Source organism: Marmota monax, unplaced genomic scaffold (assembly GCF_021218885.2).
Source record: "Marmota monax isolate L192 unplaced genomic scaffold, Marmota_monax_Labrador192_F-V1.1 WCK01_AAM20220418_F8-fsc00107, whole genome shotgun sequence".
Lineage (NCBI taxonomy): Eukaryota > Metazoa > Chordata > Mammalia > Rodentia > Sciuridae > Marmota > Marmota monax.
In genome coordinates this window covers 3,020,539-3,079,958 of record NW_026693761.1, presented here as the reverse complement: position 1 = coordinate 3,079,958, position 59,420 = coordinate 3,020,539, and the positions used below count along the sequence as shown (strand labels likewise).

The 59,420-nt window shown below is 36.2% G+C and overlaps 1 protein-coding gene across 3 annotated transcripts; it reads left to right on the top strand.

Annotated features, from left to right (window-relative positions):
• Positions 1 to 9,853: 9,853 nt before the first annotated feature.
• Matcap2 (microtubule associated tyrosine carboxypeptidase 2) lies at positions 9,854 to 54,981 on the top strand. Of its 3 annotated transcripts, XM_046460639.2 has the most exons (8): positions 9,854 to 10,131; positions 20,502 to 21,196; positions 38,439 to 38,582; positions 39,119 to 39,251; positions 40,057 to 40,362; positions 47,092 to 47,189; positions 48,484 to 48,553; positions 52,120 to 52,262. In XM_046460639.2, the coding sequence occupies exons 1-8, from the start codon at positions 10,107 to 10,109 to the stop codon at positions 52,128 to 52,130; spliced, it is 1,482 nt and encodes a 493-aa protein (XP_046316595.1). In that variant the 5' UTR covers positions 9,854 to 10,106; the 3' UTR covers positions 52,131 to 52,262. The 3 variants fall into 3 exon arrangements, with proteins under 3 accessions (XP_046316595.1, XP_046316597.1, XP_046316594.1); XM_046460641.2 differs by lacking the exon at positions 48,484 to 48,553 and having other exon boundaries at positions 9,855 to 10,131; positions 20,901 to 21,196; positions 52,120 to 54,981; XM_046460638.2 differs by lacking the exon at positions 48,484 to 48,553 and having other exon boundaries at positions 9,855 to 10,131; positions 52,120 to 54,981.
• Positions 54,982 to 59,420: the final 4,439 nt, after the last annotated feature.

The window sequence follows — 59,420 nt, the reverse complement described above, 5'->3', positions numbered from 1 at the left end:
TCACAAAACTTAATTTTTAGCTATCTCAGTAAAGTAATTCTTAAATATTGTAAAATAGCAGCAGCCAGTGTTTCTTAAATATCCAAGTCCTCTTATTAAATATTAAAAATAAAATTTATTCCATTCGATACAATAGAATGTACTAAGTTCGTTGAATCCCACTGACATATGTCCTCATAGTTATTGCTTTCACAGTTCAATGGTTCATCTACTCATTATTAACTCTTCCAAATGTTGGAATTCATAATATCCACTTTCACTCTTCTCTTTCCTTCTTCTTACAATCTGGTATGATCCCAAGTTGTCTGAGTTCTTTTTCTGCCACAACAGACTATCTGAGAATGGGTAATTAATAAAGAACAAAGTTTTTTGTTGTTTTGTTTTTACAGTTCTGAAGGCTGGGAAGTCCAAGGTCAAGGCACCACATCTGGTGAGGTCCTTCCTTCTATGTTACTGCTTGGCAGAAGGCAGAAGGATAAGAGAGCACATGTATGAGAAAGCAAGTGCTCAAACTTGCAGCCTCAACCCTTAAATCTGTCACTAACCCATTCCTGAAGGTGGAATCCTTAAAACCCAATATCTCCCAGTAGGCCCCACCTCCTAAGTTTCTAACACATGCATTTTGGAGAACACATTTAAACCAGAGCATTGTCTTCCTCAGTCCTGTCCATACCTGCACTTAGTAGGCCCTTAAGTATTATGTTAATGAATTCTCAGGAACCACAACCTTCTACACACCCTGACCTCACTTCTCTCCTACTCATTTACCTACAAGTGCATCCATACTTGGACTCTGATCAATTATTGGAAATGCCCCATCTCCAAGATTTCAAACCCCAAATCTGGCACCTCATTCTAATCTTAATTCCTCATATCTTCTTCATTACTGTTCAGTAAACCTACAAGTCCCTCCCTCAAACCCTAACTTTTAGTCCATTCCCCTTTCCCAACTTTTAGTTGAATTAAAAAATGTTCCAGCTGTGGCTTTGTTGCCCTACCCACTGTTAATCCTGACCTCTCACACTACCCTTTTCTATTGAAACCACATGCAAAGCAACTTAACCACATTAGCTGAAAATAAGGCCAAGGAAAATGGAGTTTAAAAATATAAGGACTGGCATGGAATTTATAGATTACCTAATCCAGTCCCTTAGAATAGTAGATAAGACTATGACCAGACTAAGATTTCCAAGTCTTGCCATTGGTCCTTCCCAGGTGTGTTAGCTAACTATCTAATACCATAATAAATACCTGAGATAATGCTGATGCACACTTGTAATTGGTGATTTGGGAGGCTGAGGCAAGAGGATTGCAAGTTCAAGGACAGCCCCAGCAAATGATCAAGGCCCTAAGCAATTTAGTGAGATCCTGTCTCAAAATAAAAAGTACTGAGGATGTAGCTAAGTCGTTAAGTCCCCCTGGGTTCAGTCCCTGGCACCAAAAAATAAAATAAATAATTTTATGGTCTCATACCACATCTGAGAATTAGCACTACCCATTTGTGGCTTCTGATCACACTTGGAATAAAGTCTAAAATCCTTTCCTGACCCATGTCTACCTCTTGGATCTTTTCTTTTAACACTTTTCCCCAGCTTAGTGAACTTCAACCACACCAACTGTTTTAGTTTATTTTCTATTACTATAATGAGCCTGGCCCATGTCTACCTCTCAGATCAATTTTTCCTAACACTTTTCCCCAGCTTAGTGAACTTCAACCATACCAACTATGATTGTTTATTTTCTATTGGTTGTATTGTTTTCAACCATGCTAACTATGGTTAGTTTGTTTTCTATTACTATAATGAGATATCTGAGACAGGCTAGTTTAGAAAGAAAAGAGGTTTTTGTAGCTCACACTTTCTGGAGGTTCAAGGGTATCCTGATGGTATTAGCTTTGCTTTGCTGAGGATCTCATGGTAAGTGGCACCACAATGACAGGAACATGTATAGGAGGGGAATATCTCATCAATAGAAATAAGCCAGAGAGGCTGGGGAGACACCAGGCTTTTTCTTTCGTAACAACTCTCTCTCAACCATTCAGAAGTCCCATGAGAACTACCTTAATGCCTTCTAAGGGTGCTAAGGGCCTCCCACCAGATACCACCTCTTAAAGGTTTCATATCATCTTCTAGCACTGCCACACTAAGGACCAAGCCTACAACATAAGAACCTTTGGGGGACATAATCAAACAGCATCCACACCATAGCACTGAGCTTCATTTGGCTCTAGGATCATGCCAAGATCATTCCTTTTGTCTTTGCAATGCTCTCTTCCTAGAATACTCATTCCCTAGAAGTCTCTATGATTGAGTCTTTGTCTTCTTTTTAACTTATAAACAACAGGAACTTATTTCTCATAGTTCTAGAAGTTGGGAAGTACAGGATCAACCTGCCAACAGATTTGGTATCTGATGAGGGGCCTCTTTTTTTTTTTCCTTACAGAACTATCTTTTCTTTTTAATTGGTGCATTATAGTTGTACATAATGATGGGATTTGTTATTACATATGTATTTTACACAAAATAACAATGTAATTTGGCCAATATCACCCCCCAGCCCTTCCCTCCCTCCTCCCTCCCCTCTTTCCATCTCCTGGTCCCTTCCTCTACTGATCTCCATATTTCCCCTTTGATTTTCATTAGATTCATGCCCCCGCTTCACATTTGTTTTCCTTTTTCCTCTCTAGCTTCCACATAGGAGAGAAAACATGTGACCCTTGACCTTTTCTTAACATAATAGTCTCAAGATCCATCCATTTTCCTCCAAATGACAAAATTTCATTCTTCTTTATGGTTGAATAAGACTTCATTGTGTATATATTCCAGCTTTTCTTTATCCATTCATTCATTGATGAACACCCAGGCTGGTTCCTCTCAGCCCAAAAGTCACTTCTTCAAGGAGGCCTTTCCTGGGAACTGTTACTCCAAGTTACCATCTAGCATACTTTTCTGACTTACTGAACCTGTCGGTATCTAAAATCACATTGTTTTGTTAACCTGACCATTGTTTGTTTATCCCACTACAACATAAACATAAGTTCCAAGTGAACTGGGACTCTCATTTACTCACCATAACATCCCTGTTGTATGTGCTCAAGGGCTGATTGGTGTATCTACATCATGTTTACATATATATGTAAACACTTCTAGAAAGTTCTTTATAGGTAGGTACCATGTCTTTTTCATCATCTTTTTGCCTTGTAGAAAATAGGAGCTTAATATTTTAACAATAGCGTAATGTCTTTATATTGGAGTACATTAATGGACATCTTAGTTTCTTCAAAATATAATTAAGGACTTTTTTAGCTAATTAAAACAGTATCTTTCCTCCCTCTAATCATTTACAACAAAGCATCCCATCAAAACAAATCACCATTTGCCAGGAATCTGGTGCTGTTCTAACCATTTTCATTGAGGTAAAAAGGCAGAGATGGTTTCACAAAGCATTCTTTTATTTAGTTTTCTCTTGATGCTTTTTATTTTCCTGAATATAGACTTACTGAAAACATTCTTTTCTCTTTTTTTAATGTTAATGACTTTTTAAAAAAAAATCTTTATTTTTATGTGGTGCTGAGGATCAAACCCAGTGCCTCACGTGTGCAAGGCGAGCACTCTCACTCTGAGCCACAATCCCAGCCCCTCTTTTCTCTTGATACAGCATCCTGAAAGCAAACTTTACTGAAAGCAAACAAACAAAAATGCCAAGGAAAAATCAATTCTACCAACTATTCCCTGGATGCCTTTTCTTTACCTTTTTTTAAATGTTTGCCCTAAGCATTCTGTAAATCCTTGTTAGAATCTGCAATATTGCAACTGTCCTTTTGTAATAGTAGACTGCAGATTAATTTCCTCATTCATACATTTTCAACAGGAGAGGTTCTATGTTGCTTTCAATAGAATAGGAAGAAAAAGTCAAAAGTGTTTTCTAGAAGCTTCACCTGGCCCTTTTAAACTCATCTGAAATGTAAAAATAAATATCATTTCAATGTTCTAATTTCTTTTTAGTTACTAAGATAATGAGCTCTTCTCCAGAAATTATAAACATTCTCAGTTGAAAGTATAATATGTACTTGTTCTCCCAACAAAGTGAATTTCTGTCATGAAAAGTGCAATATTTGACCTATTTTCTTCAGTTGCAAAAGCAGGTGTCTAGTCTTCATCTTTACTTTCTAGTCTTGATCTTTACTTTCTCAACTATGGCAAATGATCAAACCTCTTCTGAGAGTTAAACTGTATCATATTGATCTTTTCTTAAAAAAGAAAACATTATTCTCTTATTATAGATATAGTTTAATCAGCTTTTTCATACTGAAACTCCATCAATTAATTTATGAATAAAAAGTAAATTAAGTGGTTGGACACAGTGGTACATGCCTGTAATCCCAGTGACTAGGGAGGCTAAGGCAGGAGGATGACAAGTTTAAGCTGAGCCTGGGCAACTTACTGAGACCCTGTCTCAAAATAAAAAATAAAAAGGGCTGTGGATGTAGCTCAGTGGAAAAGTGCTATTATTCAACTCCCAGAACCATAAATAAGTAAATAAAATGTTTGTCAACAACATATACCATTGATCCTACTCTGTGGCATGTAAAAGAAATACACAGATTAATATAAAATTACAGAATAAGAAAAATAAACCCTTTACCATAACAAAATCCCACCACACTCAAATGAACAATATTTCTATCTAAGCACCTATTTTTCCATGCTTTTTAAATCTAAAATTGACTGGAAATAATAATTACAAATATTCATAAATCTACAATACAATGTTGCTATTGTACATAAAAACGACCATAAAAGGAAAGTGAGTATATTTCAGTAGGATAACTACAAAGACATTCTTGGTTATTGTTTGAAATTTAAAATGTAGTAAAACTTTTTAAAGGATAAAAGGCATCCTTAGGGTCAACATAAACTATTAGAGGCAGTTTAAATAACCCTTAATTTTATAATCAGTGCTTTGAAAATGGAGGAATAACTGATAATCAAATCAGTCATTTTGTCTCAATATTAATGTTTCATGTTGAAACAGGTATCAAAGGAAGTTTCTCAGAAAGATGGAATTGTTCATTGTTCTGGTGGTATGCAAAAACAATGCTGACTCAAAAGCAGCCAACTGGACAGCTGCAGATGCTGTACCCAATGCAAATACTAAGCAGGCACAGCACGAATCAATAATTAACAAAGCAGATGCACAAGCTTGATGAGGATGAATAATTATATAGCTGGGAACAGTGAATGGAGCTGGTAACAGTGCTAGTTTTATAAGAAATTGGACAGACTCTTTGTATTCATGCATTTGTTTGCAAGAGTGCTTGAATAATACATGTGAAATATATTTTTTAAAAGTTTCAATTATACTGATATATACCTTTCTAAGGTACATATCACCAAAGATACTTAGAAATCAAAATGATCCAGAAGAAAATATTGGTAGAGTAAGCATAAAATGATTATAAAGTATGAAATAATATTCTAAGTGGGCTAAATACAGCAACATCAAATTTGTTTATTTTTGGAATTCTTAAGTATAATAAAAATTGAAGATGTAGGTATACATCACTGTCTAACTTTATGTGTGTGTGTGTGTGTATATACATAAACATATAAAATCTGTACTAGTCCATATATTCCTTGAAGATAGGCATTATGTCTCTCAATGTACTCTACAAACAGGCATCATGTCTCTCAATGTACTCTACAAACACTGAGCTCGGTATCTTGTATGTAAATACCCATGGAATGAAGAAAATACACATCGTAGTAACTTTAAAAGATAATGAAAACAGGGCTGGGTATGTATCTCAGTTATAGAACATTTGCCTGGTATGTGCAAGGCCCTAGGTGGATCCCTAGCACTGATAAAAAGGCTAGTAAAATATAATTAAAATTGCCAGGTGCATTTGCAGTGGTGCCTGCCTGTAATCCCAGCAGCTCAGGAGGCTGAGACAGGAGAATCACGGGTTCAAAGCCAGCCTCAGCAACTTAGCAAGACATTAAGCAACTCAGTGAAACCCTGTCTCTAAATAAAATACAAAATATGGTAGGGGATGTGGCTCAGTGGTTGAGTGCCCCTGAGTTCAATTTCCATCATTCATATATATATTTATTTATTTATATATTTGACAGTATGACAATCATATTTGTCAATTTGACAATCATATTTTCAAATATATACATATATGTGTGTGTGTATATATATATATATTTGACAATATGATTAGGCACTTTGGTAAAAGCATACAGAGTGAACTCTCTGCACATACCACTGACTTGGTAAAATCCTTTAGGAGGCTCTTTTTGAGAAATTGTTCTTAAACTTCAGTGATTTTTTTCTTTTAAAAATATATTGGTAGTTCATTATGTAAATAATTTATAGGAGAGGAATTGTACAGTTCTATCAAAAATGCCCAAAGGACATTTGACAATATTCACAAAGGATTAAATGTACTTTCCCAAACTTTATCAAGTTTTTAATCAAGACTACTTACAAAAAACCAAACAGCATATTAAAGGGTAGATCCTATGAATGTCATTTTAATTAAGTCTGAATTAAAGATCTGAAGCAAAGGTAAGGCACACTTTGTATCATCATCCAACATTGAAATATTTGCTAAGTGAAAGAAGAGCCCCCAAACTGAATAATTTATGTAAACGTTGGAAATTAAAATAGTATAGAAAGTTCATGAGACCCTACTTAAACTGTTTAATAAGAATTTGATCATGTGGCTGTATCTGATGGATATAAAAATCAGTAACTTTTCTCTGTATAATCAGAAGTACAAACATTCTTATAAATCTTTTTTTATATATGTTTTCTTTTGGGGGGGTGGGGTACCAGGGATTGAACTCAGAGGCATTAGACCACTGAGCCACATGTCCAGCCCTATTTTGTATTATTTAGCGACAGGGTCTCACTGAGTTGCTTAGTGCATCACCATTGCTGAAGCTAGCTTTGAACTCGAGATCCTCCTGTCTCAGCCTCCGGTGTCAATGGGATTACAGGTATGTGCCACCACACCTGGCCATTCTTATAAACTTTTAACTGACAATAATAATGAAGTTATAAAAGACCAAGAAAAATATTTAACAGGAAACAACAAAGGCAAAAAAAAACTTCAGTGATTTTTAAAAGCTAGAAATATGAAAGATAATAGAGATATTTATAACAAATTTGGAAAAACAAGTTTTAGTGTTTTAAGCATATAAGGAAGCTGGCAGCACTGTTCATTTACAACCCTTTGCCTAAGGCTGTATGTTGCAAGAATAACAGTTCATGTAAATGCTAAGGATTCATTGCTTGTTACTAAAGTAAGTGCTTTACCTCAAAGCAGATTTTTTTCATCTAAAGGAATGTTTGATATCACTCTTATTTTGTTTGAGTTTTCATTGACAATGCATACACTTTCTATTGTCCACTTATTCATTGATTCACAAATATTTGACTATCTACTATGTGCCAGGCAGGGAATACAGCGCTGAACAAACAAAAATCACTGCACTTCTGCATGAGGTCCTGAGTTCAGTCCCCAGCATACAAAATCTGTCAATTAGTTTATGGCCATACCACCCTGAACTTGCTTGATCTCATCTGACTTCAGAAGCTAAGAAGGGTCAGGCCTGATTAGTACTTGAATGGGAGACCAAAAATCTATCAATCAATCATTAAACTTGTGATAATTTTATTCTAGGAATGGATATGGATGATAATCAAGATATACCAGTAAAAGATACAATAAATTAGATAATGTTAAGCAAGTGCTAAAGAAAAAATAAAGCAGAAAAAGGTAATACAAAATATAAGAAAGATATTGAATTGTAAATAGAGTGTACAGAAAAGTCCTCACGGAATGATGGGGAAGTGTGGGAGCTAGTCCTGTAGATAGCTGTGGGAAGAGCATCCCAGGCAGGAAAAATCCCATGTTACAAAACCTCCAAGTGAAACAGTGCCTGATATAGTTGAGGAGTATGAAGGAGAGGGCTGGGAAGAGTACTGGAGGTGGAGATCAAAGAGATGACTGGAGGCTAGGTCACAAAGGACTTCAAAGACTTTGAAGGGTTTTGAGCAGAGGAGTGACAGAATCTTACTTTTGACCAAAGCCCCTCTGGTCACTGGGGTTTGAGAATATAGAGTTAAAAAGGGTAAGGTGGGATAGGGAGATCATCTCAGAAGTTCTAACTAGAATCCAGGTCAGAGATGCTCCTGGTTTGAAGCAGAGTGGTAGCAAGTAGATGGATTCTGGATGTATTTTGGATATAAAATTCATGTTTTTGTCCCTGACAGAATAGGATTTGAGGTTATCCCATATTTGTGATACAATTAAATTTTCACTATTCTTTCCTAAGTAATGAAAAAAAAAACTCTCACAAATTCTGTAATTCTGAGAGTATCTCACTCCTGATACTGAAATTCCTTTTGTTCCTGAGTTTGAAACACCTCAATTATTTTCAAATCCTACCTTAATCTTGAGGAAAGGCAAAGAAAAAATGTGGTTCTCTGAATATCAACTACCAGCACTATCTTCTTATCTCCTCATGACTGTAAGCTTGGCCAGGCTTTTCATTTCCCTTGATGTTCCTCAAAACCTGGCATAGAATCCTGCACACATTAGTCTCTCAAAAAATGTTCATTGAATGGTACAGTCTTCATATTTTGTACAACTACTATAAAAGACTTTCTACCAGGCATGGTGGCGCATGCCTACAATCCCTCTTGACTAACTGAGGAGGTTAGTCAAATTCCAGGTCAGCCTACTAAACTGAGTGAGATACTGTCTCAAAATAAAAATTTAAAAGGCTGAAGATGTAGTTCAGTGGTAGAACACCAATAAGTCCAATTCCTGGTACCACAAGAAAAGAAGATTAAAATTTCACATTCCTTAAGGTTAAAATGAGTGCAGTAGTCCTCTTATCCACTGTTTTACTTTCCACAGTTTGAGTTTCCTGTGGTCTACTGAAATCTGAAAACATTAAATGGAAAATTCCAGAAATTAATTCATGTTTTAAATCATATGAAACATTCCTTTATCCAGCAGATCCATGCTGAATACACTACCCACCCATTGGTAGCTGTTTTGGTTATCAGATCACCTTCTTGGTATTGCAGCGCTTATGTTCATGTAACCCTTATTTAACTTATTTAAATAGTGATGTTTGCAATTTTGTTACATTGTTCTAATTGTTCTATTAAATTACTAGTTCTTGATATTAATCTCTTACGTGCTCAATTTGTAAACTGCATCCCATATGTATGTTGTGTGTGTGTGTGTGTGTGTGTGTGTGTGTGTGTGTGTCTGTACAGGAAAAGAACAGTATAGAGTTTGGTGTTATCCATGGTTTCAGGTAACCAACCACTGGGGGTCTGGGAAAGTATCCCCTGTAGGTAAGAAAGGCCATTGTAATAAACTGAAGAGTAACATCCAGTCCCATCAATTGCACAATCACAAGTTAAAATTGGTATTGAGGACAAGTATGCTGGAGTACTGTGAACTGGATGTTTTTGAACCTTTTGCATCTTCATTCTTACCAGTTGTTTCAGTTTTCTCACGCCATGTAAATTAACTTGAAGGGCAGAGGAGATTGAATTTGCAATTCACAGGGCTGGTATCAGCTACCGTTATCTAGGAGTCATCACGGAGTTTAAGCTTCCTTGAACTGCGAACTTCCTTGGGGAACAATCCGTCAAAATGCTTGCATCCTATTGGCCAGAGACCCGGTCGCAGGCATCTCTCGTCACCCCTCGCGACGCGGGCCTGCGCTGCCTTTTCTCTCACTCCCGGAGAGCCTGGCCTCTGTCTCACCAGCGCCCCAAGCGGCGCGCAGGCTCGGTGAAGCGCAGTACGCGCGGACCGCGGGGAACGTTTCCTAGCAACTGGGGGAGGTGCGACGTCATGGTGGCGGGTTCCGACAGCCGCTGCCACTGTAGAACCGCCGAGTGCACCTTCCAGTCCTTGCGGTCGGAGGTAGCGCTACTCGCTGCCCTGTGTCCGCACGTTTTCGTCTTCCCATACAGTCTTATCCCACTCCTGGTCGCTGAAAACAACCTCTTGCGCGCCTCCGCCGCTGAGGCCCGGACCGGTGGAGGTCCCCGGCCTCGGTGGGACGATGCTTGAGTCCATTCGCGTGACGGGTGAGTGCAGGGCAGCGCCAATCCTGGGTGCTGGCGCGGTCGGCCACTGCCCGTCCAGGCACCGAAGGCACGGCTTGTCGGGGTCCAGGCTGTCTGGGTGCGAGGTAACTGTAGGATGTGGGCTTGGCTCGCGGTGCAGCGACTGGAGCCCGCGCCCAGAACAGTGCGGGGCGTGCAGGAGGAGCTCGCTCTACACAAGTGGAGTGAAACCAGAAAACGGGCCCATTTCCTTTTGTCACTTATAATCAGTAAGCAGAAACCGTGGAATCTAATGTAATAGACCAGTTACTTGTCCTACAGATGTACAGCCTAAGTATTGTTTAATCCTATTCCAAAGCATACTAATGTATAATTAGGCTTTATAATTTTCTAGAATGTTCAGAAAAATCAGAGCTAAGCAAAAGAATACATCGGTATATTTCAGTATACTGGGTTTATTTTTGTTTATTTTTATTTTTTAAACTCTGAGAATGTTTTGAGTCCATATTATTAATAAGCATAAAGCTTGGTGTTTAGGTTCCAGGCCTAAAAGTTTACTTGCCATTGATTATTTTTAAATAGCTATACAGATTAGCCATTTTAACAGAGTTTCATAGCATTAAAATAATTTCTTAGGTCATTTCACTAGCATTTGATTCTACAAGAAAGCATTTCTGCAAGCAAGACAGGTCTCATGATGAATTACATAGTAAAGAGAAATACTTAATCCCCAAACTGGTATCAAAATAAGGCCAGAATTTTTAACTTTAAGGCATTACAGTACCTAATCATCTTTTTCTGAGTTTTTTAGTTGAAAAACTAAATTCCTTTCCAGTGAGAATATTTATGATCTTAATTTTATACTACTTAATTTAATATTCAGTGTTATAAAATATAGAGCTGATTTTGATGCAGTCATGATATTGCTGCGATTTATATCATTGTTATGTTGACAGGAAGCATAGACAGTTACAGGAGCTAAGATATGAGGCTACTGAAATTTGCATTAGATTTTTTTTTAAATGTGATTTGCTTTATTAAAACATAATGTAGAAAGTTACTTAAAAACCCCCTTCGTTTATGTTGTGGACCAAGGTTTTCAACCTCAGCACTATTGACATTGTACAAGAAAATTCTTTGTTGTAGAGGATTGTTCTGTCTCTCCTCCACAGGCATATAGAGTTGTAACAACCAAAAATGTGTCCACATATTACCACATGTTCCCTGAGGGGCAAAATTGAGAACTACTGCCTTGGAGGAAAATATAGATTCTATCACAATGAAAGTTATTCGGATTAGAAACTACATTGATTAAAATCATTTTCTCCAAAGCATAACAATCATTATAGACAGAATATGATTAAAATAATATTAGTATTATTAAAGACAGTGGCACACTCTTATAATTCCAACCACCACCAAAAAAAAAAAAAATGGATTTTAAAAAAAGGGCTGGGGATATTGCTTAGTGGTAAATAGCCTCTGGGTTCAATCTCTGGTACTATTAAAAAAAAAGAAGGAAAAAACCTAAAATCCCAAGAATAAGCTGTTAATAGAAAAATAAAATTATTATTATTAGAAAATTGGTATTCTAATCTGGTCTGCAATGCAAAATGGATCTCCTGATACTTCAGTAAGTGAAGTTGGAAGTTTGAGGAGAGATCCTTTATAATATAGTAGAGCCACCCCTGTTAGCTTAATTCTCTGCACAATTTAAAAAGCAACTCTTGTGTGTTTCATACCCTGATATAGATAGTTTGGCAGGTAATTTCTAAGTGTATAATAAAACTTAAAACAGCCATTTGAGAATGTGCAAGCCTGAAATTTATAGTCCCTTTCAAATTAACACACCGAGTCATTTTTCAAACTAGTTTCTGCATTTCTTCTCTATAGTACTTGACTAATTAAAATGATTCTAGAGCCCTGCACTCAGCATTTCATTGAAATGGAAAACCTAATTTTAAAAAATCAGTCAGAAACTTCATGAAGATGTTTTAGCTAAAAAAAAAAAAAAAAAAAAAATGCCCTCCTCTTCCCTATTCCCTTGCTACTCATTGATATCTCAGATGCCCATGTTCTTCTAGTTAGCAGAACTTGATCTATTGTGATTATGAATACTGGTGGAAATGTATTTCCTTTATTCAGCTTTAAAATAGCAATAACTGTAGAACAAACTGGTTGTTTTATATTTCAGGTCTGAAACAATTTAGTGTTTTAGAAATTACTTTCATTTAATGTCTTATCCACTTCTGACACAGTCATGATTTAATATAATCTAAATATAACATCTTGGTGGAACTGCATCTACAGGAATAAGACAAATAAGATGTATATACTATTTATGCTATTTGAAGATGGAATCAAATCTGAAAGGGTCTCTTTGCGCTCTCATATCCGTTTAATGAAGAGAATTTATTATACTAAAACCACTAAAATGTTGATTCTAAAATGTAAAATTAATTACTTTATAGTAATATTAAATTCACTTTGGAAATACAAATTTAATGAGTCCAAATATTTCCCCACTTAACTATTCCATGGAGTATTTCTATAGGAGCTGAAGATAATATTGAATATAATAACCATAATAATAGTGAACCAAGGCTGTTTCCTATAATCCAGCACTGTTCTCACACTAAACATGTATTTTTTAAAGTCCTCACACCAATACTATGAAGTATGTATTACTAGCACAAATAAATTAAGTAACTTTGTCAAGGTCACAGCCCCCAATAAGCTGAGCCAAGATTTTAATCAGACAAACTTCATTCCAAAGACCATATTCTGAACCACTAGGAAAATCAGCACACTGTTACAATGACTACACTGGTTTAAGCTACAAAATCCAGCATCAGAATCTCATTTTATCATCAGTGTTACATTATTTGTTAATTTACTCAAGGTGTTGAGTTCTATCACCAGCAAATATGTAAATTACAATATTTGCTTGGAAAACTATTTAAGTATATACATATTATATTAAGTATATATATATATAAAGTATATATATATATATATTTATATATATATAAAGTATATATATATATATGTAAATATATACTTAAGTATATATTTATTGTTTTCAAAATGGAAGAGAAGGGCTGGAAGTGAAGCTAGTGGTAGAACATATGCTTGAGGCACTGGGTTTGATCCTAGCACATTTGATTTTGAACAAAACCAAAAACAAATCAAAATAGAAAAGAAGATATATAGCACAATCATTGAGTAACAAAATGCTGTCAAAAGCCATATAATACAAGATTATATTAATTTGTAATATTCAACTGACCTTATTTTGTGTAATATGACAAGTGATTGACGAGTCATCTGGAAATGAAGCCCTTTTGTAACAAAGGTGATTGTTTAAAAATACTGGAGATAAAATTTTCTGTATTGGTATAGGGGATTGAGCTCAAGGATACTTTGCTACTGAGCTACATCCCCAGTCCTTTTTATTTTGATTTTGAGACGGGGTGTTACTAAGTTGCTTAGGGTCTCACTAAATTGCTGAAGCTGGCTTTGAACTTGCAGTACTCCTGCCTTAGCCTCCCGAATCTCTGGGATCACAGGTATGTGCTACTGTACCTTGTGATAGAGGGCTTCTGAAGGCCAGTGTTTAACCATACAGGGTGAATACACCTAGGCATGTATCTTCTTTTTGTCCTACAGTAGTCTCTACCCTCACCAATTGTTTCCCTTTCTTATACCTTTCTGGAATGATTTTTTTATTCTTCCATTTTCAGGCAACCAAATTTTCTACCTTTTCTTTCCTCTTAAGTGTTCTCTTCCCCTAGGCTACCTCTCTGGCCACTTTTTCATAAAAAGGGTAATGAGTAAGCAAAAACAAACACAAATGTATGCTGTAATAAGAGTTTAAAATTTTATTGTTGGGGGAGGCCCTCACACAACAAATGCGAAAATGCAGTCGTGGCAATTACTTCAAGGGAGAGATAAAAGGTGCTATGAAAATCTGAAATGAAAAAGTCAAAGACTTCATGACCCAGTGCTATTTAAACTAAAGAGCTACTGTATCTATAGAGAGGATGGTAAGATGAGAGATTGACAATGTGAGAGGGGGCTGGAATGTAGAGGTTAAGGAGGGATGTTATGTGAGATGAGACTGCAGAGGGATCTTGTGGCCTCATAGACCATAGGAGTTTTATCTTCATCCCAGATAGAAAGTCATGGGAGAGTTTGCTTCTAGCACAGAGGATGTACAATGCTTGTTCTTAACCTGGTCATCAAGGTATGAAATACTGTATTTATAGAATTTACAATATTTCTAACTGTAAATACATAACACTATAATTTTCGACCCCAAAACAACAGTGTCACATTGTAAGATTGTTAGTAATAGAATAACACTGAAGTGCTGCTTCTGTGGAATTTTTAGGAATCTGAGATACAGTAAAGTTTCTGAATTCCTGAGTGATATTAGCAGTGAATTTCTTCTATTTTTCCTTAGTAGCTGACTGGGTGCTATTGAATTATAGAAGTATTAAAGTCAATAGATTATCTGCTATAATATAGGCAAGTTGAACAATAAATATGTTTTTAAAAGTACTGATTTTTAAAATACGTTTTAAAAAACATATAGGGCTGGGGATGTAGCTTAGTAGAGAACTTGCCTTGCATGCACGAGGCCCTTGGTTTGATCCCCAGCACACACACACACACACACAAAGGTGTAATTTATATATGCTAAATTTCACAAGTTTTAAATGTGCAGTCTAATGAATTTGTAGATGTGTAACCATTGTCCAGAACAAGATGTAGAACCTTTCCAGCACCCAGTAGGCTCCTCCGTACCTCCTCCCAGTACCCCACCCTCAAAAAGTAACCACTATTCTGACTTCTAATATCACAAGTTAGTTCTGCTGTTTCTAAACTACATATAAATGAAATTGTACATTGGCATGGCTATCTTTACCCAATATTATCTGAGATTCACCCACTTTGCTGCTTGCTTGCAACAACACATATTTTATTACTATGTAATATTCTGTTGTATGCATGTATCACAAGTTATTCATTCTTTCTACTATTTTGGGGTTTTTTTGGGTTTTTGTTGTTGTTGTTTTGATACTGGGGGTTGATCCTAGGGACACTTAACCATTGAGCCACATCCCATCCCTTTTTTTTTTTTTTTTTGAGACTGGGTCTTGTTAAATGGATTAGGGCCTCACTAAATTGCTGAGACTGGCTTTGAAGTTGTGATCCTCCTGCTTTAGCCTCCAGACTTGCTGGGATTATAGGCATGCACCTCCATCCCTGGCATCTACTTTAATAGTTAATAGATTATTTGAGTTTAAGTGATGAAATACTTGATAAAATTAGGGGCTGGGAATGTGGCTCAGTGGTGGAGCGCTGGCCTCAAAAGTGTGGGGCACTGGGTTCGATCCTTAGCAGCACATGAAAATAAATAAAAGTATTGTGTCCATCTACAACTAAAAAAAGAAAGAAAGAAATACTTGATATAATTAGGGTTTTATCTTATTCAGAGATTATTTGGTTTTGTTTAGCCCTTCTGTTTGTGATCAAATTAACTATTGTTTTATGGTGAAAAATTTATTCCAGGTTCTCAGGTTTCATTAAGTATTAGTGAACCATATGAAATTGCCTTTTAAGGTTGAATGTGTAGCTCAGTGGTGAAGTGCCTGCTTAGCATGTGCAAGGCCATGGTTGAAAGAAATTGTTTTTACAGGTCAGAATTTGTTTACTAGTGTTTTTCCAGTGGGCTTTGGGTCTACCTTTTTAGACAGGGAGTTCATAATCACTGTGAAACCTCAGCTATTTGGAGTTGTAAAACACGAAGTTTAGTGAGAAGTGTTCCCCTTCTCCCTTATTCTTCTAGATGAGGAGCAGGAGGCACTGATCGGCTTAATGAATAGGCTAATATTACAAATAGGTCATTGAAATAGCTGGGAATGGAAGCCAGGAATTCTGGTATCCTTTTCTCCTGTTCTAGATACATATTAAGCTTTCATTGTGTTGGTAATTTCAGTATCCACTTACTTCTGGATATAAAATACTGAGTATTAATTTAAAGTAATATTATTTACCCTTTTTTTTTAGTGTGGGAAACCAAGTTAGGATGAATGATTTTCTTTGATCAGAAATGATTCACTCCAAGATTTTAATGAACCAGATTGCTGATGGCTCTGTGTGTTAAAGTATATAATGTCTACCTTTAATATGAGATATTATGATTTTTAATTATTCTTATTACTTTTGGGGGGAAAATGACTTGTACTTCCTCCAAAGAATTCTGCTTTAGGCTTTAAAAAGTTTTCTCAGGAAAAAGGAGTTCCTTAATAAATTTGTAGACAACCAGAAATATTAATAAGCCATTTATTATCTTTTTATGCATGTTCGGAAGTCTTTTTTCACAAAATAAAAAGTACTATTTAAAATTATAAAAACAGTATTTTAGATAATAATACAACTGAAAAAAATTAGTGTGACTTTGAGAAATTATATCTGTCTTATATGAGTTACATGAAGGACCATGTGTCCCACTTCTACGAACTTCATGGAATATCCAACATTTGGCAGGATTGGCATTTGTTAAATAAATTCATGCTGGCGCTCAAACTACTCAGGAGCAGATGGGGCTTCCAAAGGATGGATGCTAAGCCTCTCAGTAGATCATTAGCAAGTGAACTGAATGCCACAATTCCTAGGGAGAGTGGTTCTGTCAGGCACCCCTCTACCACCCTTTCATCCTTCCTCCAGGGTTTTGGCAGGTAGTTTAGTACTTTTTTTTTTTTTTAATTTTAAACATGAAGGTTACTTGAAGTGGAACAGAATTATGAATTTGGAGGTTACTGATACTTTATGACAAAACAGAAGTACGCAATGAAATCAGGTCTTTGGTCATAAAGCTACCAAGTCTTCAGAACCAAATAAACAATTTTCTTTTTTTTTAAATACCTTTTTATTTTATTTATTTTTATGTGGTACTGAGGATCAAACCTAGGGCCTTGCACGTGCGAGGCAAGTGCTCTACTACTGAGCCACAACCCCAGCCCCAAACAATTTTAATAGTGAATTATTTTTAAAAATCAGCACAACATCAGTAATGAACCATCAGAATAGAACTTCCTCAGAGTAATTTTATTTATTGGTTTTAATTTCATTATGGAGATGATAAGAAAAGAACCTGACTACCTCCCTTTCAATATTTTGGCTGCTCCACATTCATACCCTACCTCTCTAGACTTCTGATAACCTTTATTCTTATCTGAGTTCTCATCATTCTCTTTTGGTGTCCATTTCAGTATCCATCCCTTTCATTATCATCTCTTGTTTCCTAAACTTGTGGTGCCCTTTTAGGGAAACTGACATTGTTCTGGGGCATTTCGGCTACAGCTTGTGTCCTGATGTTCCTTAGCTTATTTGCCTTGCCAGTTTTGACTATCAGTTAGCAATACTTAAGTCTGAAATTGCTAATAAACTGGGATCTCCCGTCTTGTGGTGAAAATTTTATTTGTCCTGTTTTTGGTTTTGTTTGGCAGATATAATCTTTTAACGTTTTTTGATTGACCTTGTTGCACAATCCACCTTTAATATGACCCTATCCATAAGATGCCAGTAGCCCCTTCCCAGTATGACAACCAGAATGTCTCTAGGCATTGCCACATGTTCCCTAATAGGGAGTAACCCTGAGTTGAGAACCAGTGGATTAGGATTTTTCTTGCTACCTTTCTACTTTTGCAATGCTCTTCTCATAGAAATAGAATGGTTCCAGAACAATAAATATCTACCTCTATATCCAGAATGTTGGAGAGTGGCATGCTTAGGGTCATATAATCATTTATTTAGTGAACACTTATTAACAGGACTTGAACACAGGAGTCTTCTTCAGATGAGCTGGGTTTAAGAGTTTAGAAGTGAGTCTGAAAGTCCTTCAAATCTGTTATGGTTTGGAGTGAGGTGTCCCCAAAAAGCTCATGAGTGAGACAATGTAGGAATGTTCACAGGTGAAATGATTGGGTTATGAGAGCCTTAACCCAGTTAGTGAATTGATCCCCTGATAGGGATTAACTGAACGAGTGGTAACTGAAGGTGGGTAGAGTATGGCTGGAGGAGGTGGGCATTGGGGCATGCTTTTGCCTTTGCCTTTGGGATATATATTTTGTATCTGGCAAGTGGAATTCTGATCATCATGTAAGCTGCTTCCATCTGCCACACTCTTCCACCATGATGTTCAGCCTTCCTTTGAGCCCAGCGGAATGGAGCTGGTTGTCTATGGACTGAGACCTCTGAAACTGTGAGCCTCCAATACACTTTCTCCCCTTAAAATTGCTCTTGTCAGTGGGCTGGGGTTGTGGCTCAGTGTAAAATGGTTGCCTAGCATGTGCGAGGCCCTGGGTTTATCCTCAGCACCACATATAAATAAAGGTATTGTGTGCAACTACAACTAAAAAATATTTTTTAAAAAATTGCTCTTTTCGGGTCTTTAGTCACAGCAGTGAAAAAGCTGACTAAAAGAATCAGGTTAGGTTCCTACCTGAACGTAATCTGGTTATTCTCACATTGCTCTCTTTACTTCTTGAATTCTGGATTATTGTTGCTATCTCTTGTTTCCCACCTTTAATCATGTACTACATTGTATTATTAATCAAAACTTTATAGGAGTGCTTTGTGTTCAGAGATTAGAAGATGACTGGAAGGACTGAGGATATATTTCAGTAGTAGAGAACTTGCCTCACATGTAGGCAGGAACAATGTATTTATATGGACATGCCAATTATCCAGAACCATTGTTGTAGAGACAGACAAAGCAAGGCACCGAGGACAGCAGGAAACAGTTTTATTTGGCTGCAGCCAGGTTCAGAGGGTACAGCTTTTGCTATAATTAATCAATCCCCTGAACTCCAAGTTCAGGTAGTTTCAGATTTTATACCCAGCATGTAAGGGGAGGGGCTCAGAAATTCACAGTCTGCAGAAGTTAACTTAAAAGCAGTTTTTTTCTTTCAGTGTTCTGGGCAAGTTAACTCTTCAAGGACAGCACCTGAGAAGGGAAGACCACCTTCTCCCCTTTCTTTCCTCTCCCTGCCAGCTGTTACCATGGAGCCCAATTGGTAACTTTTCTTATGTTAGAAATGTAGACATCTCTGTGAAGCCCCAACTCAGGGCCGGAGGCCTTGTTTACATATTTCTACAAACTACTATAATGGATACATGTTTGTGAAAAACTAGTAAGGGGGTGTCCAGCACCTGGAGTGCGGATTTCTTCCCGGCCAGTGGCCAAGTAAAACAGGGCAACACGAAAATTGGAAGTTTATCTACGTTGAACTCTTTTGTAGAGACTCTTTTGCCGACAGTCCTAAAATCAGCCATGGTGAAGATTTCTGGAGAAGCCCAGTTAAGACTTTTCTATGGAGAAAGGGGGTTCCCTACACCATGTGCCAGTTAGTAGAGTTTTATAAATTTGTTGAATGAAAGAATACACATAAACACAGTTTTAAATCAGTGCATGAGCATCAGTATATAAATAATCCTTATCTATTTAAAGTGCTTGTGAGATTTAAAGACAAAGCTGCCCCCTTTAAGTTAATTTGCAACTGAATACACTGAAACCCTTTGAATAGTAATTGTTTTTTAAATTTGCTAAAAAACCTTAAGCTACAGTTTAGAATTATTAAGAAAATTAACCAATTATTAATGTTGAACATTATTAAAACATGCTTGAAGATAGACATATCATCCCTTTAATCTTATTTTTTTCAAGGTAAATAAGGCATGTTGTCCATCTGTAGATGGCTACTTTTATATATAGTTCCAAATTTCAAGACTAAATTAACTTTGAAAGCACCTTGGAGTTTACTTTGATATTAATAATACTACATCCTTTCTATAAAACTCACATTCTTTGGTAGAGAATGCAGATTATTTATGTGTATTATCTCACAGCTATATTTGACCTTGGTCATCTCAATGGTTTGAAACTGAGGATTTTTATAGATAATTTAACATATATACACTAAGGGAAGAGAAGTGACAGTGTTTATAATATATATTCTTATTATTTAAAATATCTTTTCTTAAAAATGGGAGCTCATAACCCACTTGAATCAAAGTGTGAAATATGATATATCAAGAACTATGTAATGTTTTGAACAGCCAACAATAAAAAATTAAAAAAAAAAAAAAATAGGGCTGGGGGTGTGGCTCAGTGGTCGAATGCCCCTGAGTTCAATCCCTGGTTAAAAAAAAAAAAAAAAATAAATAAATAAATAAATAAATAAATTAAATAAAATATCTTTTCTAAAGATTATTGTAAAACATAAGGTTTACAGAACTTTCAGAAGACTTTTTGTATAATAATCAATTTGCTTCATCTGGCATCTTTGTTATTTCTTTTTTGGTTTTGTTTATTAACACAGAAAAGCTTCACTGGCCTGAGCAAGAACTCGCCAAGAAGTCTATTCTAAATGCAGAAGATTCATTGATCATTGACAGCAAAAGAAGCCTTTCACATTTACCTGCTGGAATACTAAAGGACATTTTCACAACTGGAACCAGTAGTTACAATGTCCTACTACAAAGCAAGGAGGAGAGAAAACATCATTTACAAAAACAGTCTTCGTCCACCTACTCCAAAAGATGTAGAAAACCCAGCAAATCTCCTAGCTCCCCTCATAGTAAAGATCCTTGCAGGACGAAAACCCCAGTGCCTGTGGCAAGCAGTGGTACTTGGTACTGCCTGGAGAGGCAGCCTACTGTTTTTGTCACTAAGTCAGTGTCAAGTCCTGTAAAGTTTACACATGATATCTCTGTTACAGGGAACAGCATAATACTGCCACCTAAACCAAAAAGCAAGGTCAGGCGGCGCCATTTCTCCGCTCTTCCAAAGCCAAAGCAGCAGCCTCAGTTCTGTAGAAGCTTTGAAAAAGCAGATGAGTTTTCTGGAAAAAAATTTTGCATATTGACTGCTATAAAGCCTACCAACTTAGAGAAAGAGAAACTGAGATTCTTCAAGTCTGACTATACCTACAATCCACAGTTTGAGTATGCTAATCCTGCTCTGCCAAGTGTGTTAGCCAAACACAGCAATGCATCTAACCGATTTCTTAAGCAGGTAAAATGCCACTTTAGTAGTATTTCATTTTTATGTAGTTAAAACACTTACGTGTCGTTTTATAAGTAAAACAAGCCATACTTATATGTTATAATTAACTTCTACCCAGGACATTTTGATATGTGACAAATCTCCAGGTAAGTGGTATTGCCAATATGTGAGCAAATTTGTACTAATTTAAATCTATAAAGAATCTATTATATAGACTCTTTGTAACAGGAATCAACTGTATTTGGAAAAAAACTTCAGATTATAGTTCCAGGCTTTCGTTTAGGAGTTTCAAATTTGTGACCCATTATCCAGCCCACACAGAAGTGTTGGGTAGCCCACATCATGTTTTTGGTTTCTAGTTAATTTTTTAATGTCTCGGGTGGATCATGAAATCTCTGGTTCTGCTAAGCTAGTTCATTCCCTATTTGCTTAGGTTCTTGTAAGCAGTTTTGGAGACCCTAACTTGATTATTCCCTATGAAAAATGCTTCAATAAACTAATTAAAGCTTCACTAAAATTATTAATCATCATCTAATAAATATTTAAGCACTCATTTAAAGAAGAAAAAGATAAGATTTTAAAAATTAACTTCAAGGTTGGCAAATCATAACATGAATGATAAGAATAATACTTTCTAAATCGTTCAATTTAGACCTTAGTGTTTTAAGAGCTGAAATAAACTTCAAAATTTCACTGAAGTATTTGAGGAGAAATTGGCTGATGTTTACCTGCAGGGCATAGTTTTGAGATCATAAAGGCAAAATCTGTATCTAGAATAGGTGAACCTGTATCATTCCATTTCCATGTGGTGCCTGCCCTATTTTAGGTTTTTTGCTGACAACATTGTAGTCTTTGATTTTCTGGTCAGCAGGGTTTTTTTTTCCTTGTTATTGTAAACAACATGAAATCTGCCCAGTCTTTTGAAGCCATTATCTTTTGGGTTTTGCTTTTTTTAAAAGGGTTCTGGGGATTGAACCCAGAGCAAGGCAAGTACTCCACCACTGAGCTATACCTCCAGTCCTTGAAGCTATTATTTGAAGCTTATTTTAGGATTAAAATAATTTTAAGCAGGCAATTTTTCTTTCTGTGTTAGAAGAAATCTTTTCTGCTTATGTATTTTTCCATTGGCATTCATTATTTTTTTTTAATGTGCACTGTTTTGGGATGGGCAAGGGCAGATTAACATAGCAATTATACATTTAGGTTCTACTACTTTTCTAATGAATGTGATAGAATAAAGACAATGCTTAAAGAGGTTATTTTGATGGTTAAATGAGATAATGCTTAGGCATATATAGCATTTAACATAGAGCTTGGCACATTTAAATACTAATAAAAAGTTTTGCTATTTACTCCTATTTTTGGCAGTCATTTATTTATGATTGTGTGTGTGTGTGTGTGTGTGTAAATTATAATTGATTAAATGGAGCTTTTGTGAATTTAAAATTTATAATTACAAAAATGCTTTTTAATTTCTTCTCCTTGAGTGCTGAAAGAAATGGGCTGAGATTTATTTACCAATTTGGAGTCTGGTAGACCCAGCCCTGCTCATTTGAAAAGTATGGGGAGGCAGCCAGTGCCTCCCTAAGGGGTCTTTCTTCCTGCCTGTGGAGGATGTAATCTACCGGAGAAGATAAGTCAGAAATAATTAGTGAAGAACAAAAGACAGAGTCAGAAAAAATAGTTTTAAAGGGAGCCTGGAGCACCTGATAGGCCCAGCCCACACAGCTGTCTGAGTTGGAGCTGGACAATTAGAAAATGGTTCCTGTGGTTTATTTAAGGGGGTACATTAAAGGCAGGAATAAGGTTTCAGGGGTGGAGTCCTGCTTCCTGGTGTCTGGCAGTCAGCAGATTGATTGGCATCTTGGCAGGTTACATCCATCTCTGAGAGGCTGTGTGACTGCAGCAGGTCTCCCCATCTCTGGTGCTGTGTGAGACCTCTTAGCAGAGCTGAGGAGGAGTTCACTTGCATTTGGGGGATCCATCCCGGTGGGACTGCCAAGGGAAGTTTCTAATGCCAGATCTATCCCTCACTGGCTACCATGCTGATGTAGTCCACATACAGCCCACGGATGGTTCTCGACAGGAAAGAGATTTACCACCATTAGATCAAAATGAATGCTTTTCATTTCCCTGCAAGGCAATTTGGAAATATCAGCAGCCTCACAAATTAAGAATTGGCACTACTTGACCTGTGACTTTACAGTCTATTTTAACCTCATTGCAGTTGCAGGAGATTAAACCTGTATTTGAATTGCATGAGACTTCAAAGTAGTACCAGTGGTCCTTCCTGGCTTGTACCTCAAATGCCCCTTTAAGGAAATGCTCTCAACAAATGCCAGATCTACTTTTGAAACCACTTCAATCAAATAAAAGAAATTTGTTGAACAAGGCCTCTGGAAAAACATGCTTAAATTGCTATATCAGGATCTGATTGATTATGACATCATCCTTCCCCTACCCAGCTGTGAAGCTAAAGCAGCAGCTTCAGACTGGTCTCCAGGACTCAGAAATGTCCTTGCCAAATGCCAGCTAATAGTCTCTTGAGTTTCATAATCTGGATTCCTATGAGGCAATGAGTCTATTGTTGGAGGACGACTGTGGTCCTCTTCAGTGTACAAATAGGCAGAACAGTAGCCTACCAGAGAGGAACCAAGGTAGTATTCAGATTTTGCCATCCCATTTGGTCTTAGCATTGTCAAGGAGTTTTAGGACTCAGCTTTTTGCCCGTTCTGGACAGTTGGCCCTGTAGGAGGCACTGAGACCCTTGAGGTGGTACAGGGCATCTAGCATGGGCTAAAGAACTGTAGATCCGTCTAGGTGGAGTCTGTTGAATCCTGCTTATCTACCTGCTGGCAGCAATAGTAACCTCAAGTAAAATGGATAGTTTAAGAATAAACAAGGAGCATCCTCCCATGACTCTGGCAATCTATTCTCCTTCAGTGAAACAGAAACTTAATACTTTATGCCAACAAAAAGCAGCTGTTTCATGAATAGCTAGTTCTTAGGTGTTTACAGGTTACCATTACTCCTGATATCTGAAGTGGAAAGATAGATAAAGCATCTTCAGAGAGGGAAGAGCAGTTATAGGAAAAGCAAGAGCACTGTATACCTCAGAGCAAGCAGGGCTTCCAACCTTGTCAGTCATAATTTTACTGAATACAAACATACCATCTTTCTAAGAGTAGAATGAGTAACATATCTAAAAAAAAGTGTCCATGAATGAAACTATGTAGTTTCAGTGAGAGTCGAGAAAGAAAACTCCAGGAACATTTTATTTTTAAATGTGCTTGGTGTTTCTCAAAAAACCCATTTTTATTATAACCATATTATTTAAGAGTTATGGTATTATTTGATATTAATGTATTCTCTGTTAGTAAAACAACTGTTCTTCTTGTATAATTATAGTCTCCTAATTTTTCCTTTATTACTTAAAACTAATGGAAGTTAATTGTTCTGTGCTGTTGAGGATAACTTGGAAGAGTTATTGGAAAATCTCAGGAATATTGAAAATCAAAAGGGATGGACTTTGATTCTCAGCTTTTTTGTGTACCAAAACAACATAACAACATTCTGTGGCATAGTAATGCATTTCATTTATAAAATTCAGACATTCAAAGTAAATACCTAGATGGACCAACTCTGTTATGTTAGGAAATAAATTCTGATTTTTGTCTTCCTAGTGAGCAAACTTTTTATATAGTCATGATAGATTAGGGTCACAAACTCAGATCCTATAGGATCTGTGCAGGGATCATAAATGATTGTAAGTAAGGGGCTGGCTGCACATAGTAGCACACTGGAAGTCAGACAATGGTTATTTAACTTGAGCCACAGTTTGGATTCAGTGTTATTTTATATTCAGGGTTTTCAAAAAAAAAAAAAAGGTAGAGACCTGAATTTTATATGAAGTTTTCCAGCTTTTTAAACTACTTTACAATAATCCACAACTCTTGAACCATAGTGTTGACATCTAGTTCAACTAAACAAATATAGGCTATCCAAACCAATGAAAATTATCTTGTGAGCCACATCTATCCCTTGAGTTGCTACTTTGCCACTTCTAATTATTAGAACCTAGTATAAATGGAATAAATAATTCATTGTTGTACTAAAACACATATATAATAAATGTATACATAGAATCATATATCATGCTCTAAAGCAAGATTGTTGTTGTTGTTTTCTTTGTACCAGGGATTGAACCCAGAGGTACTTTATCACTGAGCCACAAATCCAGCCCTTTTTATTTTTATTATTTTATTTTGTTTTGGGCCTCAATAAATTGCTGAGGCTGGCTTTGAATTTGTGATCCTCGTATGTCAAGCTCCCAAGTTGCTGGAACTAAAAGCATGTGCCACTTACTGCACACAGCCATTTTACTTTTTTGATAGAAAAATTTTTTTACTTGGAAATAAGAAGCCTGGGATTGAACCCAGAGGGGCTTAACCACTGAGCTACATCCACAGTCCTTTTTATCTTTTGAGACAGGGTCTCACTAATTTGCTTAGGGTCTGGCTAAATTGCTGAGGCTGCCTTGAACTTGTGATCCTCCTGCCTTAGCCTCCCAAGTTGCTTGGATGATAGTCCTGTACCATCATTCCTGGCTGACGTAACATTTCTTTAAAGCTAAGTTATAATTATACCAGAATTGATATAGTATTTTAAGCATGTGCTCTATCACTGAGCTATACCTCCACCCCTGTTTGAAATAATATTTTATCTTTGTAGACTTCAAATTGTCAAAACAGTGAAGGGGAAGAAAAAGCAAGGTTTCTTTACTTTATACCTCTCCCTAAATGACACCATTTTTCTGTTTAGCAAGTCACAAATCTTTCACAGATACTCTGAAGTTTTAAGGTTTTTTTTTTATTTGTTTGTTTGTTTTAAGGTTATTTTGAGTTTAGTTTGTTCCATAGTCACTTTTGTACATGAGGTTGGAAAAGTGGGATCATTTTTTAACCTAATAGCAAGAAAGATCAGAGATGGAAAAACCCCAATCAGATTGTATGTTCTTGGAAGAAGGTATGACCTCATTGAAAGGCTTTGTTGATTTGCCTCTAAAAACTCAGCTAACATGTACATTCTCATGTAACAGTCTTTCCTACCAAACAGCTTGAATATCTGTTTTTTTCCATTGTAAGTGATGAAAAATAATCTGCAATTCTAAGCTATTTATAAATAATCTCAGTAGTAGTTGTAACATTTTCGTTTTCCCACTTACCCTTGTATCCATCCAGACTACCTAACACCCTGACAACACAGAGTGCAGAAGGGGGGACCCAGAATTCTAAGGGAAGGAATAAGCTGCAAGCAACATTTTCTTTTTTTGTCTGGCTTTCACATTTATTGAGGAAGGGCTCAGTGTCTGTTATCGGTTTATTTTCTGGGTTCTACATATGTAGAATATGATTTTTTGAAATATTTTTCTTTCTTTTTTTTTTTTTTTTTGTTATACCCTGATCCTCATCTGCTGTAGAAAATGCATTATTGGCAAAGTATTTTTGCTGGCTTCAGTGTTTCCTCTGCTTTCCACACTGCTTTCAGTGTCTTTCTAAAGTGCAAATCTGGTTGTGTAACTTTTTGTCTTGAAAAACTTCAGAGCTCTTCATAATTTAGGTTAAAGTTCAAAAATCTTTTGCACAGCCTTCAAGACCTTACTCCCAAGTGAACTTCAAACTCCCATAGCCTCTCATACAAATGATCTGTCGTTGTCTTTATCCTTTCTTACCATTTTTAAATTTGTTGTTTTCACCAGCAGATCGACCTCTTTGATAGCAGTGTATTTTACTTATTTCTTTTATACCAGAATCAAAAACAGATCCTGGCGCTGAGTTTCCCAAGGTATTTCACTTTCTTTGATTTATTTTTACTTTGGCAGTATTATTTTTCTTTTGCCTGAAATGCCTTCTATTTCCTCTAATCTATCACTTCTATTTACTCTTTTTCTGTGATTTCACAATACTTTATTTATAACTGTATCAGAGTATCACATTAGATGTCATCTCTGCCAGTCTAGGACAGGACAGGAACTCATAATCTAAAATATATAAAAGTAACAGTGATTGGCACATAGAAGGTGACCCCAGTGATGAATAAAGGAGTGAATGGATAAATGAATGGGCTTTTTTGCTGTTATGCTGGAAATTTAGTGAAGTGCTTTATAAACAATCGGTCTGTGATTGATGGTCAGCTTTCCAAATTTGTGGTCTAAGGTTCAAATTCAGCTTGCATATATCTTTTTCTTGGCCAGTGTAGGGATTTTAAACATTGGACTGTAAAAGTGTTCTTTTGTTGCCTCTCCAGTTATCTTATACCCCAGTAGCATTGCTTACAAATAAAGATATTTGAGAATGTAACCATTTGTACAGTGTCCTACTGGTTTTTGACTGCAGTATCTTAAATGGAGGCATAATGATCTGATAAAGTAATCACAAATCTTTATATACCTAATTTGCTACCAAAAAGCAATAGCCACCATTGAAAAACTCATTTAGTGGAATTTTGCCTTTCATTCTGAGAATATCATTACCAGAATGTGTGTGTGTGTGTGTGTGTGTGTGTGTGTGTCCCATGTGTGTCTAAAGTAACCATTTTCAAATTGTTCTGAGGAACACTAATAAGGAGTCCATATAAGTTAGAAAGCACAAACTACTATATTCATCTCCCAGATTCAACACACATAGTATTTTTTTAAAGGCTTGGGAGAGGCATTCATTTTAACTGTATTTAGTCCAATATTTTCCATGCTTATTTGGGTAGGGAACCTTTAAAAAAAATGATCATGTAGCCCACTTTCCTCTCAAGAAACAGTTTGCAAAAACAGGCTTAAAGAAAAGGACTATCCTGGCTGCAGTTATGGCTCAGTGGTAGAGCGCTTACCTAGCACATGTGAGGCACTGGATTCAATCTTTAGACCACATAAAATTAAATAAATGTGTTTATCTACAACTTAAAAAAAAGATAAAATTTTTAAAAAGGACTGTATGATCTCCTAGAGGTTATTCAGTATTTGGGAGGTGGGTTCCAGATTTTAGAATTTTCTGAAAAGGAGAGGAATGAGGGGAGATTGAGATTTTATATATTAACAAGGGAGGGGAGAAAATATTACCTTGAATAAAAGAGAGCAATCCAGTTATTTTAAATTCTAAAATTACAACCCAGCAGTCATCTGCTGAAGCTTAAATACTGTATAATCATATGGGAAATAGATTAGAGAGCACATTCAGAGCCCCTCACAACAACCCTAGGAGTTAAATAAAGCCAGGATTTTCATCTCCATTTTGCTAGCGAAGAAACTAACTCTGAGAAAGATTAAACAGCATTCCTGCAATCACAGTCTTAAACCATGGGGCCCTAATGTAAAACCAGATCTGATGGCTAGTGTTTCCACAGTATAGTTTTTCACTGAGTGAAAACCACAGTTGAGAAGGGAGATAGTTTTTTAGCACATGACTATTGAAGTGGCTCATGATTGATGGTCAAATTTCCAAATAAAATAAGAAAGTAAACCAAAAGCAGATAATTTAGGAGAACATTGATATTTTTCAGAAAGTTTGTTGTATCATCCAAGGCAGTGCTGGAAGTTTTATAGAGATAAATTTTTTATTTTATGGATTAAGAATTTAAATGTTTTATTATATTATTGATTACTTTTCCTTTTTAACATGGCTTTATTAAAATATTATTCACATGCTATATACAGTTCATCCATTTAAAGTATATAGTTCAGTGGTTTTTAATATATCCAGTTATGCATACATCATAATTTTACTATTTCATCACCCAAAAAAGTTCTGTACCTAGGAGACATCAGTCCTTGTTCCTTACCAACCTCCTACCAAGTACAACCTTATAATCTGCTTTCTGTCTCTATGGATTTGCCTATTCTTGACATTTGATATAACAGAATTGTATAATATGTAATTGTTTTGTGGCCCTTTATAATTGACTTCTTTCATTTGTCATGTTTTCAAAGATTTATCCATGTTGTATGTGTAGCAGTACTTTTCATTATGGAATAATATTTTGTACATAGATTTTTTACATTCATGAGTTGATAGACATTTGGATTGTTTCCACCTTTTGGTTATTATGAATAATGCTGCTATAAGCATTTGGGTATAAATTTTTATGTGGTCATGTGTTTTAATTATCTTGGATGCATACCTAGTAGTATTTGATGATATATATAATAACTTCATGGTTTAACCTTCTGAGTAACTGTTGGACTGTTTTCCAAGGTAACTACACCATTTTCTTTCCCACCAATAGTATATAAAGGTTCCGATTTCTCCTCATCCTCATTAACTGTTTTTTTTTTTTTTCCTATAGTTATCCTAGTGGATATGAAGTAGTGTCTCATTGGGTTTCAATTTATATTTCCTTGGTAGCTAATGATGTTGAGAATCTTCTTGTGTGCTTATTGGCCACTTATATATATTTTTTGGAGAACTGTCTTTAGAAACTTCACCCATTTATTTATTTATTATTCTTTTAATTAATGAGTTGCAGAAATTCTTTTTTGTTTATTTTTTTGGTACTGGGGATTGAACCTAGGGGCACTTTACCACCAAGGTACATCCTCAACCCTTTTTAAAATTTTTATTTTGAGACAGGGTCTCAACCAAGTTGTTTCAGGGCTTTGCTAAATTGCTGAGGCTGGCCTCAAAGTTGCAGTCTTTTTGCCTCAGCCTCCCAAGTCACCATGTCTGGCTCCAAGATCTTGTTTTACTAGAACAGAATAAAAGTACATAGATGACATAGATGAGGAAAATGGCTGCTTCTTCCATGAGTTGACCTCAAGAATGTGAGGCCTATAAGCTCTTTTTCTACTAGCCTAAAAATCTACTTATAGAAAACATTCAGTTTGATTTTTAAATTAAAAAAACTTTTTTCATGTGCTCCCTTTTTAAATGCAAATATCCCAGAGAAGGGATATCAATAACTACTAGGCAAGTAGGATAAGGTAATCAGATGGTGAGTAGGAAGACCCAAAGATTCCAAAGTAGGAAGGATTTAAATATTATAAAAATAATATATGTTCATTATAAAAACTTAGAAAAGTTGAGTTGAAGTTTGCAGCTCAGTGGTTGAGCATTTGCCTAGCATGGGTAAGTCTCTGAGTTCAATTCCCATCATGGCAAAAATAAACAAACTCAGAAATTATGGGAAAAAGAATTAAAATCCCATAATTCTGCCATTCAAAGATAACTACTGCTGACATTTCTGTGTATTTTTTCTTCTCCCAAGACTACTATTCATAATTGAGGTTAATATGCTTTTGCTTACTTATGATAAACATTTTCTCATATCCTTAAAAATTGTCAACATTTCTTTTATGTCAGCATCATTTTAAGTGACTGTGTTTTTCTTATAAAAGTTGTACAGTTCCAGGCACGCAAACACCTGTAATTTTAGAGGCTGAGGCAAGAGGCTTACAAGTGCCAAGGCAACCTCAGCAACTTAGCAAGACCCTGTCTCAAAATTAGAAAACAAAAGGGGTTAAGAACTTAGCTCAGTGGTAGAGTGCCCCTGAATCAATCCCCAGTGCCACTAAAAATAAAATAAAAAATAAAGGGTTTACAGTAATTGGTTGAACTTGAATCTTTAGGTTGTTCCTCACTGGGTTTTTTTGTTTTCGTTTTTGTTTTTTTAATACAGAAACATTGTGTTAGTCCATCTCTCTAGGGGGTTTCTTGCCTGAAGCCTCTTGGAAGGAGGCAAGTTAGTGAGCTGTGCAGTAGAGATTATTTCTTTTTCACAATAGGTTATGGATATCCTGATGTGTCTCAGAATGTTTTTTTTCCTTATTAATTTAGAAGATAATAGGAACTTCTTATTCATGTAAATAAACAAAAATATATTTAAAAAATACAGTGAGTGAAATTCACTCAATGTAGGTGTACCTTGCCATCCTGTCCCTTCCCTAATCTCTGTCTCCCATGGCCATTTGATCAGTTTATTCAAGTCGTTATAGGTAAGAATTTTTCTTTAACTTTGAATATTGCTCTATTTATTTTAGGTTTTCTTCACATGTAATTAATAGATTTAGTATTAGTTATCTGTACTTCATATGTCTCAACTTCCCTCTTATTTTCAAGACCCACCCCCACCGAGGATTATTGAAGGTTATCATTGGTTTCATTAATTTGTAAAATGAAGCTTGTACTTTCTGAAATTTATTGTTTCCTACAGAATATATTAGGTTGAACCATACAAAATTGCTCATATTTGATCATCATATGATGTCAATGTCATAGGATTTGACCTAATACTTTTTCAGAGGTATGTTCTTCATTTGAGTTTTCAGGATAAGGCTCCCACCCATCCCTCAGATATCACATTTCTTCATAGGGTTTATGTTTTCATTTTTTCTCCTATTACAATCTGTAATTAAGAAGCACCTTGTGGGCTGGTGTTGTAGCTTAGTGGTAGAATGCTTGCCTAGCATGTGTGAGGCATTGGGTTCCATCCTCAGCACCACATAAAAATAAATAGATAAAATAAAAAATATTTAAACAACTAAAAAAATATTTTAAAAAGAAGAAGCACCTATGCTGGGTTTGATCGTTCCTGCCTATAATCCCAGCAACTAGGGAGGCTGTGTCGTGATGGGCAAAAGGTTCAACTTTTGCAGTTTAGGGGAAGAAATAAAGAATGTCCACAAGCTTCTGCCTTTTTCAATGCTTTATTCACTCAAATCACTCCATACAATTTTACTCTATAGGTTCTTAATCAAGAAAATGACAGTCCTTAATGCTAGGCACTGCAATAGGCATAATCAATTCACAGCAAACAATTCTAGATTAATTAATTTTAAGCATTGCAAACACACTTAATCATGTCAGGATAATGACAGATATTCCCCCTGAGTGCTAAGTTCAAGTGTCAGATCAAAAGTCTCAAGCCTTAGGTTTTAAGTCCAGCAGATGCGCACTCACTCAGACCAGGTACTCAGGTCTGGAACCAAGGCAAGCTTCTCCTGGGGTGGAGCTGATGGCCTACTAAGGAGAGGGTGGTAGGAGAAGTTGCAGCTCTCAACAGGGTCAAGATGTGGCTGTAGAGTTTGAGAGTGGTGAACCCTGCAGAGGATCAGGCAGACAATGACAAAAGATGAGATGCCAGTCCAGGTCTTCATCAGGCTCTCCAACTTGTATGCGTCAGTATCGGCTGGCTGAATATCTGTTCGTTTGCTCTATTATTTATACTAAATTTGGGGGCTTTTGACCCCCCTTTCAATCCTTATCAACTACCTCAGGATTTCTCAGTGGCATCATTTACCATGGGGTTACAACATCTGGTTTGGTGGTCCCCACCCTTTTTGCCCCTTTCCCCTCTTATCAGGTGAGGACAGCCTGCCAGAGGCTTCATTGTTGAGTTTATCAGGGTTGGGGGGAGAGTGACTTGTTTGTGCCTAAGAGCCATACTGGAGGGATCTGATAGGCATGCCTGGTGAGACTGCAGGTTTCAAACTGAGTGTTTTAAAATGTAGTTGCTAAGGTTAAGGCCTAAGGCCATCCTTACAGGCTGAGATTGGTAGATCACAAGTTTGAAGCCAGCCTCAACTAAAAATTTAGTGGGGCCCTCAGCAAATTAATGAGGCCCTGACTGAAAATTAAAAAAATAAAAAGACTGGGGATGTAGTTCAGTGGTAAAGTACCCCTGGGTTGAATCCCTAGTACCAAAAAACGAACAAACAAAAAGACGAAAGAACCCCAAAAAACAATAACCACCTTAAGTTGGCCTAAAGACAGGTATAAGGAGTTATCTAATAGACTTCTCAGATTGAACCGTATATGAGAGTTGTTTTGTTGAGCCTTCTGACCTAGGGACCTCCTGATCTTAGAGACCTTTTAAACTTTCAAGTAGTGTTGTTCCATAATATTTTAGTATGACTGTGAATTTAAAAGTGAAAGAGTTATAGGGATGAGTGCTTTACAAGCTACACTAAAACATGTTTTAGTCCTTTCACAGACACTGAAGTATTTTTCAACAGACATGAAAACTTAAAATGAAGTTGAGATTTGGTCTGAAAGAAAAGTTCCAGTGCTGAAAACCAAAATTGAAAACTAGTGTTTCAGAGAATGTAAAGTGAATCATTTTCCTGAAAATACATCTGTTAATCTGTTTGGTCTACTATAACAACATACCTTAATCTGGATAACTTATAAATAACAGAAATTTCTCGCAGTTCTGAGGACAAAGAAGTTAAGGATTTGGCTGTTGAGGCTACTTTCTAGTTCATAGAGGTAGGTGTCTTCTAGATGTGACCTCACATGATGAAAGGGGCTAGCTAGCTCTCTGGGGCCTTTTTTACAAAGGCATTAAACCCAGACTTGAAGAAGAATCCCAATGACTTGATTACCTCTCAAAGGCCCCAACTTGTAACAGCAGTGCCTTTAGGAGTTAAGATTTTAACATACCAGTCTGGGGTGGGTTAGGTGTTGAGAGGGACACAAACATTCAGATCATAGCAATACAGAATATGGACAACTCCCCTTTCACAGTCAGAATTCTACCTTTGAGCTGGGTGCCTGTAATCCCAGTAACTTGGAAGACTGAGGCAAGAGGATCGTGGGTTCAAAGCCAGCCTCAGCAACTTAGCGAGACCCTGTCTCAAAAAATATGAAAAGCTGGGGGTGTGATTCCCTGGGTTCAATCCTTAATACCCAAAACAAAACAAAACCATGGCCCCCTACCTTTGACCATAAGTCTTCAAGTAAGGGAGCCATACATTCCAGAATGCAGTGCATCACTCCTTTTCCCTCCTCATCCATCCTTTTTCTTTAATTCATTTTCTCTGGAGCTATATCCTATATTAGGAAATGTAGTTTCCTGATTAACATAGATGATAATGAAATTAGAGGTTTAACATGAAATTCACCACCCCTAAACATACTATTCACATTGAGGTGTTGAAAGCCTAATTCTCCAAGTAGTATAGACATTGGTTCTATGAACTCCCTTTCCTCCTTTTGTTACAGAATAATTTTTCCTCCTAATCATAGCACTAACATATGGCATGTTATAAAATATTTTAAGACGTTGGAAAAATATAAATAATAAGCATCCCTACAACCCTTTCCCAAATGTGAACATTAGCCTTTGTGCTTTTTTTTGGGGGGGGGGGCTTTTGTTTTTCTTTTTATAGTACTGGAGTTCAAACTCCAGCTTCCTTGTGCTTTTTTTTTTTTCTTTTTTATAGTACTGGAATTCAAACTCAGGACACTGAAACACTAAGCTACATCACCTGACCTTTTCATTTTTTGAGACAGAGTCTAGATAGTTGCCCAGAGTGGCCTTGAAATTGTGATCCTCCTGTCTTAGCCTCCTGAATAGCTGTGATTAGAGATGTGTGCCACCATTACTGACCCTTCCCTGTGCCTTTTAAAATTACTCTTTTCTTTTTTCAAATTTGGGATCATACTCAAAATTTTTGTAGCTTGTAGTTAAGAAGTTGTATGAGGCCAGAGGTGTAGATAAATTGAAGAATGCATGTTTATCATGCACAAGGCCCTAGGTTTAATCCCTACTACCAAAAAATGAAAGAAGTTGCAAAGGAAGAAACCATAACACAAAATTATTCACTGGTGAAGTGACTGATTCATTACCACTCAACATACTTTATCTCTTAAAAATTTGACTTATTCTAACCTATCTAATAATTGTCTCTGTCTCCATGCTGTGGAGTATCATCCTGAGATCAGTAAAGGATGCTGTAGATCTCTGTGATCAGACAGATCTGTCTGGGTTAGACCAGTTGAAAAACCAAGGAAGAAAAAAGGAATCAATGAATGGTGACAGGATATGCACTTCAAAGAAGAAAGATTGAATGTAAAATAAATACTTAATATTTAATGATGAATATTAAAATGAGCTTTTGGGCACATTGATGTAGTTCTCATATAGTGTTGCCATATAAGTAAATCCAGATGAAAAAAAGGAAATGATGTGCTACTATTTATCCTTTTGATAAAAAAGTTACATTCTCTCATTGCAAAAAAATTCCACTATTGTATTAATTCTTTGACTTACTCTTTGATCTGTGATTAGGAACACCTGTATTTTTATTACTTCTCTAGACTATTTTATTTTTGCTTCAATAAATAGTAACCAGATAGCCACATTTTCCTATTGACTAAACATATGCCTAGAAAAGCTAATTTTCTCTGAAATTAAATTCATGCTTTAAAAAACCTTGAAGCAGAAATTATAGTAAAAAAATTAAATTTTTTTAGGTCTATCAGTCCAATATAGAAGTATTCACTCTGCTTTCTTCTGCAGTTCTTAAAAACAAATTTTATGTAATTTTTCACTGTTTGATTAGTGGATGACTGGTGACCATTAGACTAGAATACACACAATATCTTTGCTAATCTATGAAAATGGGTTTTTAAGTATTGCTAAATTTGTGCTTTTAATTATCCTAGTTATCATATGAATCAGTCTCTAGAACTCTTCTGCTATATTCACCATTCTCTGAGATCTTTCTCACATCTTACATACACATACACATACACACACACACACACATACCACATATATATGGTAAAATGTGTACTTATATATATTTCTATATACATATATGTATATATGTGTGTGTGTGTGTGTATGTTTATTTATTTATTTTTTGAGTACTAGGGATTGAACTCAGGGGCACTCATCAACTGAGCCACATCCCCAGCCATATTTTGTATTATAGGTCTCACTGAATTGCTTAGTGCCTTGCTGTTGCTGAGGTTGGCTTTGAACTCATGATCTTCCTACCTCAGCCTTCTGAGCTGCTGGGATTACAAGCATGCACCACCATGCCCAGTACATTTCACTATATTTGAGTCACCTGGGGATCTTGTAAAAATGCAGATTTTGAATTGTTGGTCATGAGGGTAATAGGAGTCAAAATTCTACATTTGGGACCAGCTCCCAACCATGCCAGGGCTACTGGCCTTTGGACTACACTCTGTTTGAATAACAAGGCTTTCATTAATAGTTTTGGAAACAGAAGCCAGGCAAAACCTATTGAAGTCATTTCTTGTTCTGATAACTTTATGGTACATGTGTAGTTTATTAGTATTGTGTATTTTCCCAATGGGAACATGTGTGTTGAATTATCACTTGCAGTTATGTGAACTTTTCTATGATTTTTCTGTCAGGAGTGTTATTTATAGTGGTGATATTTGTAAAGAATGGTAACTGTTGAACCCCATCGCAAAGAAAAGACCACCGGACTCCCATTTTAAATCAAATTAAGCAAGCTTGTATTTGTGTACACAAAGAGAGCTGATTGTTGGCTGTCTCTCCTAATGCAGGCTAGAGACCAGCACCCTAGCTCTTCAAGAACAAGATTTTATAGCACAAAAAGTTGCAGAGGGGGGTGTCTTGAGAACTTACAGCCAACAGGATTTTAACAAACATAATACAAAGGCCAGATAGTAGGTTAATGATCTACATGGCATGATATTTCAAGGTAGGGAGTAAATTCAGATCCCAACATCAGAATTTATGAGATGCTGCTGAGGTTTCAGAGAAGGTTGTTATCTGGTCAGGGAGAGCCAGGATTTATGAGCCACCACTAAGGTTTTAGAGAAGGTTGTTATGTGGTCAGGGAAAGCCAGGCATGGGTGAGTTCAAGGCAAAGGCAGGAATTCCAAACAAGTTTAGAAATCGCAGTAATTATAGTAAAACAGAAATTAACTTTTCATGACTTTGTGACAAGATGGCTCTTAAGAAGGAATTAGGCTGGGTTCATCAGTAACATACCAATGATGATATAATGGTTAATATGTACTGACTTCAGATGCTGCTTTACAAAAGTTGACTAAATTTTCTCAACAAAACCATGAAGTAGACATTATTATTACTATCCTCCTTTACAAAGGAGGAGTCTGAAACACAAGTTCATTTTCATTCTTTACAGGTAACACAGCTATCAGGTAAACAAGCCAGGATATCAGCTCAGATAGTCCAATTCAAGAGCTCATACCTTTAATCTTGTTCCTAGTCTGATACAGTCCAAAAATTTATATAACATATATATGAATTTTCTAGTTCTTTCACAGTTCATATAAGATAATGTTTGAATTTTTCAGTTTCTTTCCTAAAAGTCTTCTGAAATGTAATTGTCTTCTTCTTTATGTTTTCCATCCTTGTGGCTTTGCCGCAGATACTGATGACTTGTAATTTGTAACTAGTTTTTCCTTTTTTTAGTTTCCATTTTGCATGTGTATTTAGAGAAAATGTTTTAACTGTCCATTTGCTTTATTGTGGAAATTTATGAAGAATGAAAAGTAGTACCCTACCCTGAAAGAAAGCTAAAAGATTTTACTAAGGTTTAGACTATGTTTTCTGCAAGAGTAGCCCAGGAAAGTAGCATCTTACAGATTGTCACGGAAAACTAGTTGATGTGTGTGTGTGTGTGTGTGTGTGTATGAGAGAGAGAGAGAGAGAGAGAGAGAGAGAGAGAGAGAGAGATACACTAGGGATTGAACCAAGAGGTACTCCACCACTGAGCTACATTCCCAGCCCTTTTTATTTTGCGACACTGTTTTGCTAAATTTCTTTCTTTCTTTTTTTTTTGTAAGAGAGAGAGAGAGAGAATTTTAATATTTTATTTTTTAGTTTTCGGCGGACACAACATCTTTGTTTGTATGTGGTGCTGAGGATCGAACCCGGGCCACACGCATGCCAGGCGAGCGCGCTACCGCCTGAGCCACATCCCCAGCCCTGTTTTGCTAAATTTTGCAGCTTGGCTTTGAAGCTGGTAATCCTCCTGCCTCAGTCTCCTGAGTAATAGGGATTATAGGCGTGCCAGTTCTTCAGTACATTTTTAAAATTTTGAATTTTTTTTCAATCCAAATGGTAATTGTATGTAGTGACAAGTATAGAGACATACCTTCCATTCTAAGTTCTACCAAAGCACCAGATGATCTTAGAGAAGCTAAGAGCTCTATGCCCAACTTCTCAGCCAATCAGATGTCAGCACTATAGATATATAGTACTTGAGCTGGTCTATCTTCATGTTAAGGAGAAAAGAACACAGGGAAAGAGAGTATTTCTAAGTGCATAGGTTGTTGGTGGAAATTGAGTAGAAATTAGTTTAGCTTAGAAAAATGTGTTACTTCATTTTCAGGTTAATTTCATAGTCAGTAAGCCAGAAGAGGTCATGATGATAAATAAGATTATAGCTATCTTATTATTTATCTCAAAGTAATATGAAGTTATTTACTTTCATTATCTTTTCCTTTTACAGTCCATCAATATTATGGAGCTGACTTTACAGAAATATGGAAGCTATGAAAAATTTGAACAAGCTACTGGTGGTAGTTTGTTATCTAAACCTCGAATCTGGAATCATGTTAGGAAGTACATGATGAAGGAAGGCTGCCTGGGAGAGGTATGGATCATGAGTAAATACTATAGGAGTTGGCTGTGGCATTCTAATACTCAGTGCCATATAATTTTTTCCTGCAGGTTTTGTTTGCCAATCCAAATTTACTCCTTATATTAGTCACCGGATTTCTCACTAATAAATATTTTAAGTTCCTCTTGTCTTGATGTGTTCAGTTTCTTTGTATTTCTTCTTTTATTACTGACATTTCTGTGTAGCTTGTGGGATTACAAGAAAAACTTGTTAAATGAGGAGTTTTTCCTGAGAGTCTCTCTTATTAGTAGTCTGATCTTAGTGGCCAATCTTAGAGCCCTGGCACTGGCAACAAACAGAAATCTGTTGGTCCTTCTTTTGCATCATTTTAGCCAGGGCTATTTGAGAAGACCCCACAGGTAAAATTTTAAGTTCTCTGTTGTTTTCTGTGAAAGCTTTTTTTCCCTTACCCCTTTATATTTTGTGGTGTGTGTTTGTGTGTGTGTGTGTTGTGTGTCTGAATGTGTGTGTGTGACACACATATTGTCCCCTGCCCCTTTGCTCCTTAGATTGTAGTTCATCTCACTGAGGACCTACTTTCCCGTGCTTCAATGACAGTAGTAAATGGATGTCCAACTCTGACCATCAATGTTTCCACTGCACGTGAGCATTGGCTGGAGGGAATGCTGAGGCACGAAATAGGTATGAGTAACACTTTTCCTTTTTTTTCTATTTGTAATATCAGGAATTAGCCCCAAAGAAATATTCTTAATAGTATTCAGCAAAATGTCACGAGGTGTTTAAGCTTTGGTTGGACTAAAGGTAAATTATCTATATCTCTTTTCAAATTAGATTTTTTAACTGTGGTAAGCTTGAAGTCACTTAACTCCTCTGGATTTCAGTTCACTCACCTTAAACTGAGGGGGTTCAGTGACTCTAAGATTTTTTTAAAATATCAGTCTGATTCTTCTCTCTTAACAATATAGTTGTAAAGGTTATACCCTTTCACATGAGACATATGGACCTTGTAAAGACAGCAGCCTACTTTAGACCTCAAAGGCTTAGGCTCAGGTCATTTTCTACTTTGTTTTTATCTGTAGGTACACATCAATTTAGTTTTAGAACTGTTTATGCAATATTTTCTATGAGTTTTCTGTTACTATAACAGATAAGTGAGGCAATCAACTTGGAATACGTTTATTTTGGTTGACAGTATTGGAGTTTTCAGTTCAGGATCATTTGGCCCCCTTGCTTTTAGGACTGTGGTGAGATTGCACATTATAGTAGGAGTGTGTGCTGAGCAAAAATTCTCAACTCACAGCCAGAAAGAGAAAGGAAAAATAAGGGACTGAAATAATCACTGCCTCCAGTTACCTGAAGGCCTCCCCCTGGGCCTTTCTAGCACTTAGGCCTTTGGGGGGCGCACTAGCTCCAAACTTTAGCATTTTCTTTGGAAAAGAATTTTTAAAAGAATGCCTTTTTTTATTATTATTATTCTTTTCCATAGGCACACATTATTTTCGAGGCATTAATAATCTGCAGCAACCATGGAATAGTTGGACTGGTCGTAAAAAACATGAGCTAAAGCCAAACAATCCTACAGAAGAAGGACTGGCAAGTATTCACAGTGTCCTGTTCAGAAAAGACCCCTTTTTATGGAGGGCTGCCCTCCTCTACTACACTGTTTATCAAGCCAGCCAAATGTCTTTTTGTGAACTCTTCAAAGACATTGGCAAATTTGTCAAGGACCCTAATACAAGGTGGGATTATTGTGTACGAGCCAAAAGAGGATGGACTGATACTTCTCAACCAGGTAGGTGTCTCTTGACTGTGGGTTTTTGACTTAATGATTAGTTATCTAAGTGATTCTAGTCATATCCTAATCTCTTAATTTGATAATTCACTCACCTATGAAAAAAAATAAACCTTTGTTATTGAGACAGAACCAATTTTCTAAAAACACATTTTCTCCACTTTACTCTTGCCTAGCTTATTTTTAAAAACTTTAGACCAACAATATGGAAAGAATAGTATAGATGAAATATTCCCTTCATCTAGATTCACAGGTATTAAACTTTTTTTGCCATTTTTACTTTATCTCCCTTTAAAAACAGTATATTTCCAAGAGAGGTGTGCACACACCTATAATCCCAGCTACTTGAAAGACTGAAGAAGTAGCAAGTTGAGGCCAGCCTGAGCAACCTAGTGAGAGCCTATTTCAAAATAAAAATAAATCCCTATCTATGGCAGAGTACTTGCCTTGCCCACAAGAGGTCCTTGATCCTCAGTACTGAAAACGGGGGTGGGGAGGAAGCTTTCTTGAGATATAATTCACATACTTTAAATTCGCCCATTTAAAATGTAAAGTTTAGTGGGTTTTAGAGTATTCAGAGTTGTGCAGCCATCACTACTAATTTCAGAATATTCTCATCACATCCACCCACTGCAAAACACCCATATCAATTTTCAGTCATTCCCACCAGTGTATGAGTACTCCTCTTCCCTGTCCTGTACCCCTGCCAACCCCCGCTTTTTTTTTTAAACCAGAGGCATTTTACCACTGAGCCACATACCCAGCCATTTCATGTTTTATTTTGAGACAGGGGCTCACAAAGTTGCTTAGAGCCTCACTAAATTGCTGAGGCTGGCCATGAACTTTGGGGTCCTCCTGCCTCAGCCTCCTGACCCACTGAATTATAGGCATGCAACACCATGCCTGGCTTTTTCTACATATTTGCCAATAATTGCTATGTTCATTTTGTAAACTAGCATTATTATTTGAACTTCCCAGTGGTTATGGAGAGGTAACTTATTACAGTTTTGCATTTACCTGATGACTAATGACATTAAGCTTTTTAAAATTTGCTTATTGGCCATTTGTGTAGCTGCTTTTGAGTACTGTCTGCTTGGTCTTTTCCCTATTTTTAAATTGGATTGTCTTTTTATTATTGAATTACAAATTATACACACACACACATATTTTGTAAGGTTTATGATTTACAAATATTTTCTACCATTCTGTGGGTTGTTTTTTCACTTTCTTGATGGTGTTTTTTGACTTTTAAATCTAAGGTTTTTTTAAGTTGGTGTATTATAATTATACATAACAATGGGATTGGATGTTACATATTTATATATGCACATAATTTGATCAGTTTCATTCCTATCTCTCCTTTCCCTTCTCTCCTCCCTTCTCCAGGTTCCCTACCTCTCTTCTACTGGTTTCTCTTCTATTTTCATGAGATCCTACCCCTTTTGTTCTTTTTTTCTAACCTCCACATACAAGAGAAAACATGACTTTTGACTTTGAGTCTAACTTATTTCACTTTGTATAATGCTCTCAAGTTCCATTCATTTTTCTGCAAATGACATAATTTTGTTCTTTTTATGGTTGAAAACTCCATTGTGTGTATATACCACATTTTCTTTATCCATTCATCTGTTGACAGATACCTAGACTGGTTCTGTAATTTGGTGATTATGAATTATGCTACTATAAACTGAGTTCACCTATATCACTATGGTATGCTGAATTTAATTCTTCTGGATAAATACTAAGAATAGTATAGCTGTTCCATTCCTAATTGTTGTTTTTTGCTAAGAAATTTAGCATTTCTTTACTTTTAAATTACCTAAATTGATTTAGTTTATGTTTGAAGGCCACTCCATAGTCAAAATGCAAAATTCAGAAGGTAAAAAATTATGCAATGGAAAGTAATTTTTTCCTCATCCATGTCTCCAACATCTAGTTTTTAAAAATTTTTATTAGTTCCAATCAGTTGTACATGACAATAGAAAGCTTTTTGATTCATTGTATACAAATGGAGCACAACTTTTTATTTCTCTGGTTGTTTACAATGTAGAGTTGCACCACATGTGCAGTCATACATGTACCTAATGATGTTCATTTCATTTCACCATCTTTCCTACCCCTATGCCCCCTCCCTTTTCCTCCCTCCCCTTGGCCCAGTCAAAGTTCCTTCATTCTCCTCCTCACCCACATTACAGATCAGCGTCCACTTATCAGACAGAACATTTGGCCTTTGGTTTGGGGGGATTGTCTTAATTTGCTTAGCATGATATTCTCCAACTGCATCCATTTATCTGCAAATGCCATAATTTTATTCTCTTTTAATGCTGAGTAATATTCCATTGTGTGTATGTATGTGTGTGTATGTGTGTGTGTGTGTATATATATATATATATATATATATATATATATAATATATTTATATATATATATATATAATATATATATATCAGTTTTTTTTTTATCCATTCATCTACTGGAGGGCATTTAGGATGGTTCCACAGTTTAGCTATTGTGAATTATACAGCTATAAACATTGAAGTGACTGTGTTACTGTAGTATGCTGTTTTTAGGTTCTTTAGGTATAGAACAAGGAGTGGTATAGCTTGGTCAAATGGTGGTTCCATTCCAAGTTTTCCAGGGAATCTCCATACTGCTTTCCAGATTAGCTGCAACAATTCGCAGTCCCATCATCAATGTATGAATGTGCCTTTTCCCCTTCATTCTTGCCAACACTTATTGTTGTTTGTATTCTTAATAGCTGCCATTCTGACTGGAGTGAGTAGAGTAGTTTTGATTTGCATTTCTCTGATTTCTAGAGATGTTGAACATTTTTTTATATATTTGTTGATTGATTGTATATCATCTTCTGAGAAGTATCTGTTCAGATCCTTGCCCCATTTATTGATTGGGTTATTTGTTTTTTTGTTGTTAAGATTTTTGAGTTCTTTATATATCCTAGAGATTAGTGCTGTATTTGATGTGCATGTGGTAAAAATTTGCTTCCAAAATGTAGGCTCTCTATTTACCTCACTGATTGTTTCTTTTACTGAGAAGAAGCTTTTTAGTTTGAATTCATCCCATTTATTGATTCTTGATTTTAATTTAATTCTTGTGCTATAGGAGTCTTATTAAGGAAGTAGGGGCCTAATCAGTATGATGGAGATTGAGGCCTACTTTTTCTTCTGTTAGACACAAGGGTCTCTGGTTTAATTCCTATGTCCTTGATCCACTTTGAGTTGAGTTTTATGCATGGTGAGAGATAGGGGTTTAATTTCATTTTGTTGCATATGGATTTCCAGTTTTCCCAGCACCATTTGTTGAAGAGGCTATCTTCTCCAATGTATGTTTTTGGCTCCTTTGTCTAATATAAGGTAACTATAGTTATGTGGGTTTGTTTCTGTGTCCTCTATTCTGTACCATTGGTCGACAAGTCTATTTTGGTGCCAATACCATCAATGAAATTGAAACAAATTAAACAATTGAACAAATTGACAAAACAAAAAGTTTAAAAAATAAATAAAATTGGCAAACCCTTAGCTATGTTAACGAAGAGAAGGAGAGAGAAAACTCAAATTACTAACATTTGTGATGATAAAGGAAATATCACAACAGACACTACAGAAATACAGAAGATAATTAGAAATTATTTTTAAAACTTACTCTCCAATAAAATAGAAAATATTGAAGGCATTGACTAACTTATAGAGCCTTATGATTTGCCCAAATTGAATCAGGATGATATATACAATTTAAACAGATCAATTTCAAGTGATGAAATAGAAGGTGCATCGAAATCCTACCAACCAAGAAAAGCACAGAACAGGATGGATCTAGAGCTCAGTTCAACAAGACCTTTAATGAAGAACTAATACCGATACTCTCCAAATTATTTCATGAAATAGAAAAAGAGGGAACACTTCCAAACTCATTCTGTGAGGCCAGTATCACCTTGATTCCAAAACCAGGCAAAGATACATCAAAGAAAGAAAACTTCAGACCAATATCTCTAATGAATATAGATATAAAAAATCTCAATAAAATTCTGGCAAATCAAATACAAAAATATGTCAAAAAGATAGTACACCACAATCAAGTGGGGTTCATCCCAGGGATACAAGGTTGACTTAGAGATAAGAATCATGATCATCTCAATGATGCAGAAAAAGCATTTGACAAAATATAGCACTTCTTCATGTTTAAAACACTATAAAAACTAGGGATAATAGAAACATATCTAAACATCATAAAAGCTATCTATGCTAAACTCCAGGCTAACATCATTCTAAATGGAGAAAAATTGAAAGCATTCCCTCTAAAAACTGGAACAAGACAGAGATGCCCTCTTTCATCACTTCTATTTAACATAGTTCTTGAAACACTGGCCAGAGCAGTTAAATAGATGAAGGAAATTAAAGGGATACAGATAGGAAAAGAAGAACTCAAATTAGCACTATTTGCCGATGAAATGATTCTATACCTTGAAGACCCCAAAAATTCCACCAGAAAACTTTAAAAACTAATAAATGAATTCAACAAAGTAGGAGGATATAAAATTAACACCCATAAATCAAAGGCATTTCTATATATCAGTGATAAATCCTCTGAAAGGGAAACGAGGAAAACTACCCCATTTACAATAATTTCAAAAAAATTAAAATACTTGGGAATCAACAAAAGAAGTGAAAGATCTCTACAATGAAAACTACAGAACACTAAAGAAAGAAATTAAAGAAGACTTTAGAAGATGGAAATATCTCCCCTGTTCTTGGATAGGCAGAATTAATATTGTCAAATGACCATACTATCAAAATCTCTATACAGATTTAATGCAATTCCAATAAAAATCCCAATGACATTTCTCATAGAAATAGAAAAAGCAGTCATGAATTCATCTGGATAAATAGAAACCCAGAATAGCTAAAGCAATCCTTAGCAAGAAGAGTGAAGTAGGTGGCATCACTATCCCATCTCCTATTTAGATCTTTTTGTCTGCTTTAGTGGTCTGTCCCCAGGGCTTTCCTGTTATCCTTGATACCTCGCCAGGGCACATCACTTTTAGACCAATCCTTTTTTTTCTTATCTTCACATATTTTTAAAAGCTTTTTATTATGAAAATTTCAAATGTACATAAAGTAAGTATCATTAAGGTGCTGCATCCTCAGTACATTCCCTGATCCTAGTCATAATTGACATTTTACAACTGTAATTCGTCCATCCTTCCATGTTCTTGTTTCCAAGTAGTATTGTAAATCCAATTCCAGCATCATGTTCATGAGTAGTTCAGTGTGTATCTCTAGCTGATTAGAACAGTATTTTCCATAATTCGTATGCTATTAGTATACCTAACAAAATAATAATTCCTTAATATATGATTATGGTAGAAGTTTTGTTCATTTAGTAAATGTAGATCAAATTTTTATTTTTTAGATGTACACAAGTTATTTCAGGATGGGAAAAAGGTTTTCTTTGTAAATATAACATCTTTTTCTAACTAGGCTTAGATCTCATGACCTGTTCCTAACTTTCATATTTTCTTTGTCCTCCTTTTGTTTTTGGCAGTACTAAGGATTGAACCCAGGCCCTTGCACATGCTAGACAAATGCTCTATTACTGAGTGTGTCCCAGCTCTTTTTTTTTTTTTTAATATTTATTTATTTTTTTAGTTTTCGGCAGACACAACATCTTTGTATGTGGTGCTGAGGATTGAACCCGGGCCCCACACATGCCAGGCGAGCACACTACCACTTGAGCCACATCCCCAGGCCCCCAGATCTTTTTTGTTTTATTTTGAGACAAGGTCTTTTTAAGTTGGCCATGTTGGCCTCGAACTTGCAAGTCTCCTGCCTTAGCCTCCAAAGTAGCACTCATATTTTTTCTATTCCTAGCCCTATACATTCTTCAAAATCTAGTTCTAATTCTTATTTTTACATAAAGATACAGTATTTTGCCCAGGGTGTTTTTAAACCATAGTATTTTCTTTTTAAGGGTGGGGGAAACAAATGTTTAACAACAACAATAACAAAAAGAAACCCAGCTGGGGTCTGGGATTGTGGCTCAGCAGTAGAGCTCTTGCCTAGCATGGGCAGGACCTGGGTTCGATCCTCAGCACCACATAAAAATAAAGGCATTGTGTTGTGTCCATCTACACATAATAATAATAATAATAATAATAATAATAATATATTTTAAAAAAGGAACAGGGCTTTCTAAAATTCCACGTTTCCACATAGCTGTGTCCCATTTTTAAAACCTAACTGCTCCCAAACTTATATTTTTTTCTCACCCAAATGCCTTCATTGCACCATGGGAGTTAGAGTATGATTAATTGACAGAGGTAGGATGATTATTTATTAAGACTCATGTATTTTAAATTGTCAGCCCTTAAAATGACAAGAAAATGTTATTTCAATTAGGGATAGAAGGGTCTTGGGGAGGGACTTCTTAGAGGGAAGCTACCAGTCTTCTTATTGTCTTGGTGCTTTTCAAGACCTCAGAATTTATATTATGAAGATAGTTAAAATAAAAATAAACATTGGACAATTACATTTTTATTTTTGAGGTGCTATTTTTGAGCTTGCCAGGTAATTGCTCTGACACTGATATGTACCCCCAAACACAAATTAGAATTTTTAAAATACAGGACTGTTTCTACAGTGAAGAAAATGAGAATCTAATTTCTTAGTAGTATTTTTGAGCATCAGAAAGTAAATATTATTCTGGTTCCTTCAGGGTGTTTCAGTAAAGACCAGGTATACTTAGATGGAATTCTTCAAATCCTTCGATACAGAGACTCCATAGACTTTCATCTACTCACTGCCCTGGGGAAGGTAAGTAAAGATCACATATCACCAAACATACTGGGTCAGCATTTATTCTAGTTTGATTTGATTAAATGAGACTCAAATTCAAACTGTTTTTACTTTATTATTGGAGTAAATTTTCTTTATGTGATAACAGAAGGGAAGTAAGAAATAAAGGAATAGAAAAATTGGGAATATGTATAGTTTTATTTTTATATCAGTTTTTTTCTGAAAATAAGTTTCTTATAAGCATCCCTTTCTAAAAGCATTTTAAAGTAAGCTACAGCTGTAACACTTCCCCTGTAATATCTCTTAAGGACAAGGATATTCTGTGGCATGACCATACAATTTTTCAAAGAAACTCTTCATTGATTCAATATAGCACTTAAAATATATACTTCAAATTTTCTTAATTGTCTCTAATATATTCTTGTAGCTCTTTTTGTGATCCAGGATTGGATCAAGAATTATTCATTGCTTTTGGTTATAGTCTTTCATCTTTTTAAATGTAGAATAGTCCACCCACTCCATTCTTTTTGTATTTTCATGACATTTTGAAGAATTCAGGACAATGTTCTTTCTTGAGAAATCCTACAGTTTAGATTATTAGATTGTTTCCTCCTGATGAGATTATAGTAAACCTCTTTGTCAAGGATACTGCGCAAGTGATCTGTGTATTTTCCATTGCATCACATAGAAAGCACATGTAGTTTTGCACCTTTACTGGTGATTCTGTGTTTAATCACCTGAGTAAGTTAGTGACCACCAGATCTTTCCATTGTAAAGAAACCTTTATCCCATGGTATAAATAAGTCAACTTTGGGGCAATATCTGTTAATAGGCTGTTCTCTAACAACCTTTTAAGGAATGGTGTTAATATCCATAGATGATCTTTGCCCACTTATTATACCAATGATGAAATAGAGATCTAATTTTCTTATATTTCTTCTTTTATTCCCCCCTTTTTTAATAGTAGTGGACTTATATTTTTATTCAACTCTTTCATGACTGCTCCTTTTTTTCTTAATGTCTCCATGTTTTCTGGCAAAGTAAAATATCCTGGGCCTATCTTATGTACTTCTTACCCAAATCTGAGATTAGCCATTTTAAGGAAATATTGCTTACTTTTAGTAGGTAATGGTATATAGAAAATAAGCTCTGAGCACCAGGTCTGGTCTTGCAATGGGGGACATTTTCAATGAGCAAATCCTATATAACTCTTTTAAATCATATAGCATTTTAATTCAAATCAGAACTCACTGAATTTTTTCACATTTCCCCTCATTCCATATTTTCATCTTTTTTTTTTTCTTAAATTAAGAACCTCATTCCCCAGTGTAAGTACAGGCATCTCAGATATTGCACGATTGGTTCCAGACTACTGCCACAAAGTGAGTATCACAGTAAAGTGAGTAATACAGAGTGTTTTGGTTTCACAAATGAATGTAAAAGTTATGTTTGTGCTATACGGTAGTCATTAAACTTAGTAGGGTTATGTCTAAAAAATGTGTATACCTTAATTTAAAATATTCTATTGCTAAAAAAAAATGCTATTATCTGAGCCTGCTGTGAGTCATATCTTTTTGCTGATGGAGGGTCTTGCCTTGATGTTGATGGCTTATGATTGATCAGGGTGATGGTCATTGAAAGTAGGGTAGCTGTGGAAATTTATTAAAATAAAGACAGTATTGAGGATTGCCACATTGATTGACTTTTTTTTAATGCCATTTGATAGCATTTTACCCATAGTAGAACTTCTTTCGAAATTGGACTCTTCTCAAACCCCATTTTTTTTAATATCAAAAAGATTATGTGATATTCTAAATCCTTTGTTGTCATTTTAACAGTGTTTACAACATCATCAGTAGATTCCATCTGAGGAAACCACTTGCTTTGTTCTTACATAATAAGCAACTGTTTGTCCATTAAAATTTTATCATGAGATTGAAGCAATTCAGTCACATCCTCAGGCTCCACTTCCAGTTCGAGCTCTGTTGCTTTTTCCACTACATCTGCACTTGAGCCCTCAGTCATCTAGGAGGGTTGGTATCAGCTTCTTCCAAACTCCTGTTAGTATTAATATTTTGACCTCCCATGTACCTCAAATGTTTTTAATGATATGTAGAATGGTGAATCCTTTCCAGAAGATTTCCAGTTTACTTTGCCCAGATTCATGAGAGGAGTCATTATATATGACAGAGCCTTACAAAATGTACTTCTTAAATAATAAGACTTGTAAATTGAAATAACTCCTTGATCATAGGGTGTACAATGGATGCTGTGTTAGCAGACATGAAAACAGCATTAAACTTGTATATTTCCATCAGAACTCTTGGGTGAATAGGTCATTATCAATAAGTAATAATATATGAAAGGAATCTTTTATGAGCAGTAGGTTGCAACCATGGGCTTCATATATTTAGTAAACCATTTTGTAAACAGAGATACTGTCATCTCGGCTTGGTTGTTCCATTTATAGTACATAGGAAGAGTAGATTCAGTATAATTCTTAAGGATCCTAGTACTTTTGGAATGGTAAATTGACTTCTACTTAAAGTCACCAGCTACATTAGCTCCAAACAAGAGAGCCAGCCTACACTTTGAAGCTTTGAAGCCAGGCATTGACTTCTCTCTATCTATGAAAGTGCTAGGTGGAACTATCTAACATAAGGCTGTTTTGTCTATATTGAAAAATCTATTGTTTAACATAACCAGCTTCATCAGTTTTCCTAGCTAGATCTTCTGGATAACTTGCTTCATCTTGAATCGTCTTTTAAAATTAATTTTTATCTGAATTCTTAAGTGTGCTGGTGATGACTTCTTTCCAAAACCTCATGAACCAACTTCTGTTAGCTTCAAACTTTTCTTCTTCAACTTCCTCACCTCTGTCAATCTTGAAGGAATTGAGGAGAGTTAGGACCTTGCTCTGGACCAGGGTTTGGCTTAAGGGAATGTTGTGGCAGGTTTCATCTTCTATCTAGACCACTAAAATATTTTTCATATCAACAATAAGGCTGTATTACTTTCTTATCATCCATGTGTTCACTGGAATGGCATTTTTAATTTCCTTCTATAAACTTTTCCTTCACAACTTTGCTAGCTGTTTGGCATAAGAGATCTAGCTTTAGGCCTGTCTTGGCTTTTGACATGCTTTTTATACTATGCTTAATCATTTCTGGCTTTTGGTTTATAATAAGACACCTATAGACTCATCCTTTCTCTTAAGGTCTACTTTCACCTAGAGGCCATTGTAGGGTATTAATTGGCCTAATTTGAATATTGCTTGTCTCAGGGAATTAGAAGCTTGAGGAGGGGGAGAGATAAGAGAGTGGTGGCCTGGTTAGAGGAATAGTCTGAACATAGACGTTTATTAAGTTCACCATCTTAAAAAAATGAGCACAGTTTTTGGTACCACAAAACAGAATAATAACATCAAAGATCATTGATCACAGATCACCATAATAGAATAATAATAAACATGTTTGAGATACTGTGAGACATTACTAAAATGTGACACATGGACACAAAGTAAGTGCATGCTGTTAGAAAAATATTGCCAGTAAGTTTGCTCAGTGCAGGGTTGCTATAAACTTTCAATTTGTTAAAAAAAAAAAAAACTATGAAGTGCAATAAAACAAGGTATGCCTATATATCTACTCATTCTGTCCTATCATAAATTCATAATGGTTTCAAAATTACCATACCAATATCAGAAAACCTATTTTCATTACATTTAGGTGTATAAATACTAAGTAATGTTTAATAACAATGAAAACATTAAAATACTAATGAAGTACAGATACAATATGAACATGATTTCTTTATTAAAAAGTCTTCCTACTGAATCTGGAAAAACATTGATCATAAGACAGTATTTTGCCGAGAATAGTGGCATATGCCTGTACTATGAGTTGGGAGGCTGTGGCAGGAGAATTACAAATTGTAGGTTAGCCTCAGTAACTTAGCAAGGTCCTGTTTCAAAATAAAAATTAAAAAGGCTGGGGATGGGGCTCACTCAAGCGGTAATGTGCTCGCCTGGCATTCACAGGACGCTGGATTCGATCCTCAGCACCACATAAAAAAAAATAAAGATGTTGTGAAACTGAAAAATAAATATTAAAAAATTCTCTCTCTCTCTCTCTCTCTTCTCTCTCTCTCTCTAAAAAGAAAAAAAAAGGCTGGGAATGTAGCTCAATAGGTTCATCCCCCATAGTATTTAAAATTAATCATGTTTTGAAATTTAAAGATAAACAGATAATTTATAGAACTTAAAAGTTTCACCACTAACCCTGACATAAATATCCATTAAAAATTTTTGCTTTTTATTTAGGAGAGATTCAATTTTTTAAAAAAAATTTAAATTCAAAATAAAGGAGACAACTTAAACACAAATCACAATGTTTCCCAAATTAAATATAAAGAAATAAGAATTTAATATACAATTGTATTTATTCTTCTAATTTAATAACTATTCTGTTCTTTTATTTAAATTTAGGAGATTTGTTTCTTTCATACATATATAAGGCTTAGTTTCTTAATTTTATTTTATATCTTTAGTTGTTGATGGACATAATTTTATTTTTTATTTATTATGTGGTGCTGAGGATCAAACCCAGTACCTCACACATGCTAGACAATCGCTCTACCACTAAGCCACAACCCAAGCTCCAAGTTATCAAATTTTTGGACAAACTGATTTGGGCCCAAAATAGAATGTTAAATCAAATATTGACTGACTTTCAGTCTTCTTTTAATATGATTGTGGTATGAGGGGGCAGACAAATATATTTTTATTTAACATAGTAAAGAAAAGTAAGCCACTGATTCTTGGTATTTTGCAGCTATTAGAGTAATATGACAAATGATTATATATTTCTATTTAAGACTTCAGGAAAAAATTCATCTTCAAAACTTAACTTATAGTTAGTTGTGTATTAACATTGCCCCTTTATTTCAGGTTTCTTATGAAGATGTGGATCGTTTAAAAGGATTGGCAGTTACTGAAAACATGAGGGTCCCTCACTTCCTGCAAGACTATGACCGGTATATGGAACATTTAGAGAAGATCATGGAAGTGAATGAACTGACTGACAGAGAACTGAAAGACCTCATATAGTAATTAGCATTCTTGCAAACATAGTTCAGCTATACCTCCATATATATTACCAATTAGGTGCAGTTAACACCAACAGATTTATAAAAGAAGAATGAGTTTTTACTTGAGTTTTCTGAAGAATAGTCTTCAGAATTTGGCTGAATTTTTAAGTTAAACAAACCTTAAATTATTTCCCCAAAATGTTTCTATAGGCTTCAGAGGAAAGTTAACTCTTATTTTCATCTGAATCTCACCAGAGTCAAATGAAAATACTACTGCTGAGTGTTTTTGGAGACTGTTGGTTGAATCAAGTAATAAACTGAGCACTGAGGCTAGCTCCAACTGGAGATAGGTGAATTTCAGGCAGTGTCATGCTGACTCCAAGGTCATATTATTCTCCTTTGAAAAATTAGTTTGTGACACTCTAGAAGGCTAACTATATCTAAGATTTCTTGTTTCTCCTGTATGTTAAGTAATGTTAAATGGAGGGGAGAAAACAATTTGAAAAGTTTTCATTAAGTCCTTTATTTATTTCATGTACTATTGTTTTAACTTCTCAGTTTATAAGAACTAAATTGAGTCTTTTTTGGTGGTGGCAATGGGGATTGGACCCAGGACCTCACACATGCTCAATACATATATGCTTTGCCACTAAGCTACTCCTCCATGTGCCCCTCCTCTGAGAATTGCCTTTTTTTTTAAATCTAGTTATATCTCTTGACTAGACTCTGTTTTCATTTGATGAAATATTGTGCCCCTTTAAATAGTTAGCAAAGTTTTAAGGTCTTTCCCTCTGCATAATTTTATATAAATAATTAACAAAAGCTCCAGAGTTGTTTGTCTATACAAATCAAAATAGTTGGAGAAGGGAAAAGCCACTTACCTTTTTTGGAATATGTAACAAGGAAGAGACAGATAGACTAAGTTGTTTGTAAACTTGACCATGCTCTGAAAAATGAAATTTCTAGGCATTCTTATCTGATGAACCAGACCTGTGATATTGGCTCAATATAAAAATCTTAGCAAAAATCAATATTTTATGTCAAATCAGTATCAATCAATATTAAAATCTTTGATTTCATCAACCAATAATAACATAGTTTGAATTTAAAAATGGAAGTTCTGTTTTGCTATATTTCTCCTGCTATTGGCTTATATATTTAACTTTGTAATTGATCCGTTTCAGTATATATTCGTGTGTGTGTGTGTGTGTGTGTGTATGTGTGTATACACACGTATACACACTTGGTTTCAAATGGTTCTTCATACAACTTATTGTAATGAATAGAAATAATGTTTCCATAAATACCACAATCAATATTGATACTGTGATTTCTACCAAAAGCTGTCTGAGAGTTTATTTTTACCTCAGTTTAGGATAAAATATGGTGCTAATAGTAGTAGATATATACTGCAAAGCCTGGTCCACATTCATGCTGGAAAATGATTTTAGGAAATTTTTCACAGGGTAGGTTATGTGATTTCTCTCTTCCATATATCTGGAAGGGCTTGTCTGAAAGAAGAATGTTACAGCAAACAGGATATATGTAGTTGGTGCCTGGGGCTTCTTGCAAAGCCATGCATTTCACCTTTGGCAGGAGAGGGCCAGACCCTTTGGAGCATTGAAAGCCCCCCTCCCCAGCTTCATGCCATGCTAGCTGCCAGGTATCCTGCACATCCGTTCAACAGGCTTGCAGCACTGGCAGCAGAGTGTGCCAACTCCTATCAGACACTGGGAATTTACTCTTAACACCTCAAGCGTTTGTCTCCTTGTTAACAGAGTCGTGTGTACTTTCAGCTTTGTGTAGTGTTTTCTGACTTCATCTGAAAATGTATTGAGGGTGTTTGTGAAACAGTATAAGTACAGACAGAAATGGCAATATTTATGACCTGTGATTTAAGCCCAAATGCTTGTAAATTCAACATTGCAGGCACTGCTGATCTTACAGTTTAAATACAAAGGAAACTGTAGCAGCCTTAATTTCCCATTGGAAGGATAGCATGCAGGGCTTCTAGTCCCTGGATTTTAAAGTAGGTGGATACACTCTCTGATTTGAAAAGGAACTGCTTTCTTGCCTTATTGCTTTGGAATAGAGACGAAAACATGAGCATTCTGCAGACAAAAATGACCTTAAATCACAGTGATTAAAAAAAGTTTTAAGTTAGCAGTGAACCAAAAGTAGTTTCAAATTAGCAGAGATACTTGAAGAACATTAAGCTTTAAAAGTTGAGATTGAAGATTAAATAAACCTTTATTAATTCTCTTTCTTGAAGTAGAGGGAAGGTCAGTTTTGCTCCCTAAAACAAAAGTTTTACTCAACAGAAAATTATCAACAGTACTTGGTTAAAGATTGCATTAATTTTAATTGTAATAGTTATTTGCTATAGGCTATTGATAATTAAGATTTCATTAGTTTTGTCTACTATAATTCTGACATATAGTTCGATCAAATACAAATTTTGATAAACTGTTACATTTTAACACCAGTTGGATTTAAAGTAAAATTAAGGTTTGCAAACAAATCCATAGTCCTCATTTCTTTATATTTTCACTTTTGTAAAAGTGCTTAAAATTTGTATTGTTTGTTTTGTATATCTTTGGGCATTTTGTGTCTATCTATAGTAAAAAGAGGTAGCACTGAAGTCCTCAAATGAAGTATATGGATATGTATGCATGTACACTTCTGTTCTTTGAAAATCTAATTATATTTTTTATTGTGGCAATTCTTGTTTTTTTTATTGTGTGATAGTTATTGAAAAAAGACGTCAGTAAATCTTGTTTTCTAGAAGATTTTTTTCCTTACAAAGAAATATTATGTTTGCCACAGCCCACCTTTCCCCTGATTAGTTCAGTTTATATATGGGGTGTATAGAGAAGGGGAAAAGGGGGAGAGGGACAATTTTTTCAAGTTACTACCCTGTTCATTTGGTAGAGTTTTATGCAGAACCTGTTGAGGAGTAGGATCTGTGCAGGGTGCCAGAGAACCTCTGGTGAAGAAGTCAAGACACAGTCCAGTGAGGAAGAGGACAGAAGCAGGTTACAGCACAGCCAGGCCTGTACGCAAAAAGTGCTACCAAAAGAATGTATGCTATAGGCAGTAGGCCTACTCCTGCAATTGAAACAGAGAGAAAGATCACTTGAAAAGTGGTAATTGTTCACAGTATTTTATTACTGTTCTTTGCAAGGCTTGTTATGGAAGCCTGATCTGCTTTAGTCTAGAGGAAGGAGTGGAGTAGACCAGCATCAGAAGTCTGATGGGGTCAGGGTAGAACTCAGTGGCAGAGTGTTGCCTAGCATGTGCAAGGCCCTGGGTTCCATCCGCAGTACTGCAAAAAAGAAACTAACCAACCCTGGATGCCCAGAGGAGCCAGCACCTTATCCTTAAGATGAGCACCGTGGAGGAGAGTGCAGGTGCCCTCACCCATCAACGGAAAATGACTAGTCTTTGAATTCAAAAAGCCTTGTCAGCTGGCTCTAGGTATTAAAGGAATTAATGCCTCAGCACTGGTGCCAGGATGTTACAATACCAATGCTTTTTAGCTCTTTGTGGAAGAGCCTTAAGAATAGGTGGGATTTTAGTGGACAATAGTTTCAAGAGATTGTGGGACTCTGGAGAATTTTTTTCCCCCAACTTGGGGATGAGATCAACCTTAAAAATTTCTGCCATCATATACATACAACAAAATTCAAATATTAATTACCTAAGGTGAAACATCTCAAATTTGGGTGAACCAGGTATATGGCTCTCTTGACATTTTAAAATACCACTATCAAGGATGGGAATGTAGCTTAGCAGTAAAGGGCTTGCTTAGCATCTGCATGGCCTTGGATTCGATCCCCAGAATCTCAAAAAAGCACTTCTATCATAGAGTACTTTTCTAATTAATTACTACTATATCTCCAAGAAAATTAAACAGCTTGGATCCTATAAGTAAACCCACCCAGCCTGGAGGACTGTGAGTCTGAGCACTAGCAAAAAGTTTTTCAATGCATTTTTGAGTGCCACTCCACAGCTCTCCAGTAGAGGGACCACTAGCTTGTTTCTTTCTCCCTTCTCTTCCCACTCTTCCTTCTGGGATTTTATTTATCTTTGGCTGCAGGTCTCTCTACATGTTTGATCTTGCTAGTTGACCCTTGCAGCTAAATCTCAACCTATATATGACTTCAAGCAAAAATAACTGTTGAGTGTAAGATTTGTATGTCACTGTAAGGAACTCAAGAATGAGTCTAAAGTCTCCTGTGCCCCTATTCCAAAATCTGGTTTCTCCACTGTACATCTAAAATTCACACTGACAAGTTTGTCATAAAATTCCTTGAGATGTTTTGGGCTGAAAAGCAGTACATATACTCTGTATAATTACTGTTTGGTCTTAAGAAATATCTTTAATAACACTCCAGGATGTATGTTTGGAATTCAGATCCTATTTATGTTACCACCACAATTTCATATCTCAATAAAACCAGTTCTTCCCTTTCAGAGAAATGACAGAGAAGGAGATATTGGAGGAAGTCATCAGATCCTCTGGCTAAAGCTAGATATCTGCTCAACACCTAAGAATGTCCCACAAACTATAAAGTCCCTGTTTCTGGATCATAGTTAAGGCTAGAGAATTCACAATTTCTAATATGAAACCCCACCTTACTTAGATAACAACAGCTTGTTGGCTTTTGCCAGACCAAATGTAGTAACAATGCAGCCCTCAGATGCTTTAAACCTCTTTGGAATGTTTTCAAATAAAATACTGGAAATTGCAAACACCTGATATATTCTAGGGGTTAGACATGTAACTGGATCATACTCTAGACTGAGGGTGAGAATGGAGGCTGTGGCCTCTGCCACATCTAGGGTCCATCTAGGAGCTGCTGGTGACCAAGTGTAGGGCTGAGGCTGGCTTCTCACAGTTCTGGTCCTCTTATGTACTGACTGCTCCTTGCCAGCAGGCCCATGAGACCCCTCCAGGAGACAGGTGTGGAAAGATCTGACAGCTAAATTCTCTGGTGACTTGGGTTCAGATAAGTAAATGATGAGGAGTGTGTTCAGAAAGAAGAAGAAGTCCAAAACATTTATAGGGTTCCAGTTGCTTACCATTTCGATAAACAAGGCTTTATTCAACACCAGTCTTGCCTGGAAATTATAGTAATGAAAAAATCTACACCATCAGCTCCATTAGGACAGTGAAGTCAAGAACCCAAGACTTACCACAAAATAGTCACAGTAATAATGAATATCTGCTGTTATCTGTCAGTTCAGTCCTACACGTTTGGCTGCCTTGTCGAGCTGATTTCTTTTGGTGGGGGTGGGGGGTCCTGGGGGGTTAAGCCAGGGGTGCTCTAAAACTGAAGTATATCACCGGCCTTTTTTATTTTATTTTTCCAGTACTGGGGATTGAACCTAGAAGCACACTACCACTAAGTTTCATATCCAGCCCTTTTCATTCTTTATTTTTAAACAGGGTCTAAGTTGGCTAGGCTAGCCACATACTTGCAATCCTCCTGCATCTGCCTTCTGAGGAGCTGAGATTAGAGGCCTGCGCCATCATGCTCGCTTTCCTAGCTGATTTCTGACAGAATGTGGTAACTATTATCCTTGCTGCTGAAAGAATCCCCTACCCACCTATTGAAAGTTACTCTCAATTCTAAGTAAATCACCATGTTTCTTCTTGACACTTCAGTTCCTTGGTTTCTATTCTTTAGTATTATTTATAGTAGGTCCAACCAAATTTTTAGGCATTCTGTTGAACCCCCACCCCCATCCGTACTTCTCAAAGTGTGAATCTCAGGGCAGTATCACTGAGTGACAGCCACAGTGGGGCCACAGGCCAGGCCTGTTCTGGCTTGATCATTAAGCTCTGGGTAGGACTTAAGAATCAACATGGCAGAAAACTCCTCAGGGGATTACTGCCATGTACCAAGGGGAAGAACCTCTGCCCCAAGATCACTGGCCCCGGGAAATGCAATTCTTAAATTGCCCACCTTCTCCCAGGAAGTCTGTATATAGGGTCTAGTTCTTGGATTCCCAATTCCCTGTCCTTGGCTTTTAGAGTCAGTGAATTGAGGGGATTTACAACCCTCAAAATTCAAAAGATCCCTCAGTGCACAGGACTAGGTGGTGCCTGTTTGCCAAGAGGTAAAGCCGTTTTTGAAATTCCTATTTTAAAATTTCACCTCAGAGTGTCTCAGAACTTGAAGCAAAGAACTACTGCACGACATACAGCAGGCCTGGGGCTGGCATCCTGCCACCCTTCCCTTGGGTTCTCTCAAATAGCTGGTTCTAGTGCAATCACACAACCCTGCCAACTGTACTCCTTATCACACTTGAATCCTTAATGTTCCCCACTCCCAACAATAATCATTTAATTAAATAATTCATCATAATGGAAGTTAGCAGAGTGCTTAGGCCACCGTGCCTTCTATCAGTGATTATTGATTGAAACTTGTCCTCCTAAGCAAACACCATTAGGTGCCCCCAGAACTAAAAGCACCAAGTGAAGCGTGCCCTTTGTGGTTTGACCCCCAAACTCAGAAACCAGGAAGAGGTGGGAAATGCCATTGGGATCATACCCGCTTCTCCCTCTTGCCCAGGTTACCTGGAAAGCATAAATCAGTCTTTTCCATGCAAAAGCAGAACTCTCTGGGGATAGGGCAATGCCCTTTTTGCCTGCCACTATCTCTAGCAGGCCTCTGAACTTCCCTGCTCTGGCAGAACTGAGATTTCCACATTTGCAATCCCAGCCTGGCCACCCAGGCATACAGAGCAGAGAAAAAGAGAATGGCCCCCTCAAGAGATGGAAGGCGAACTGGGAGACACCATGGGAAGCAAAATCTAGAGCCCCCAGGTGCCTTCAATTGCACCTTGCCTTTGCCTTTGAGGCTTGTCCTTGCTGACCTAGGCTGCACCTGTGCCCCAGCCATGCCTGGCTTCCTGCCATCTGCTCTCTGTAGCCAGTGTTTGTGGGGTTACAACCAAACTCCCTGGTCAACCTCAGCTACCCCCTCCATCACCAGGAAGCAGGAAGCCACAGGATATTCTCCTTGGCCTGTGCTGGTTGCCTTTGCCCACCTTGTCAAGGCCATGTATATTTTAAAGCCCTTTTTATCTGACTGACCATTCTGGTTAACTGCACTCACTCCTTATCACAATAAAACTTGAGACCTTAATGTG

Coding starts and splice junctions, on each gene's coding strand:
- Matcap2 (XM_046460638.2), top strand. CDS start 10,107: ATGCTTGAGTCCATTCGCGTGACGG. Junction 21,197..38,438: donor CTAACCGATTTCTTAAGCAG/GTAAAATGCCAC, acceptor TTCCTTTTACAG/TCCATCAATATTATGGAGCT. Junction 38,583..39,118: donor AGGAAGGCTGCCTGGGAGAG/GTATGGATCATG, acceptor TTTGCTCCTTAG/ATTGTAGTTCATCTCACTGA.